This window comes from Lygodium microphyllum, chromosome 3, assembly GCF_053477565.2.
Source record: "Lygodium microphyllum isolate KBCC chromosome 3, Lygodium_microphyllum_v1.1.10, whole genome shotgun sequence".
Lineage (NCBI taxonomy): Eukaryota > Viridiplantae > Streptophyta > Polypodiopsida > Schizaeales > Lygodiaceae > Lygodium > Lygodium microphyllum.
The window spans coordinates 121,649,964-121,722,052 of NC_141137.1; the positions used below are offsets into that span (position 1 = coordinate 121,649,964).

General features: G+C 41.0%; 1 protein-coding gene across 1 annotated transcript; it reads left to right on the forward strand.

The window, feature by feature from the left end:
• Window positions 1-4,703: 4,703 nt before the first annotated feature.
• ATG3 (autophagy 3 (APG3)) lies at window positions 4,704-56,417 on the forward strand. The gene is made up of 10 exons (XM_087674725.1): window positions 4,704-5,303; window positions 5,693-5,763; window positions 5,861-5,974; window positions 6,331-6,488; window positions 14,373-14,458; window positions 14,547-14,598; window positions 55,516-55,581; window positions 55,691-55,818; window positions 55,920-56,017; window positions 56,096-56,417. Exons 1-9 carry the CDS (start codon window positions 5,143-5,145, stop codon window positions 56,008-56,010), a joined length of 927 nt encoding a protein of 308 aa, XP_087530851.1. The 5' UTR covers window positions 4,704-5,142; the 3' UTR covers window positions 56,011-56,017; window positions 56,096-56,417.
• The last annotated feature ends 15,672 nt before the right edge of the window (window positions 56,418-72,089 follow it).

Sequence of the window (72,089 nt, forward strand, 5' to 3'; positions counted from 1 at the left end):
AAGATTGGGACAAAGATTATTGGGATAAGCTTGACGAGCTATGCAATTCTACATCATATTATCTTTGTTTAAGCAAGTGTACTTCAATGATATTGTAATTAAAGGTGGTGCTTATTATCTATGGAAGAAGATATGTGATCTTTATAACAAGCAAAGTCTTGTTTCATAGTTGTATTGGTTGAAAAAGCTTGTGGACCTTTGCACAAAGGAGGAAACTCCTATGTCCACTCATTTGAATGAGTTCCATTGCATTTTTAGACAGCTTATGTCAAGGGAATTTAGTTTGAGGATAACATAAATACTTTATTCTTACTTGTCACACTACTTGAGTCTTGGGACACATTCTGTACTACTATGTGTGCTAATCATCCTAAAGATGGCTTTAAATGCTCTGATGTAGAGAGTGCATTGCTTACAAAAAATAGTGAATAGGAAGAACATTGATGCATCCTGTACTTCACATGCACTTGCAATTAGAGGCATACATAATGGTGTATGGAATGACCTTCGTGGTAGAGACTCATAGCCTAATAGGGGCAATGTCACATAAGGCCATAGTGCTATAAAATGCACAATTGTTAGAAGTATAGCATGGGAACCCTGTGTAAGTAAGGGTGATAAGGGAAGGTGAAGTGTGAATGGACTAGAGGACCAGGGACACCCTAACCCTAGCTTCCAATGGCTATACAAATAGCTTAAATGTCACTCTCAATTTTTCTTGTACTTGAGCTCTCTTCTCCCTCTCGTGCACACATTTTCATATTGCCACTGATATTTCAACAACAATGATAGGCTTGACAAAGACAAAGGAAAATCACATGATAATACCAAGTCTTTTGATGATCATAGTATTGTTATGTCAACGATTAAGATTGAGGTGATAAATGCATTGGAGTATAGTTCAAATGATCGTATACTTGCTTGATGTTCAATCTGTTTACTAATAGTGTTAGGTTCTTGATTTGGGGGCTTTTTTTCATATTACTCTGCATCCTCATTGGTTCTATACCTATTGCATTGTTACAAGTTCGGTTGGATTGGGTGATGATAATGTATGTGCTATTGTTGGCATAGGTGATGTGAGATTGTCGTTTGATATTAGTGCTCCATTTGTGGTGCATGATGTATGTCATATCCTAGCTTTGACTAAAAGCCTCATCTCAGCTAGACAGATGATGATAAGTTTCATGTATCTTTTGGCGATTTTGCATGGAAGATTACATGTGGCAATCTCATTTTCACTAGAGGTGCCAAGGTTGGCAAATTGTATCTCTTTCTTATATATAGATCTATTGATCATATTTTGGCTATGATAGATCTTCCACATGTATCTCTTTGGCATTGTTATGCTGGGCATATGTCTCTTAAAGGAATGAAAGCCCTCACTTGTTTGTAGCATTTATCACCTCTTAACTACTCATGTTTTGACTCATGTGAAAATTGTTTACATGCAAGAAGATTTGTAACTCACATAAAAAGTATGGTTCTAAGTGTTAGTTGACTTCCCTTACACATCACCCTAGAATGGTGTTGCAAAATGCATGAATAGGACTATTCATGAAAGAATCTGCAATATGCTTAATCAAGCAAGCTTACCACAACATTTCTTGGTTGAGGTAGTTACTATTATCATTCATTTGATTAATATATTCCCATGCACTTCTCCTGGTGGCACGGTTACGGAGGAGGTATGGTCTAGTAAACCTCCCTTGTATGCATACTTGCAAGTCTTTAGAAGTCTATCAAATACATCTTTCAAATTGGATATGGTGATGCAAGTGAGATGGGCTATCGACCTTGGGATCCGTAGGCTTTGGAAGGTTATCTATATCCATGACATTGTGTTCCACGAGGAAAAGATGCATATGAGAGTAGAGCAGATAGTTGAGGTATGTATGAGTGATCTTTTAGGAGGAACCTTGTGTTATAGTATAACTAGCTCTAATTAGATAGCCTGCGCCAGCCTACTAATGATATAGTGGCCCAACATTTGCCTCTTATGTAGAATCATGATGTTGGACAGAGAGGACATGCAATACAAACCCCACAACTAGTTTTGAGACACTCTACTAAAGCCTCATGTCCAATGATTTTGAGCCCTCTATGCATTATGTCATAGTCACATGTTCTAGTGAGTCCCTCACTTATGAGGAGGCTATGTGCATAGGTGATAGCTACTCTTGGGAAAGGGCCATGCAATTTGAGTTTGATTCATTGTAGAAAAATCATACATAGGATTTGGTTTTCTTGCTAGATGGTAAACATGCATTGCCATGTAAGTGGGTATATAAGTTTAAGAGCACCCTTAGTCACTTTAAGCCACTATACAAGTTGTTTGCTAAGGGTTTTAAATATAAAAAGGGAGTTGACTTTGATGAGATATTCTCCCTTATGGTTAAGATGACTACCCTTCACTTAGTACTGGCCTTGGTTGCAAAGATGGATTTGGACTTTGTATCAAATGGATATTAAGATGCCTTTCTTACATAGGTACCTGGTATGAGGATATCTATATGCAAAGCCTAAGGGCTTTGAGGAAAAGGGTAGGGAAAATCTAATGTGAGTTTAGGAAGAGGCTCAATGGACTTGAGCAAGCACCTGGGGAATGGTATCATAAGTTTGATGCCTTTATGCATTGACTGTCTACACCATTGATGTTGAGTATATTACAACCATAGAGGCTTGCAATGAGGCCCTATGGTCAGGTTGTTTGCTTGCAGACCTTAGTATGACTATGACTCTTACATTGCATTTAGACTCTATGAGTACCATTCAATTTGCACGCAATTTAATCTTTCATGTGAAGACCAAGCATATTGAGGTCCATTATCTCTTTATCAGAGAGATATTTGAGGATAAGTAGATAGAGTTTGTCAAGATCTCGATGATAAAAATCTTGTTGATATGCTTACTAAAAGTCTCCCAATAGAATGTTATGGCTTCCTTTTCTGTTTTGTTATTTTCTCCACAGTTAGGCACATTTGCCTTTAAGTGGGAGGTTGTTGGGGGTGAAAGGACCCTTGTGTCTAGTTGTCCACATTCGCTATGTACTTAGTGCTCACACACTTGTACCTTGCAGGTGGCAACCACTCATCGTGGTCACTTTATTGTTTATTCTATGACAATACATAGGTCTTGCATCCTCTTGTGCTCTCACCTTTCATCACATTCCATGCTATAGGTAAGTTTGAGTATGCACCTCATACTACCAATAGACCTCATCAACATCTTCAAATGTCTCCTCATCAACATCTTCAAATGTCCCCTCATTCCCATCCAATGCCATGGAATAGTTGTGATTGACAAGGGGTTTTCAAGCTAAGACTTCAAGGGGGATTTCCACTTTCCTTTGCCATTCTTGCTTATTATCTACTTTGCCCTTTAACACTTGGTTTTCTTTATTTGCAATACCTTTAGGCACTGTCTTCTTCCTTAGCCATTTGAGCTTTAGGTTTCCCATTTTGTGTGTTCTTTTGGGTTGCTACATCTTTTCTTTGCTTCTATCTGCCACAGTGCAACCTCCTTCCCTCTTTGGCTCACAATAGAGGCATCAATCTTTGGCTCCTTTGTTCCTCGCGTGGCTTCTTGAGTCCTATCCCCACCCTTATCTTGTTTTTGGATAGTCTTTTGCAAAGTGCCTACTCTCTTTGTAGATGAAGTAGGCATTTGGATATTCTCTCTATTTGATTCTAGATAAAGAGAAGGCTTACTTTCGACCATGGCTACTCTCTTCTTGTCATTGTATCTTCTTTAATTGAGTTGTATCTCTTTCTCAAGATTCATCTTCTCTTCCAGAGAGAGGAGAGCCCCACTGTAATCCAATACCATTTCTTCTCCATAGCTTCCCTTCATGTCTAGCTTTTGTTTCACTCTTATGCAAGGGAGGCCTCTTGTGGGGTTGGTCTCCCTTTGCATGCATGCGGGTGGGAAATGGTTGCCATTTATGGGAATGATGTGTAGTTAATATGGATGTCTTAATATTGGGGCCACGACTTGCCACACCCCATGCTCCACAAAATCTAACTCTCAGTTGGATTGTTGCAATTATAAGAGATTTATACTTCTCATGCTCTCATGATTTCTTTGACTTATTTAGTTTTGATATTATTTTATTTAAAAAGAATTGTTTGAGGAAAAAATCAATGAGTGGTGAAATCAGGTGGTGGGGTAGGTGTGCAAGTAGCACAAAGGTCACGAGTTCAATCCCCATTTGATGAGATCCAAGACACATTATTCTCCTCCAAGATAATTGTAAATATAAATAAATTGGTTGACTAGTCCTTAATTAATCAAGATTCGAAAACTGCCATTTATTAGTAGCTCTCGGCAATCGCACCACTTGTTAGGACCAAAAATGGACCCGAGACTAGCTCCAGGGCTCTAACCGTGCCTCTTAAACTCACTCAAACAACCCTAGGGCCTCGCAACTAGGAGTATATAGACACTATGAATTGATTTATCCAAAGAATATGTTTATATATACTATCTTTAGATTATAATCTAATAATGTGATACCCTTTTTGACTCCAAGCAAAAGGAATACCCAAACATAGCAATGGCTAGCACCTCATAGCACAAAAAGGAGCACACCCTAAGCTTATCGCTGTGGCCCCACTATGCCTCTCGTATACCTTAGGGATTAGCATTACTCTTCTATTATATTATTATTATTAAATTTACAAACACTATGGCCTAGCCTTTGGAAAGGGAGAAGCAGCATCGAGTTTGGAAAGGGCGAAACATTGATGGCCGACTGAATAATTGCTGCAATAAATTGAAGGCTTGATTTGTCGTTACTGAGGAACTCGTCCCTGCAGATTATAGCTTGCTCTCCAGGCATCTGCTTATTACATCAACCTTGTGTTCCGGCGATTGATGGCTGCCTTGATTATGAATGAAGCAGCACCACACACAAGGATAATTTGTCGACGCGAGACGGAGAGAGCTTCTGTATTGATGCTGCAGTAGTTCATATCAGGCCATCGATCACGTGGCAGTCGATACACCCTCTCTCTTCTGCATATCAGGCCATCGTGATCTGAGGAAACGCAGAAGTCACATAAGGCTCCATCGCCATCTCGCTGCGAATTCTTTGCGTCACTGCTCTCTTTGTAGGATCTCCGCCCTGGTAATTCACAATATATGGCGTTCAAACAACGCCTCCACGAAGCGTTCAAAGGCGCGGTGGAAAGAATCACGCCCCCGCGGACGGTCTCTGCTTTCAAGGAGAAAGGAGTCTTAACTCCAGATGAGTTTGTTTTGGCTGGTGACAACCTGGTTGCGAAGTGCCCGACATGGTCTTGGTATGTTTGCTCGGATTGAAATAAGGCATTGCGAGTTGTCAAAGAAAAAGCCAGACAGTTTTCTTGTTTGTGTTGAAATAAGGCATTGCGAGTTGTAAATCAAGTGCCGTCCAATGGTTGTTGCTTTCCCTTTTGTGGTGAATTGAGGCATGGGATTCTTAAATGAAGTGCCAGTCAGTGGTGTTTTCCTTTCTCTTTGTGTTGATATAAGGCATTGTATGGTGCTTTCCTTTTTGTGGTGAGAGGCATTGGGAGTTGTCAAATGAAGTGCCAGTCAGTTGTATTTTCCTTTCTCTTTGTGTTGATATAGGACATTGTATGGTGCTATCTTTCTTGTTTCTGAAATAATGGCATTGGAAGTTGTCAAATAAAGTTCTCATGTACTGCAGGGAAGCTGGTGATCCAAACAAGCGCAAGCCTTATTTACCCCCGGACAAACAATACCTGATAACTAGGAATGGTAAAGGCAGTATCTTGCATATTTCTGGTTAGAATTTCAAGTTTTGAGTTTCTCACTCTGCGCTAATGAAGCTTTTCGTGGGCTGTATACATGCTAGTTCCCTGTCTAAGAAGGGCCTCATCGATAGAGGAGGATTATGAGGCTGCTGGAGGGGAGATTCTACTTGATGGTGAAGATGGTGATGGATGGCTGGCAACTTACGGTGAACCTAGTATGTCTCTTGAGCTGTTTCCTGTGTCTTGAGGTTAGCAAATAAGTCTATTTTTATCTGCCATGTTGGACAATTGAGTTGTTTTTATCTGGCAAGGCTCTTTATATACATAGATGCTACGTGCTAGTGAGTTTCCACTTGCCTTCGCTGAATTTCGTTCATTTGGTTTCATAAATTTGCAGTTTGTTAGCATGGTTGTTGCTTTGAATGCTTTTGTTAGATGTGTCGGTTATCTGTTATTTTTAATATGAGCAAGTAGGTGTTTGTTTGCAACTATGTCCTGCTAGCAGAATGATGATTCTTAGTGCAAACGAGAGAGGTTGATATGAACTGAAAGCTATGCTTGCTGTTTGTAGAGAACCAGAAAGATGATGAAAATGTGCCATCAATGGGCGTTGAAGGTAATTCACTGCAGGGTATCCAAGTTATTCAGACTCTTGCAGGTAGTGATGATGACGAAGCTATACCAGACATGGCGGATTTCAAAGATACAGAAAACATAGAGAATGATCCTGTAAGATACATTTCTTTGCTGCTAGCGACTAGTGCATATCACCTAATTATTTTGTGACAGAGTACTAGATGTTCTTGTTTGTAAGTTTGTCTATATGCTACTAGTGCAGTACATACTCTCATATGTTTGACTTCACTGTGTCTGCCAACATCATAGGAGCTTTCTACAAGCTGGCAATAAATTAACATGTAAAACCTAAATCAATTGATTGGTCGTCACCAATCCTAAATCAATACCTGATCACCCGTTGTGAACCGATAGAATCACTTTTGAATAAGTGTGTGTGGTTGACTTTATGTCTGGTTGCAACCATGAGTGCCAATTTAGGTATGATTTCTAAGAATACATAGGCATCATACGGACTGTTATTGGGTGTGTGGGGTCAATCTTAGTGGTCTGAGATGCAGAGAGTGCAAGTTTCTATCCAACTAGAAAATTTCGGAAGTGGAAATCAATCTGGTTGTGTTTATACAAGTTTGACAACCCTTTTTCAAAGGCTTGGTATTTCACGAAACGGTAGTTGCAACCATAAGTGCCATTTTAGATGATATTATTAAGAATACAGGCATCACATGGACTGTTATTAGGTGTGTAACCGCATGTTCCATCGAAGTTTGGATTGTTAATACGAGTTGGTGACCAAAAGCAAAATCAAATGCCAACTTAGCAATGTTGTAAGGTAATCACGTAGGATCTTCACAACGGATGATCTAGTTGTAGTGCCATTCTTGTGGTTTGTGATGTAAAGGCAAAGTGAAAGGTCATCCATCTCAATGTTTGAAACCTGTCAACGGTTGCTTGATGGATGTCTAAGTGTTTTAACAATACTTAGTCAACAAGACATATACACATTGCACATTAGCTTTCTAACTCAACAGTAGACACGCCATTCAAAACACACACTCTCTGCCCTAATTAACTGGATATCTTGTCCAAATTACTACCCCTTGCAGTATTAAAAAAACAAAATTCCAAAAGCTGCCCAAATATAACAAAGAGAGGCCAAAGGTCTGAAAGATGGAATATACTTGCATGGGCACCTATGAAGAGACCCCAAAAGTTCCCAATTGATGTAATGACACCGATTCCATCATTCAAAAAAAAGAAGCAATTGAACAAGATTCCAACAATTGTTCAATTGCTTTTAACAACCCTGTTTTTGAATTTGCCCAGTTATTCCACATCCTGAGGACCCCAAATTGATACTTTTTCAATTGCATGCAATTCAGCACTAATGTAGACCACTAGATATATTCCAATATGCTGTGCACTGACTGAATTTACAAAATCTACCTTCATCATTGCTGAAATATGCATGCATGCATCCCAAGGCAGTCATGCACACCCTAATTCTTGCTGTTTACAGACCTGGGACTCGTAAAATCTCAATATCCACACTTCAGGTCCAAAATTGAGGCTCCAAACATCAATTATGATCACCAGATTGAACATGCATTAGGCTAGGAGGTGAGAGAAGAAGTGGGTTTTGATCCTCTTGCCCAAAAAGTGCCTTCACAACGGTCCCCTGCATCAAATGAGCATCCAACAGCAGTTGTCTGCTCAATTCGGTACATCAAGAGCTATCTCCTGCAATTTAGGGTTTTGCTGCTTTTTCCAGCCTAGATGAGTGCACAGATCAGGTCGCCTACTGTTGGTTGACTTTCAGTTGCTGCCTCTGCCCCTAGAACTCCACTCTCCAGCCCCTTTCCGGCCTTGCATGACTCTGAACATGGCTGATTGCCATGTGACCTGTCCATGCAAACTTGCCTCTAAAACTGGCATTCTTAAATTCAGCTCATTGAAAATGCTTGGCCCTATTCAACCTCAGTTTTAAATTCCTAAGCTCTATGAATCTCAAAGTGTTGAGACTTTCCACGACTCATTAAATGAGTTAATTCTCTAAACCCCATGACACCAAAAGTCATTCTCAAGTGGCTATTCAATATCTCTGACCACGACCTATATTGGGCACCTAGTGGCACTTGCCTACTACAACTTTTGCCAATGCCCCCCATTGTCCAAGTTAGGGTGGTTTGTCAATGAAGATCATTAAGTAAAAAATTTACAACCTTGAGAGAAGAAAACTCTCTCTTTTCCCCCCAACCCAGAAAAGAAAAGAAAAATCACCCCTCCTTTGAATCTTGCAATTGCGCTTGACTACATTGTAGTGAGGCAAAGATCAAGCTACAATCGAGACATGAGTCATAACTACTCTGTAAAGTAATGCAAGAATTGAGCATAAACAATGTCTCAATCCAAGATTTATTTGGTGCGTGACGTGTCTCATGGAATACATCTTAGGTGTCCCATGCGAATGCACATCACAAGCACATCTATGGATCTCATGTTGCCAATGCAAATGCATAGTTTTAGAGCCAAGTTACAAACTTTTTAGACCCATTGTACAAATTATACACATTTGCATTCCAAGCCATAGTGACTAGTGCACAGAATAGTGATCCTCTAGGTAGCAATATTGTTAGCACACAATACCCTAAATAAAATCAAAGTACATCCAATTGTATGTGGAAAAGAAGGGCATAAGACAAGAGATTGTCCTAATAGAAGCAATTAAACATCTCTCAAGATATGGCTGATTCTAAGAGCAAAAGTCCTAGAACCTAGTGCGGATTTTTAGGGAGGCTAGAGGTAAAGTTTCTAGGTGCTACTTGGTGAAACTTTAGGATTGTGCACCTGTGGATGCTAGTGGATGGAGTGTGACCTAGTAGATCATTCTTAGGTATTGCAGCCTTTCCTCAATGCATTTCAATTGGAGTACTTTGGATTGGATTCATTCAAGCTCAACAAAGCAAAGAATCCAGAGCATCCTTTGATACTCAAGGGGGAGGTGGCACCTCTTACTCCCCTAGACTAGACCAGCTCGGGTATCTAGTGGTCTCTGAAAATTAATTTAATAAGACTGACAATTGTTGGAAAATGGATTAGGAAGGCTGCCACTTGGTAGACTTGGCTATACAAATGGGGAGAAGGCTGCTGGATGCTGGAGGAATAGTCATTCTAGCTTGATGGGAGGTTGAGAGAGAGCCATAGTTGCCATAGGCATTCCATGCCAATTCGAGCCAAAAAAAGACCCTATAGGAGCTAGTGTCGCACCTTGAAGAGTCTACAACAATAGACAACAGCTTGAGGAGGCTAGTTGGCAACTACTAATAGTAGTTTGGGCAGGCAACAACCTATTTTGATCTCCCAGGCAGTATATGACAGCAGCAATAGCAACAAATGCACTTTGGAATAGGGTAGCAGTAGGGCAGCAGTAGCTGATGGCGATGAAACTCTGAAATTTCTCTCTATAGCATTCTCTTTCATTCTTCGGCCATTTCTCATCTTCCCTTAGCAAGTTTCAGCAATTCCAGCCATTAGTGGGGGAGGATTTGAAAATTCTTTGTTGTAAACCTTAATTTACATAAAAAATAAGGTTTTTGATAGCCATCTCAAAAAACGTGCTTAGATTCTAAGGCTAGAACTTGAATTCTAGTGGCTGAAATTGAAGGCTTAGGGAGATTCAAGAGATTAGTCTGCCAACATTAAATTTGGGGCTGAATTTGTCTCGCAAGGAGGAGGATGAAGGCCAATCTCCAAGCAAACCAAGGGGCTAACTGGTTTATAGGTATGCTAGTTATTTGTGATAGTAAGAGGCATTCAGAGAGCAAAGGAGATTCAAGGAATCTCATTGTATTCCATCCAAATTGCAATAGAGATAAAGAAATATCGAAAGGGGCACCAGTTTTGGGGCCAATAGGTTGTCCATTGTCCAAGATTAAGCGATAATGTTTAGCTCATGTGAGCTTTATTATTGCTGTAATTAGTGTAAATTAGGTCATTACCACCCTTTCCCAGAAAGAAAGGCTAGTTTCACAAGGATTTGAGGATTACTACTCTAGCAACCTTCTTCTTTGGAATTGGAAAAGAGAAGCTCTGACCATGGTTTTAGATGATTAGGGTTACTAGATTGGTTTGTAAGCCTTCCCTTGAGTTTAAGGACCTCACCTACATGGGACTTTCATGTAATTTTTTCCAAACAGTGTTATGTATGTTTTATTCTTTTGTGAACTATCAAGCCTTGTGAGGGGAGGGGGGAGTTATATTAGAATTTCCAAAAGGCCAAATTGACTTATGAGACCGAAAGGTGAATACAATTGCTGCATGTCAAAGATGGTGACTAGCAAAAGGTGAATGTAGTTGATCCGTGGTATATAAAGATAAGAAAATCCAAAAAATTAACTAGCAAAGGTGGTATTCATCCATGGTATCTAAATGTAAGAAAATCCAAGAAGATAACAAGCAAAAGGTTCTTTCAATTTGTACTTACACAGAGTTTGCAGCTCTCACACTATTTTATCTACATGCGTGCGCGCACAGTGGATGGATTAATCTTTGTCCACTTAGCACTAGAGCTATACTAAGAGATCCCTTAATTCTGTAATTAGATTAATAGGGCTAGTATGATATACATCTGTTGTAATAATTGTCCCTAATCACTTTTTCCCTCCAATGCCTAGTGAGATACTTTTGGATGTTATGAAGTTGTTCCCCCTAGTATAATGTAATACCTTAAACAATATAATGTAACTTCCACCTTTTTATTGGTTTACTTGGGAAACTATGATAGCCTTTGATGGGTCATGACAGTTGTTGTCATGATATATGACCTCCTTGAATATGGTTGGAGTTTCCTAATGTGTGTGGTTCTAGTGTTACCTTAAACATTTCTTCATTATTCTTATAACAAGTCTAATGGTGCTTAGGATATCCATAGATCAATTAGTCACAACTATTGGGTATATCTTGATGGTTTCAACCTATTGTAGTTTTATTTGATACATATGTATCTTTTAACTCCTATTGTACTTTACACTTCAAAATTTATAAATTGTAAGTGTTTTATCGGATGGCATTATAAGTACTACAACCTTGCCTAAAGCATAGGTGAGCTTACCATCTAGTCGTGATTGACTAGTATCCCTAAAGCATTCTAATGATAAAACTTAGGTAAATATGTGCCTTAATCAACCTCTCTTCTTGCGTTAGGGATAGTAATGTGAATAGATGATGTTTCATGGGGTAATAAGCTCTATATACTGTAGCCTGTTGCTTTAAGGGTTAAAAGACACTTAAAGTTCGGCTCCTTTTAAGTCCTAAATAATCTTTGTTGTCTTATAACTTCTTGGTTAAGTCCTTAATGAGTCATAAAAACTATCTAAAGGTTAGAATTAAAGCAATGAATATTGTTGAGGGGTTATTCAATAAGCCTTTGTACACAACAAAGTTCTTGCTCACTTCTTTGTAAACGCCCCGAACAACGTAGTATGCTTAACAATTATGATATTCACTTGTTTTCGAGATGAACACTTAAAGCTGAAAATGAAAATTACTCACAAAATTACAGCCATGAAAATGTAAAAGTAATGGAGACAAGATTGAGGGTTGAAGATGGGCAAAATCCCCCCCTCCCCCCCTCCCCTCCCCCCTCCCCGAAGGAATGTATTTCTGCTCAACCCAAGTCCCTTAGGGAAGAGCTTAGTTACAATCAACCTGAGAGTGAGGAGAAGTAATTCTCACTGTCACAAGATTATGCAAAGATGTACAAACACACATGCATTATCTATTATGCAATGATAAGAATTGATTTCTTTACAGTATGAGAGAAGAAAGAGGGGAAATCAGCCTTTCTCCATCGTTGATTAGCAGTACATGGATAGGGCTTACTTCTTGTTGCTAAAATGGAAGAAAGAGCTCGAGAAGGAGGTGCTGTAATGAATTTACAGGCTTGCTGTCCTGTAAAACAGCAGTGATAGAAGAGGAAATATGGAGGAATTTGATAATGGAGAAGTGGGGGATGATGATGAGGATGGATGGGGCCAGTTTTTGGCTATTTGTGGGTGCTGTACATGAGTTTACAGCAAAGAAAAATGATGTTGAATGAAGAAAAACGAGCTCTTATTTATAGGAGAGGAAAGAGCTAGTACAAAAGGGGAAAGTGGAGTAGCACAAGACAAGTGTCCAGCCACATGTCATGAGATGTGACAAGTGGCCTAGACTCTTGGAAACTTGTGTGACAAGTGTCTTGACACTTGTCTCTTCTCTATGGCCTTCCTTTTTGGGCTGAATACTGTCAAGAATAGAAACAACCAAATTTAGTAAGCACAGTCAGAGTATAGAATTTACTATTTTTAGAATGACATCCCTATTTTTTTTAGGACTAGCATTTTTAGGCTAATTCGAGGCTCCTAAAATTTAGGGACCCCCCAATATGGGTGTCATATGAAAGCTTTTTCCGTGTACATCGCAAAAACGGTATCAGAATCTTCATGTGACTTTCCTATGCAAAGAAATGTGCATTTCAAGCTTTCAGCCCACACATGCACATTGTACAAGCATTTCATGATCATGCCATCTTGTTGATTGCAACTGTCTATTCTGGCGGATCTAGCCCACACTTCAAGGCATCAATCCTTTCTGTGTGCGAGTCTAACCCTGATATGCGTGAGTTCTGGTCACAGGCGCCCAATCGGGCCATATAGGTGGAAGTGTGAACTATCTTTTCTCTAACCCACTGCGTGGGTCCACCATAACCTGTGACCACTCATCAGTGGCCAGCTCCAATGCACTTTTCTTTATATCTAATTAGTGCAAAGGAAACAAATTTAATAAATCATTATATAGACAAATTAATGAAAAAGGATACAAATTCTGTTTCTATAGAGTTATGACATTCTCAAACCCCTCTTTCCCTTTATATATGTATCCCTAGATACCATGGTGGTCTCAACTCCTCTCTCCTTATGCATTATCTCAAACAACCCGTGTAAGCCCATAGCGGCTGCATCAAAGGGTGTTCTACTCCCTGCATTGCTCAGTCTGTGGGATTAATCTTTGAGTAGTGACATGGACATGAACAAGGTAAATCTGTTTTAATGGGGTGATTGGGATAGCAACTGGTCACTACCTATGATGCGTACAGTGCAGGTCAGTTTATCTAGTTCTCACTAATGCCCGGGATACATTGGACCTTGTACACAATGCATTGGTTGCTGCATATCATAAGGAGTTGTGCCATACATTCCCATATGCGGTCCTTGACCCACCATAGCATGGAAAATAGTGCCTCCACCAAAATATCCTGGCTTCCCTATACTTGGATGGATACTCGGCAGTCCAAAACCCATTGGATTGGCACTACCAAGATGGCCTTGCTTTTGCATATTAAATCCCATGGGTACCATTTGCTTTTTCTCATCACCAATTTTTGGTGCCTCTTTAGGCTGCGGTGGCTATCCTATGGGAGCTTCTTGCTGCCTCAATGCCTTTGAAGATAACATCTTCTTCTTTCCCTTGCTGTCCTTTTTGGGAGAATTTGAAAGTCTCTCAAACTGTGGATCTTTTGGCAAATTGAACAACAATGTCAGCTGCTGCTTTTAACCGAAGCTTGAACTGGTTTGCTTGTTTGGTTTTGTAGGTATCAGTCAGTGCCCTTCCCTTGCAAAAATGTTTTCTTTATTTATGTTGTTGCTATGCTTGTATAATTTATTGGAAAATTTGGCCTGAAGGCTCTTTGTAAATCTGTTGATAATTGCCACTTTGAATGCATACAATGGCATTACTTCCAACCATATTTTTTTATGATTTGGTATTTGTTATTTTCTTTGTTGAAACACACACACACACACACACACACACACGCTGCGTGCGCGCGTATGTATTCACGCATGTATAGATATACATACATATGTGAATACATGATGTGGTGTATGTATGTATAGATGTACTCATGATAGGATTTTCATGGCTGGCCAGAAAGCCTGATGTACATACTTTCATTCAGTTTAAGCTTCTTCATGAAAAAAGAAGAGATCTTTTTTGCAGGCTACCTTAGAGGCTCCATATATTGTTGCCAATGAACCTGATGAGGATAATATTCTGCGAACACGTACTTATGATGTCAGCATAACGTAATACTTTTTTTTGGGTTTGTTCTAGTTTGGTGTATTTACTCTTTCCAATAATTCCACCTCCTAACATGCAAGTTTGTACTGCCAGCTATGACAAATATTATCAAACTCCACGTGTTTGGTTGACTGGATATGATGAGGTTAGCTATCTGTCAACTTTTTGAGGTTCTAATGAATTTCTCTATGCTTTGTGTTTTTTAAATATAATTTGTTGTTAGAATCCTGTGTTTATTTGGAACTTAGCGATTGACATTTACATGGTTGCTTAAATTGTATTTAACATGCATTATCATTAATTTGACATCAAAGTTTTTAATTTTGTTTTTGACTGGTAAAATATCTGTCAAATCATTCAATTGTGCAGTAGAGCTCAAAGCTATTGTTCAACTCTAGGTTTTCGTCTCATTCTGCATTCATTTTCCTTTCATTTGTGAGCATGCACTTTCCAGTTGCTTTTAAAGCTAAAAGAACTACAAACTGATGAAGGGCCAGACTTGTAGGTTGTTTCCTTCTCCATGGTAGCAAACCCTTATGGTTATGGATGCACAATTGCTTCAGGGTTTCTTGCTCTAGGTGTTGTACTCTCTAATTCTCTAATTGTAGCATCAACCTAGTACTTTGGATCCTAGCACATTGAAGCTTTCCTGGACCCATGTGTATTTCTGTTGGAAGTGGTGGCTTCTACTTACTATCTCTTGTCCAATGTTGCCTTTCCTCTGTTACATATGAATAATTGACTTTGAGGTTTCATTTATATCCCTGTATGTTGGACAAAGAGCTTGGTGGTATTGTCTCTCTCCAATTCAGAATAGGGTGTGAGAGATGGATCTCTTTCTTCATACCTTGCCAGTGTGGCCATTTTCTGTTGCCTCATTTAACCTTGATGATGTAGCACATGGGACAAAAATTTATATTTAAACATGGTCACAATTGAGAGTTCTCTTATCTTTTAGCTCCCTAGTTCATGGGTAGTGTCGGAGAGAAAATAGAACAGATACCAATACTCTAGCATTCTTCCTTGTTCATACATACCTTTTCCTCTTTAAAAGTATTGAATGAGCCTGAAAGCTATCATTTGATCAAATTAATAATACCTGGGAATGGGCCATGGATGGCTGCCTTAATGCCATAGAAGAATCACTTGGCGATGTACAATTAGCTTTGATGGCTCCTAATAGCACAAATCTCTACATAATTTTGAAAGTCACTCAATGTAATATTATCCATCCTCCAACCATTAAATGATCTTGTGCAACTAGAATTTTATTACCCATATGCTCCTCCTTGTTGAGGTACGTGAGTTAATTAAATGATCCCTACAATGGTGCATTTTGCAGTGTTTCAGCCATGGGGTATAATCACTGCATCTCTTTGCAAGACTTTTGCATGACACCTTGCAAACATTGTAATCAATTTTGGTACTATTAGGGTACTTCTTTTGTGTTAGGGTATGGAACTTATCATTGCCTCGCAAGAGGATGAAACTATAGCATGTCTTAGAAGCGTGGTTGGGTGCATCTGGCCCTCTCTTGCTGTTGCTGTGCTAAATCTGACAGCCTATGTTTTGCACTGTCATAGCTCTGTCATCAGCTGGCGACAACCCCCCAACCCTTGCGACTGCATTTTGATGTTGCTTGTGACCTGGATGGCCCTTTTTCTTGGTGTTTTTTGTGTTTTTACAGCCTGTTGCAGGTCCAATCAGCCTGCAACATCCTGTTCACTGCCTAGTGGTCAATCATCGTCCTTGAGAGCATTGCATTTTGTTAGTGGACAATGTGAAGATAAGCTAGGGTTTGCATTGAAAAAACATAGAATGTACGAACACGACTAAAACAAAATAACTTAGACAATAATGCAAAAACCCTATACGCAAAACACATAACACAACACACACAACTCAAAAATGCTAAAACACAAAATACAAATAGAGGAGGATAGAGAACTCTGAAGCAATGCTGTAAAGAAGGAAAGAGTGTAGTAGTGTATAGAATGCGCAAAAGTAGAGTAGTGAATGTAGTCGGAGTGTGATGTCCACCGGAGATGGATCCCGAGTGATGGTGTAACTACTAGTCAGAGTTGAGAGAGTGCTGAATGTGAAAGGGCAGCAGGCTGATCACCAAAATGCAGCAGTTTGGAGGCTAGAAATTGGTAAACACAGCAATGTACTCCCTGAACGAGGTTGGAAACTGATCGTTGTGTTGAGAAACCACTTCTTCAGTTTACACATGCAGTAGTTTGGAGGCTAGAAATTGGTAAGACAACAATGTACTCCTTGAATGAGGCTGGAAATTGATCATTGTGTTTGAGAAACCACTTCTTCAGTTTACACACTTCATTTAGGGTTTTGCACTGATAGCCCCAAAAAGGGTTGGTGTCCACATTTTGGCCACTTTCAGTGGGCGCCCACATAGTGGTGTGCCACCTAGACAGCTTATGCCTATAAATAGACAGTCACTTCATTCATTCTTCCCTTCTACCACCCTGCTACCCTTGAGTAATTCTTCACCCCTCTTCCTTCGTCATCAGATACCCTTCACTTCTCTCACCAGCCCCTTCCACTACCCTCACACCCCTTCAGGAGGACATTGCAGTTTGTGGCTCGTGGTTGCCTTCACCCTTCCTCTTCTACTTCAGGCATCCTATTCTAGCATCAGGCCTTGTGTTTGGAGCATCTTCCACTTGGCGTCACCATCATCAGCTTGGTGTCAACACCCTTTTCCTTCACGCAATGCTTTCACCTGCGTTTTTTAGTTTGGAGGTTTTCTTCTTGCTTGGTGTTATCATCTCCAGGTTGCTGTTAGCATCCTAGCCTGTGGTGACAGTCTACATCATTGAGCATTAGTGATTTCATCACTTGTCTATCACAGGGGCTGTGCGGACCTGCATTTTTGCAGCCTAGCTTCTTCTCCATCACCTGGCATCACTCATTTGTCATAGAGGCTGTTAGGACTTGCGTTTTTGCAGCCCGAATCATCCTCCATCATTTGGTGTCATCATTATGTACTTGGCATCAGTATTTGGGTTGCTCTCCCCATGTTCGATAGATCCGACACTCTGGGATTTGTGTTTTGTTGTCCAGGTGACTTCTCGGCATTAGAGGAACGCATTTCGCTCCCTCGATAGTTGGTGATCATCTTCTACATCTCCGATGGCATCAGAGGATTGCGGTCCGCTTCCTTGACAACTGTCTTTCACCTTCCAAAGATTACTTCGATACCCCACTACGTGGAGGATTGTGTTTCGCTCCCTTCACTATGCAGATTTCCAACAAGTGCTATTGCCTAATTCAGACAGGACAGTGCAGTTATCTTTTGAGATTCAGTGCATCATCATTGTGTTCTTCTTGTGTAGAAGGGGTCCATGACTACTTCCAAAAGTAAAAAAGGCTGGCTGTCCTACCATGGCAACATGAAAATGCAAGTACGTCCTACTACTACCTTGGATATGCAATGCTTTTGAACATGAGAAAGTCCTCAAATATTGAATGTTGTCTCAATGTTGCACAAAGACAAGATACTTGGAAGTTGGAAGTTGGAAGGGACCTATCCACCAAATGCAAGAGACTAGACAAGAGGGGTTGTCCATCTTAATGTAGAAGGTCATCTCCTGCAAATCTGAAGAAAATGAAGCAACCAGCACTCCCGAAAGAGGAAGACATGTGTTCAACAATCACGAAGGCCGAAAATGCAACTTCCCAACACTTGTCTATTGACCTAAAAATAGATTACAAACTTACTAGCTCTTTAAAACAGCCTGAAGACATGTAAATTAACGAAATTCTCATTAAACGGTGCACGATCCTAGAGAGTTTCTATGTCCCATAAGCAAAACCCTAATTTGGGAGGATCCTTTTGCATCTATAAATAGACAAGCTGCCCACCATTCGGCCCATCCTCTTTTTTGCAAGTTGCATCAATGCACACACCCTTTGCTACTATTGGCGCTCAATTTTCAGCCTTTAACCCTGACCTGTCTACTGTCTAACCATCATCAACTGCAGCCACACATCTACATCACCTAGCGTCCATTCTACAGTTGCTGTCCTCCTGCCAAAAGGAACTAGACATCTGCATTTTGTTGCAAGCATCTCCATATTGCCACGTCAATGTTCAAGCATTAGTCAACAACCTGTATTTTACTGTTTTGCAGACCACCCTACATCAGCACGTATCACTCCAAATGTCACCTTGCTATTTACAACTCCAATGTGTCAAAAATAACAAGTATACTCTGATACCATGTCAAAATAACAAGCACGCTCTAATACCATGTCAAAATAAGCAACGATGCACAGAGAGTAGGATTTGCGCAGAGTAACACAGTGTGTACGGCAAACACTGAGAGAGAGGAGACCATACACCTATGAGCCACTCCTACCCACTCTTCATCACCCAATGAGAGAATCAGACCTGTCTCACCTGGAGTTTGTTCCCGACAGCTTGTGCTTCAAGACATGTGAGGCTGGTTACAGTACAATCTGTGTTTCCAGCTAGAGCTACCACATCACTTGATATTGGCTAGTCTTTCATTGATTGGAGCGATTCATGGGTCCGCCCTTCTATCTTGTAGCACATGCATAGGCTCACCACCACTTGTGTGCTCAGATGGTTGGCATGGAGGTTGGATCCTTGCTTTCATTGTTAGCAACATTGGAAACGAGTTTCATCTTGGGAGACCTTGTTTGTTCGTGTCCATGGTTGGATGGTTGTAGAAGCTCATTTTGGCTTGAGTTCTAGGAATCTTACGTTTTTTTGGGAGGGGGAAAAAGCAAATTATCTTCGACTCAGACATGTTGTACTGTTATAAAGGCTTTGATAGGGAGATATGGTTGCTACTTCACATGAGTCTTGTATGGTCTAATTTATTGGATTGTAGATGCTAGGACTTTAGAGGGGGATCTATAGTGGAATCTTATGAGCTAGTTTGATGGATGTCCACTTTATAGGGCTATTTTTAGTTATGAGCAATTCTTTGTGGCTATTCCACATTCTTTGCTTCTCTCTCTTTTGATCGATCCATTAGATTTGATATGTTTGTCTTCACACATGGTTGGAGTTCAGTTCCTTTCTTGGATGATCCATTGACGAGTGAAGGTTTAAGTCGGTGGTGGCACTTTCCATGATTTGTTTGCACACTAATGCTTCAAGTTGCATATTGGGATAGACTATTGCAACCTTGTATCATTTAGCCTTTGATCAATTTATTCCTTCTTTCTCTTGTTTATCTTAGTTTTCTTTCCTAGTCTTACAAGCTCAAATATCGATGACACTTAAGCGTTTTGATCATACAACCTCTATCATCTATGTTACTTAGCATGAGGCTTCTTTACTTTTGTAGGAGATACTTCTTGATTATCTCATTAGCCATGGTTTGAGGGAGTTTCAAGCATGGGCCACATTCTCCACCCAACTTGAACAAGTGGATGAGTAGGCCAGTCACATTACTAGTTTGGATTTTGCCACAATACTTGCAAGTCCATTGATAGGTATTGGCTTTATTTGTGGTTTTTTCAATGTTCAAGGCAAAGGCTTCATGAAGAGGTTTAGGCATTGTGATAGAGGCTAAGAGTAGATAGAGGTATAGGTAGAGGTAGAGAGGGGTACAAGTAGGGGAAGGGAAAGAAGAGGAGATATAAGTAGAGGTAGGGAAAGACTCAAGGGAAGGGAGAGGTAAAACCTAGAAGAGATGGTGATGGTAAGAGAGAAGTAGGGGAAGAGAAGGTAGTAAGATAGGTAGAGGTAGAGGTAGAAGTTGAGATGAAGAGGATGTGGTAAGAGAAAAGTAAAGGAAGAGGGCGAGGAAGAGCTTACTTGAGATGTGGAGAATGGAGCTTGAGAACTTAGAGGAGTAGAGGATGGAGCTTGCTTGAGGTGAGAGTTTGAGGAGTAGAGGATGGAGGTTGGGAGCTGAGGATGGAAGGAAAAGTGTGTTGAGAAGCTGAGCTAGGGATGTGCAGCAAGGAGTGTGTGAGTGTGACGGTTGGTCAGAGTAAGTCAGAGAGGGAGAGTGAAGTACGATTAGATTTGAGTGTACCAACAATGTGTTGGTACACATAGAATAAAATGTATTTATATTTAGGGCACGTAAGGGTGCATTCACATGCACAATGTGCGTGTACTATACAAGGAGGTTAAACTAGGCCTTTATCCCAACAAACTCCCACTTAAAGGTCCGAAGTGAACCTCTAACCAACTCCCATTAGTCGGATGTAATGCTCATGCTGAGCTTTGGTTAGGCTTTTAGTGAGAACATCTGTAGGGTTGTCCTATGTTTTGATCTTGGTCAATGTGATTTGGCCATCTTCCAGAATCTGTCTAATGAAGTGATATCACACATCTAGATGCTTTGTGCGTGAATGATACATGGCATTCTTAGCCAGATACACAGCACTCTGGCTATCATATCCCAAAACTGCAGTACTCATAGACATGCCGAAATCCAACTTCAGTCACAGTGACGTATTCAACTTCAGTGGTACTTAGTGCAACAATGTTCTGCAACCTGGAACACCAAGAAACAGCCCCACTAGCAACTATAGAGACATACCTGTTGGTGGACCTACAAGTGTCCAAGTCACCTGTCATGTTTGCATCACAATAACCCTACAAACTAAGTGCACCATGCCCATAGCAAATACACTTTCTTTGCATACCCTTGAGGTATCGAAGAATACACTTGACAGCCTCCCAATATGTTTTGCCAAGATTTGACATAAACCTGCTAACAACTCCCACTGCATGAGCAATGTCTGGATGAGTAGCAACCATAGCATACATAAGAGAGCCACAAGCTGATGCATAAGGGACTCCCTTCATAGCATTTGCTTTCACATCATCTTTTGGGCTGTTGGCTTTGCTAAGCTTAAGGTAAGGAGGTAAGGGTACCCCAAAAGGCTTAGCTTCAGCCATGTTAAATCTGTCCAGTACCTTTTCAATGTGCTTTTCTTGAGATAAAAACAACAATTTCTGCATTCTATCTCTACAAATTCTCATGCCCAAAATATGCTTTGCATTCCCCAAATCTTTCATGGAGAAAGCTGATTTCAGCTAATTTTTGAGAGCATCCAAGCTAGTCTTTCTTTTCCCAGCTAGCAACATATCATCCACATATAAAACAAGTATGATGGGGCTGCCATCTGTATCCTTTTTCATGTACAAGCAATGATTTGCATGGCTGCGTGTAAAACCATGAGATAGCATAAAAGTGTCAAAACTTTTTGTACCACTGTCATGGTGCTTGCTTCAGCCCATACAAGCTGCATTTTAGTTTACACACCATTTGCTCTTTTCCAGGAACTACAAAGCCCTCCGACTGTTTCATGTAAATTTCCTCATCAATGTCACCATGCAAGAAAGCTATTATTACATCCATTTGATATAGATCTAAGTCCAATACAACAGTGAGAGCAAAAAGCATACGTAGAGTGGTCTGTGAGCGGTAGAGTCATCCCTTGGACAGGCTGTGTTAGGGTTTCTGCACAGTTAGGGTTTGGTACAGCAGTACGGCAGAGGGCAGAAGCCACATCAGCAGGCAAAGTACACACTGCCACGTCAGCAGCCATGTCAGCAGACTGCGCAGGTGCCACGTGGCAGCTTGCAGTGTAGTCGGACAGTTATTTGGCATTATTTTATTGCAATCGGCTGCATTTAATGCAGCCGACCTGGTTATTTTTATGCCTTTTATTTCTGCTTTATATAGCAGTCCTCCAGCACATTGTTGACACATTATTCAGTGATTTCAGATTCTTATCTTGCAGTTGGTTGAGACAGACTGTGCTTGGGCTAACGGAGATCGAGGTCATCAAGTTGGATACATACGTAGATATTTCCTCTGGCCCCTTGTATATTTCTGCACTCTTATAAAGCATACTACACTGCAGATTTTCTGCGTTTAGAGTTTCCTTTTCTCTCTCTCTTCTCTCTGTGTTCACTCTCTCTCAGTCTTTGTTCTACTATTCCGCATCGTTGCACTCTGACATGGTATTAGAGTGGTGAAGATGGACTGACGAGGGCTGAACCTATCTAAAGAGGAGATTTCAGCGCGACACAAGGTTGCGTTTCCAGGATTAGAGGGCGAGCGGGAGGGCTACGCATCGGATCAAGGTTGAAGTGAGTGTGGGCGTGCGGGAAAGGAGACTAATCGGTGAATTTGCTACAGGTTATTACTATTCGAAGGGAAGGAAGGCTGCATTTGAGGCCTTTCATTGCAGATTTTACCTTTTCATCGCGGGTGAAGAAGGTTTGGGCATCGGAGGAACCAGCCCTAGAGGGCTGCGTTTTCATAGTCAGAGGGGCTTGATTTTGCATTTGTGCAGGTATTGTAGGTTAATATGTCTACAGAGAGTGATTTGGAGTTCCATGCGATCATGGACAGGAAGATGCCTGTCCTACCGGCTCTTCCATTGGATCAAAAGCTTGATGGTGACAATTACCGCATCTAGCGGGTGATGATGTTGGCCATTTTGGAGTCTTATGATTTGGCGGAACTGGTGATGGAGAAGATTAATAGGCCCTCGGTGAGGGATGAGTCCGAATTCTCTTCCAATGCTCGTGCGGAGTTGACTAAGGCCCAATCTCATTGGGACAAACTGAATGCTAGGATTTGATCTTTTCTGTTTCTGTCTTGCACCATAGCCGTGATAGCTCACATCGAGCACTTGACGGTGGCTTGAGAGATATAGCTGGAGCTCGATTAGATGTACAACCGGATGACCCTGATGAAGAGGGTTTCTTTGGAGGTGCAGATGCGGACTTTGTCCGTGAATAAGTCTTTTTCGCTTCGGGAACACATCAACAAGCTTCGGCAGCTTCAGATGCAGGTTCAAAATGCGGGGAAGCCTATTTCCTCGGAAGACATGGCGATCACTTTACTATCCCAGTTGCTGCCACGATTCGGTACTTTTTATTCCGCTCTTATTGCATCAGGGTGGGAGTCGACTCTTCGGTGGGAAGAGTTGGTTCTTATGGTCTTGGACCAGGAGGAACAATTGAAGGGGCAGAATGCTTCCAAATTAGAGGCATTGGTTGGTCAAGCCCCTCAGAAGAAGGGGAAGGACCAAAAGAAGGAGGACAACAAATCCAAGAAGGACAAGGAGAAGGAATCGACTTGCCATATTTATAGAAAGACCGGTCACTGGAAGAAGGATTGCCCCAACAAAGACAAGAAGGATACCAAGAAGAAGGACACGAAGGATTCTGGAGGGGTGGCTGTACCCTCATCAGCTGCTTTTCTACACTTAGCAGTCATTGAGGACTCTACATCGAAGACTTCTGATGCTGCGATGACAACTCCCCAGGCTCGAGAGTGGATTGTGGATAGTGGTGCCTCACAACACACGACTCCTTCCGTTGGTGTTGCCCATTTGCGACCTTCACGTGGGCAGATTCTCATTGGAGACAGCTCTTCTGTATCTATTGCTGCGCGGGGTGAGATGCAGCTTATTCCAGATGGACGTGGTGGTACCCACACCTCTGAGGTGTTGCATGTGCCAGGTTTGGGGTATCATTTACTTTCGGTCCATAAGATTTGTGCTCTTGGCCTCTTGGTGGAGTTTGACAGTGATATTTGTTCGAGTCCTTGATCGTGGATCGAGGAAGGTTATTTTTGCAGGGTATGAGGAGAATGGCGTCTACAAATTGAAGTCTTCTTCAGCTCTTACTTCTCTTCTTCTTACTTCTCGGACACAGTCTGAGTTTTGGTATGCTCGGTTTGGCTACCTGAACTACGAGTATCTTTGGAAGGTGTCGCGAGGGTCGTTTGTCCAAGGATTGCTAGACATAGTGTGAGCCATCAGCCATGTGTCTCCTGCATTCGTGGGAAATGCATCGGGATGCGATTCCCAACAAAGCTTCTAGGCGGTCTACTTCACCCATGGAGCTTGTATCTACGGATCTTTGTGGCCTGATGAGGACCGAGTCCCTGAAGGGGAGCTTGTACTTCATGTTGATTGTAGATGACTACAACAGGATGACTTGGGCCTATTTCTTGACTTTGAAGTCAGAGGCTTTCTCTCACTTCAAGGATTGGCTTCTCGAACCGTTCTGGCCGGCGACTGAAGACCTTGTGTTCAGACAAGGGAGGTGAATTTATGTCTAATGAGTTTACTCGTTTCTATGCAGATAGGGGCATTCACTAGGAGTTTGCTAACACCAATACTCCCCAAGAGAACGGCATTTTGGAGCGAAAGAACTGAAGTGTGATCGAGATGGCATGCCCCATGATGGAGCACCGACAGACACCTCAGTTTCTGTGGGCCGAGACAATGGCTACCCTAGTTCACATCCTCAATCGATCTCCCACTTCGGCCGTTGACAGGATGACACCTTTTGAGGCTTACTTCGGGACTAAGCCTGATGTCTCTTATTTCAGGATCTTTGGGTGTGACGCTTATGTGCACATTTCGAAGACGCAACGTGATAAGTTCGAGGTGGCTTCCTGACGACAGTTTTTTGTTGGCTATAGCTTCCAGTCCCAAGGTTATTGTTTGTTTGATCCCATCAAGCAGGATGTCTACACGAGCCGAGATGTGCGGTTCGTGGAAGTACCGGCCACAAAGGGGGGTGAGGAACACCTTGTCCTTGGAGATCCAGGGGAGAGTTGGGCTCTCGAGATAGTTCCTTTGGAGCTAGAGCGTCTTGATGGAGATTCTTCTTTTGATTCAGAGTCTTCTCTTCCACCGGCCACCCCCGAGGATTTTCCGCCAGTGGATGTTCTTGAGTCTTTAGGAGATGGAGAGCGACGTCCTGCTCCTTGTTGGGCCCGTGACACACTCCGAGATTCAGGGATCGAGGGGGTCCTTGAGGAGTGGGAACCGCAAGATGGATCGCAGAGGTCACAGAGGACCCAGACACATCCTTCGGAGCTTGTTTGCTCCAACTATTGTTTGCTAACCCATGTTATGCACGATTGTGAGCCCACTTCAGTGAAGGAGGCTTTGCAGTTTGATTATTGGCGGAAGGCCATGGAAGCCGAGTTGGAGGCTATTGAGAGGAATGACACTCGGTCTCTTGTGCCTCGTCTCTCTCACAAGAAGGTGATTGGTGTCAAGTGGGTCTTCAAGACCAAGTACCTTAGCGATGGTTCTTTGGACAGGCACAAGGCTCGCCTTGTTAATAAAGGTTTTGCTCAGTGCCCAGGCATTGATTTCCATGATACTTTTGCCCCCACTGCTCGTATGGCGAGTATTCCAGATGTTCTTGCTTTGGTTGGCCATAGGAGATGGCCTGTTTATCAGTTGGATGTGAAGTTGGCCTTTCTTAATGGTGACTTGCAAGAGGAGATCTATGTTGAGCAGCCTCCTGGCTTTGGATCCTCGGATGGGAAAGTTTACAGGTTGAAGAAGGCCTTGTATGGCCTTAAGTAGGCTCCGCGTGCATGGAACGAGAAGATTGACTTGTTTTCAGTCGAAGTTGGGATATCGGCACTCTACGGCTGATCCGCAGCACACTTCCAGGGTTGGTCGTGTGTTGTTTGTGTTATATGTTGATGATTTGATTTTGACAGGGGATCATGCACAAAAGGTCCGAGAGACCAAGACAACTTTACATCAGGCATTCGAGATGACGGATTTGGGGCTTCTTCATTTCTTCTTGGGTCACGAGATTTATCAGTCTCGGAGGGGGATTTTCATCTCTCAGCAGAGGTACATTCAGGAGCTCTTGGTGACTTTTGAGATGGAGACTTGTCGGCTCATTAATACTCCTATGGATCCGAATTGGAAGGCCACTTCACACTCAGATTCCTTCGCGCTACCGTCAGTTGATTGGATCCTTGATTTGGCTTCTCAACACTCGTGTTGATCTTTGTTTTGCTGTGGGTCTTTTGGCAGGGTTTATGACTAAACCCAAACAGGTGCATTGGCAGGCTGCCCTAAGGATTCTTCGGTATTTGAGGAGGACCTCTGACTTAGGGATTTCTTATCCCGTAGGTTCAGATGCTTCAGATTTGGTTCTTGTAGGTTGGAGTGACTTGGATTAAGCTGGCGATGTGGACCATCGACGGTGTACTGCAGGCTACTGTTTTACCTTGGGTATAGGTGTTATCTCTTGGAGTAGCAAGAAGCAGCCCACGGTAGCCCTTTCTTCTATTGAGGCGGAGTATCGGGTTGCGTCTTCCACCACATGTGAGGTTGTGTGGCTTCGGAGATTGTTGGAGGAGCTTGGCTGCCCCGAGACTTGTCCTACTCTTCTGCGGTGCGACAATGAGAGTTGCATTGCCTTGGTACGGAATCCTGTATTCCATGCCCGGATGAAGCACATTGAGATCCAGCATCACTTCATTCAGGAGAAGCTTCTGGATGGGACCATTGATGTGTAGTACTGCAAGACAGAGGATAATCTTGCAGATTTGTTCACGAAGGCGCTTCCCCAGGCTCTTCTTCGGCAGCATTCCAGATCCCTCAGTCTAATGTCTCGTCCAGGATCTGAGAGGGGTTGTTAGCGGTAGAGCCATCCCTTGGACAGGCTGTGTTAGGGTTTTTGCACAGTTAGGGTTTGGTATAGCAGTATGGCAGAGGGTAGAAGTCACGTCAGTGGCAGGCAGAGTACAGTGCCACGTCAGGAGCCACATTAGCAGACTGCGCAGGTGCCATGTGGCAGCCTGCAGTGCAGTTGGACAGTCATTTGGCATTATTTTATTGTAGTCTAGCCGACCTGGTTATTTTTATGCCTTTTATTTCTGTTTTATATAGCAGTCCTCCAGCACATTGTTGACACATTATTCAGTGATTTCAGATTCTGATCTTGAGATCTGTTGGCTGAGACAGACTGTGCTTGGGCTGACGGAGATCGAGGTCATCAAGTCGGATATATACGCTGGATACATACACAGATATTTCCTCTGCCCCCTTGTGTATTTCTGCACTCTTATACAACATATTACACTGCAGATTTTCTGCGTTTACACTGTCTCCTTTTCTCTCTCTCTCTTCTCTTTGTGTTCACTCTCTCTCAGTCTTTGTTCTATGCTTCCACATCGCTGCACTCTGACATGGTCATCTTCACAACACATGAGAAGATGAAACCGACCTTCCTCCTCGGATAGGGTGGTAAATCCCTGATTACAACTTAATTATAGCAGCAAACAATAAATGCAAATCTGAAAATACAAATTCACCTACTGATCTTGGACAATGCACACCCGATTGGCCCCAAAATTGGCACCCCTTTCGGTATTTTTTAAGCTTTATTGAAGAAAAAGTTAATTTACAATGGGATTCTCCCAATCCCTTTCGGTATTTCAACTCCCCTTGCTGTCCAAAGTGACCAGCAAGTCTTCAATCTATTTTGCCCTTGATTCGGGCACTCAATTAGCCTTCATCCAATTCATAGATGGTGGAAATGCCCCAAATTCAATGGTTGGCTAGTCCTCCACCTGAATTCAGCTGAAATTTACCTTTAGCCTTGTTGAATCCAAGTCTTGGAGCTTTCAATTTCTGGCACGCTTCCCAAGGCTGTTGCTAAATCCTAATTTCTGCTGTAAATTAGGGTTTACAGTAGAGAAAATTACAATTTCTCAGCCTCCAGGGGTCCAAATGCTGAGATCTTCGGAGCAAGGCTGTGAAATGGTTGGGAGATGAGAGGGAAAGCTATAGAGAGAGAAAATTCAGATTTTGTCGCGAAGAATGACTGAAAATCAATGAAGTGCAGCTGCTGTCCTGCCACAACAGCATGTAGATGCAAATAATTGAAGAAAATTAGTCATTTACTGCTGCTACCCTGCTTAAACAGCCTGTAGATGCCGTCTCCTGTTGTTGATTAATCTTCTCTTGCCCTTGGCTGTCTCCAGAAGGTCCTCCAATGGCTGCTAATTAGAATAGCAGCCTCCCTCTCTCTCTCTTGCAGGCTAAATTTATAAAAATGCATCTCCCTAGCCTCTAAAGACGTTTTTCAGTCTTGCATGGGCATTTTTGACAAGTGGCAACTTTCCCAAACGATTTTTCCAGCATTTTTTATAATTAAATATTAATTTTTAGTCTTTAAATACTGAAAATTAATTTAATAATTATTTCGGTGCCTTGAAAAATAATCTGACTGACCAATAATTAAATTGGCTAGGCAACTTCCATTCCCTAGTGTCTCTGCACCATCTTTGACCATTAGATTGGCATTAGGTATCATTAAATGCCACTTCTCTAGTGTCACCAATTGACACTTGTGGCCAAATGGATGACCTAGGCCAACAACTTGCACCAGATACCACCAAGTACCTGTGCAGCATAACTTATAGCAACTTTTGTCTTTGACATCTCGTGATTTCTTCGGGTCTCGGGCTCGTAAATTTACTTTAACCCTTGTTGCACCTCACATGTGCATCATTTACTTAATCATGTGATTAAAAATTAATACACATGTTAAGTGAGGTTTTAAAAATACACGACCTCATGACAGCCCTCCCCCTTGAATTCCTTGCAATTGTCCTCGATTGCACTGCCAAATGCATCAAAAGCAAAGTATTACATTGGAATTTTCATAGGGCATCATAGTTAACACAACATTGTGCATTGCTGTTCAACCATTCCATATGCCCAATATATGCTGAAAATTACCAGCCAACATAACATAACATAAGACTCACAAAGAATCTCAAAAACATTGTTTGATTATCATGTGACATGTCCATTTCTCATGAGCTCAACTTATCTGGCAAAACCAAACCATAGTATAGCGAAAACCAGGCATAAACCATGACTAAAACATCAATGGTATCATAACATATGCTGTTGTCCATGGAACTAGATGTAAACCATTGAAAACTGAGCATAATCTGATCATAAACTAATCACTTGCTGATTTGAGAACTGATCACAAACTGTTGCAAATGTGACCCCAAACTGATCACAAACTCATTGCAAAAACTGATGCACAATTGATCCAAAAAGTGACCATAAATGGTTTTCAAGTTGATCAAAAACTGAGCTGAAACTGATCAGAATTTTTGTCTCAAAATTGAGGCAAAATTCATGCTAGATTGATCATAAGCTGATGCAAAAGTATAGTTCCAGTGCTCGAGTGAAACTCATACTCATTTGCATATATCTCACAGTGACTAGTACACTAAGTAGTGATCTCATGGCAAACATACTATCAGCACAATGCCTTGGATGCATGTTGAATACATCCTAGATTCACTACGTATGAGAGCTGTTCATAACTGAAAGAGGGAAAGTGCTACTTTCCCCTTGAGTATCAGGCAATATTGCAGACCCTTGCTCTGCTGAACCTGACGATGCTCGAATACAAGTCGGCTCTAACTGAAAGGCATCTAGGAAAAGCTGCAACAACCGAGGATGGTTTGCCAAGTCATCCTCTTCCATCCATTTGGCATCCATTGGCGAATTATTCTGAAATTTCACCAAGTATCTCTTGGAAACTTTACCTTTGACCTTTCTTTCCTTGTGTGCCAAAATTTGCTCATGTACCAAAATCTCATCTAGCTCCTCAACCTCAAGCTGAATTTCAGCAAACATATCCTCTGGCACATCACCATGAAAATGCCTCAACAAACTGACATGAAAGGTATTGTGTATCCGCCAATGTGGAGGTAATTTCAGCTGATATGCCATATCGTTGATCTTCTCCAATACTTGAAAGGGCCCATAGTATCTCATACTCAACTTCGGATACAATCTTTCTCTTCCTTTCATCTTTTTCAGCCTTGCCTTTTCAAAACGTAGCAATATATAATCACCCTCTGCAAACTGCAAAGCACGTCTGTGGCGATCGGCTGTCCTCTCTCTGAAGTGCATATTTTATCTTTGCTTAGGCTACATCCAAGTTTTCCACATAACGATTAGTCTCAAAGATCTTATCCTTAGTTTGCAGAATAGGTGGTACCTTCTTGCCACCCTCAACCACTTCAAATGGAGCTTTTCCCGTAGAACTATGGATTGTGTTATTGTAAGCAAACTCAACCAAGGTCAAATACTGCTCCCACTGTGTCTTGTGGTTTGAAATATAGCACCTCGAAAGATCTAACACTGTGGAATTTGCTTCCTCAGATTGACCATCTGTCTACGAATGGAAGGATTATGAGAATTTCAGCGTGGTACCCATATTCTCAAACAAGCCCTTCCAAAATAATGTCGGGACCGATTGAGCACGACGATCGAGACAGAATGTCCTACGCGCAGTGAGAGACAGAGAGAGTGCGAGAGCGAGCAGAGTAGAGAGTGAGCACGCTTTTAGGTACAATGACGAGTGTGTACCTTTAGGTTTTTAGATAGATATATATGTGTAAGTACAAGTGCTAAGGGTGCGTTCACACCCGAGCACATTTAAAGGCACGAGGCCTTTATTTTCAACAACCTCCCACCTAAAGGCAATGTGCCTTAAGAGGAGAAAAAAGAATCAGCCAAGTCTAGGTATGTACAAAGCTGAAATACATATATCTATCCAACTTCCATCATCTGTCGGCAATGAGCAAACTGCTCTGTTGGAAGACCCTTCGTGAGAAGGTCTGCAGGGTTATCATCTGTATGCACTTTGACAAGCTCAATGCTTTTGCTGTCAAGTACATCTCTAATGAAGTGGCACTTCACCTGTATGTGCTTTGTCTTTGCATGAAAGACAGGATTCCGTGCTAGCACGATAGCACTCTGACTATCACAATGGAGAATAGGTAACTCTGTGATGCCAAGCTCTCCGATCAGACGTGAAATCCATAAAGCCTCCTTGCATGCCTTAGTGGCAGCCATACTCTGCCTCTGTAGTAGATAATGCAATACACTTTTGTAGCCTGGAGATCCAAGAGACTGCTCCTCCTGTGAAAGTAACCACATACCTAGAAGTGGACTTCCTGCAGTCCGCATGACTAGCATAGTCTGCATCTGTAAAGCCAACAATAAATGCCTTCTGCTTTCCAAAGCAGATGCACAACTCCTTTGTGCCTTTGAGGTATCTCATAATACATTTCATTGCATCCCAATGCTTCTTGCTAGGGGTTACCAAGTATTTGCTAACTACTCCCACTGCAAAGGCAATGTCAGGACGTATAGCAACCATAGCATATATCAAACTGCCAATAGCTGAAGCATATGGTATCTTGGCCATTTCAGCCTTCTCATCATGAGATGTAGGGCTGTCCTCTGCACTAAGTTTCACATATGGAGGCAATGGAACCCCAATTGTTTTTTCCCCCTCCATATTGAAACGCTGCAAAACTTTGGGGATATACTCCTACTGAGATAGATATAGTAAGCCTTTTGATCTATCTTTGAGTATTCTCATGCTAAGAATGTGATTTGCATCACCAAGATCCTTCATGTCAAAGCTGCTATGAAGACTTTGCTTCACTGAATCCAAGGCATGAGTATCCCTGCCAGCAATCAGCATGTCATCAACATACAAAACCAAGATAATTAAGCTGCCATCTGCTGCCTTCTTGGTGTACAAGCAGTGATCCACTTGACTTCTATGAAAGCCTTGGGACTGCATGAATGCATCAAACTTATGATACCATTCTCTTGGTGCTTGTTTCAGCCCATACAAACTCCTTTTGAGTTTACGTACCGTTTTTTCTTTCCCTTGTTCAACAAACCCTTCAGGCTGTTGCATATATATGTCTTCATGAAGATCACCATGTAAAAACGTAGTCTTTACATCCATCTGTATGAGCTCCATATCCTCAACTGCAACCAAGCCCAAAATGGTTCTCAATGTAGTCATCTTGACTATAGGAGAGAAAATCTCATCAAAGTCAATTCCATGCTCTTGCTTGTACTCTTTTGCAACCAATCTTGCTTCGTACTTTGGTGAGGAACCAGAAGTGACCTTCATCTTGTAAACCCATTTGCGTGGAAGGATTTTCTGCCCTTTAGGCAACTGCACCAAGTCCCAAGTGCCACTTTTTTCAAGAGATTCCATCTCCGACAGCATGGCTTTATACCATTTCTTGCTGTCCTTTCTGTCTATTGCTTCCTTGAAGCAAGACGGGTCACCACAGTTTGTTAACATAACATAATCAGCCACATTAATTGCACCAGGAACAAACTTGTCAGATTGTCTAGTAGCCCTAGACGATCTCCTAACCCAATGGTCATTGTTTGCTGGCTGTTCCTGTAAATTTTCATTTTCAGCATGCTGCCCTGGCATTTCAGCCTGCAAATCAATATTAACAGCTTGCTGTCCTGGCTATTCCTGCACATATAATGGCTCATTTTCATGGGCAATAGCTGGCTGATCATTTCCAGCATCATTTCCTGCATTACCTATCCAAAAGGTGTTTCTTCCCGGAATACAATCCTACGGACTTTCTCAGTCTTTTCTGGTTGTTTGTGCATGCGATCTTCCCGGAAGATAAGGTCATTGCTGCGTACTACTTTCCTTTTCTCGGGATCCCACAATTTATACCCCATTTCACCCTCGTCACCATATCCTAGGAAAATGCATTTATAGGACTTTGGCTCAAGTTTGCTGTGTTTTTCTTTACGAATGTGCACAAAAGCCTCGCAGCCAAACACTTTTAGATGAGCATGTGAAGGTGGCTTGCCCGACCACTCTTCTTGGGAAACTCCCCTCCCCAAAGACTGGTTTGGTGACCGATTAATCAAGTGAACGGCTGTCATAACAGCCTCTGTCCAAAAACCATGGGGCAATGCAGCATGAGATAGCATCGTACGGACCTTATCTTGTATGGTCCGATTCATATGCTCTGCAACTCCATTTTGGGGTGGATTATGAGGGGCAGTGAGCTCCCTTTTTATCCCTTTGCTGTCACAAAGTGCCTGAAAGGCCTTGGATACATATTCCCCACCATTGTCAGAGCGAACACACTAAGTGTCTTATCTGTCTGATTTTCAGCCAATGCCAAGAATTTTTTGAACTTATCAAGCACTTTATCCTTGCTACGAATAGGGTAAACCCACACTTTCCGTGTAGCATCATCGACAAAGGTGACAAAATATTTCTTTCCCCCTAAAGATAATCCTGGCATTTGACATATATCCAAATGTACTAACTCTAGGGGAGAAGATTTCAAAGAAAGAGACTTTGTATGTGACGTTTGTGTATGCTTGCCATAAATGCAATGATCACAATGCTCAAAATCAGCATAACGAAGACAAGGCAAGTAATCCAAACGAGAAAGCACTTTCATTCCTGTTTGACTCATGTGTCCCAACCGGCCATGCCACAAGGAAACGCTTGGCTGCTTGGTCACGGCAACAACATGGCCACGTACACTAGATACATGAAGTGGATACAAAGTATCACTCTTGCAACCTCTGGCAATAACCCTAGATCCCTTACAGATCTTCCATTTTCCATCACCAAAGGTGGTATGAAAACCATCATCATCTAGCTGCCCTGTGCTAATTAAGCTCTTCTTGAGCTGAGGTACATGCTGTACATGCTGAAGTGTAAAGATAGAGCCATGCTGAAACTGTAACTGCACACTGCTAATACCTGCAATCTCATATGCATAGTTGTCCCCAAGATGGACAACACCATGTCGACCACCTATATAGGCGGAAAACCACTCACGATGAGGGGTGACATGAAAGGAAGCACTTGAATCAAGAATCCAGGTATGCATGTCATCATCTGTATCTGTAAGTAAAGCATGTGCACCAAAGTGTGAAGAGACAAAGAGTACGTCACTCCCACTGTCACTGTCATGAGTGACTACATTCACCTCTTCAAATTTTACACTGCTCTTCTTAGGCTGATTGTCTTTCTTCTCTTCCTTGCTATCATCTTTCTTGCCTTTTTCTTTCTCTTTCTTTCATTTGTAGTAGTCACGTTTAAAGTGACCCTTCTTGCCACAATGATGGCATTCAACATCTTTGCCACGTGATTTACTGCGTCCCTTGCTATCATATTTGCCCTTTTGCTGTGATCTGCCTCTAGTATGCAAAGCACTGGAAGACTTACTGGATGCATTGTTTTTCCGATTCATCTCTTCCATAAGTAGAGCACTCTCTACATCAGCATACAAAAGGATCACATTAGAATTGCTCATAGCATACCTGAATGTATCCCAACTCTCTGGTAGAGTTCAAAGCAAGAAAGTAGCCTAAATTCCTCATCAATCATGAACTTCAAGGCAACCAGCTGGCTGAAAATGGAGTTAAACTCACTGAAGTGAGTAGACATTTCTGTATCTTCTTTCATATGCAAATCCATAAGCTTTTGCAGCCAATACACTTTGCTTGCAGCAGTCTTCTGTGCATACAGTTCTTCCAGTTTAGTCCATATAGCATATGCAGAATCCAAACCTTCAATGTTGAAGAGCAAGGCATCAAAAATCGATAGCTCTATGGTTGAGCGTGCAAGCTCATTCAACTCATCCCAATCATCCTGATCCATGTCCGCAGGCTTTGCCCCTTTTTTTTTGATCGGCTTTGTCTGCTTCTTTTGTAATAGGATATTGTAGCATTGTTTTTGCCACACTGCAAAATTATGTGCACCTTCAAGCTTCTTTATGTGCAACAGATTACTGCTGTCATTGCTGCCAGCCATGATTTTCAGCCTAAATGTGATAAAAAAAACCAGCAAATACAGGCCCAAATTGCCACCCAAGTGACCAAGGTACAAACAAGTACCAATCAGCAATAAATGACCATGCAAAAGTACAGATTTCAGATCCGTAATTAAATTTTCAGAAGCACCAAACCATGTGCTACAGCATTATCCAACTGATTACAGCTATTCCAAGGGCATGTGCATCACATTACATGAGAAATCCCAAAATTTCAGTTGCAATTTCTGTTGTACATGTATCCACGGGCATAAAATTTGACACGAACGGTCAAAAGCCCCAAAATTTTGTGCTCAAAAGTGTCAAACACACATATGCATCTGCTCTGTCATGCATAGGATACTCCAATTTTGCCAAAATAAAGCAATTTCAGCAAAGCCCCCAAATTTTACCAAGTGTTGATGTCCAAATTGTGCGGAATTCAACCTGCATGTACATAAAATGACCAAATGCTGCACAAATTTTGCCCAAACTGCAAAAGCCCCAAATTGCACAGGGTCCAATGTGCCTCAATGTCGAGAAATTGGGTTAATTTCAGCCCAATTTGTGCATGTACATTCAAAGCCCCAAATGTCGGGGACAAAATGTCACAAATTCTTGCAATTTCTGAGATAGATATTATTGTTGCATCTTGTTCGTACCAAATCTGGACAAATACCCAAATTTTCCAAGTCTTGCGTGCATTAATTTCAGTGAAATCGAAAGAATTTCACTAAAATGTGAAAAGCTCCGAAATCCTCGGGCAAATGTGCACGGACTTTGCAATTTCTGAGTCAGATTGTCCAATTCTGTGTTGAGATCCCCAAATTAGGGAAAAGCCCGAAATTTTTGGGCCAATTTTGCACAGATATGAGACTTTGTGCTTGTGCGCGCGAAACCCTGTCAAGAAAGGGGTAGAATCTGAATTTTTATTTGCACAGATTTGAGACTTTGTGCTGGCGCGTGCGAAACCCCGTCAAGAAAGGGGTAGAATCTGAATTTTTCTTTAAAACAAAGAAGAAAAAATTAGGAACGTGACGGGGGGTCCGTTGACCTTCTGCCCCGTTCGTGTGACGGGATGACTTGTCGCCCATCGTGTTACGCCTACTGTCGCCGTGCAGCCCCGTCGTGTTATGCCTGCTGTCACCGTGGTCCACGTTGGACCCCCGACCAGCTGCAGCCCGCCACGGCTGCTACTGCTCGTTCTGTCCGACTGGCGATTGTCGCCCGCCACTTGTCACGTAGCTCGACTGTCTGTTCGTCTACTCGCCACGTGTTGCCTACTTCTCAACAGTCCACAAGACTGTTACACGAGACTTTGTGTGTCGCCTGCACCTCTCAACAGTCCACAAGACTGTTACACCTGTTGATCTACCGCTCAACAACTTGAGTGAACTTGGCTCTGATACCAGTTTGTCGGGACCGATTGAGCATGACGATCAAGACAGAATGTCCTACGCGCAGTGAGAGACAAAGAGAGTGCGAGAGCGAGCAAAGTAGAGAGTGAGCATGTTTTTAGGTACAATGACGAGTGTGTACCTTTAGGTTTTTAGATAGATATCTATGTGTAAGTACAAGTGCTAAGGGTGCGTTTATACCCGAGCACATTTAAAGGCACGAGGTCTTTATTCCCAACAAATAAGCTGGTCATCCGGGGGTCTCGATCACTAATGATCAACTTTGGCATACCATGATACTTAAAGATGTGCTGCAAAAACCATATGATCAACCTTTATTTTCTTCCTGATCGGAATGGAATGGGCTTGTTTACTAAACTTGCAAATGATAGTCCATATCCCATCATTCCCTGTAGGTGTCTTAGGAAGCTAAAAAATAAAGTCCATTGCAATGCTCTGCCAAGGCCTATCTAGAACAGGCAAGGGCTGCAATAAACCCGACATCTTTTGCCTATCATGCTTTACCTTCTGGCATACGATGCATGTCTTAACAAATTGTTCTATATCATGTCTCAAAGCTGGCCAATAAAAGAAATGCTCCACTGCCTTGATTGTGGCATCAATATCTCTGTGTCCTGCATACAGAGGAACATGACTTTCAGTGATGATAACTCTAGGCCTTAACTGCTTTGTGACACATAGTTGTCCATGCATCATTAGAAATCCATCTCTTAGCACAAATCATGCCTTTGGCCATTGCAAAGTTGATCATAAACATTAGCAAAGTCTGAATCAGCAACATATTGCTCTTTCATGGCATCCAACTCAGTGTGATTAACCATGCTAAACGGCTGAAATTTGTGGCTTATGTGACAGTGTATCAGCCACAACATTCTTTTTACCATCAATATGTACAATCTGAAAATGAAATTTAGAGAGAGAATTTGCCCAACTCATATGCTTCTCTGACAACTTTGTCTACGTTAGAAAGTAACTCAAAAGTTTGATGGTCTGTCTGTACTGTAAAATCAGCCCCCAAGAAATAATGTTTCCACGTAGACAATGCATGGATTACATCCAAGAGCTCTTTCTCACAGACTTACAAATTCTTTTTTGCACTGTGGAGAATTCGGCTCTCATAAGACACAACTCAGCCATTCTACATAAAAACAGCCACAGTGCTGTTACAACATGCATCACATTGAACTATAAATGTCTTCCTTAGATCGGGCAACACAAGCACAAAAATGAAGTCATCTTTTCCTTCAACTTTTTAAATGCTGAAATTTCCACTGTTGTCCATCTAAATGGCACATCCTTCTTCTGCAAGGCATGCAATGGAGATGCAATTTCAGCAAACCCGCGTACATACTTCCCGTAGTAAGAACATAAACCCAAGAAGTTGCGGATCTCATGCACATTCCTCAAAGGTGGCCATGATCGCATTGCTTCAACCTTTGTAGGGTCTATGTGAATACCATCAGCCGATACAATATGCCCCAAAAAGTGGATTTCATGCAAGAAGAATTCATTTTTCTTGTCATTGATAACGAGTCTATGGTCACGCAGTTCATTGAACACAATATCCAAGTGTCTTCTATGCTCTGCCTCATTCTTTGAATAGAAGACAATCATGTCATCAAAGAAAGTGCCCACAAATCCTCTATGTGGCTTGAAGATACGATCCATCATCCAATTAAAGCAGGAGCATTTGTAAGTTCAAAAGGCATAACAAGAAACTCATACAATCCAAAAGATGTCCTGAAAGTTGTCTTAGGCACATCTTCTGGTCTAATGCGTATTTGATGATACCCACTTTTCAATTCTATACGGCTAAATATGGCTGCCCCTTGCAATCTATCCATAATATCATCGATCCAAGGAATCGAAAAGCGATTCTTTATTGTGATCTTGTTCAGAGTACGATAATCAATGCACATATGCCATGAACTATCCTTTTTTTGCACCAAAAGCACTCGAGAATAAAAAGGAGATGAGCTAGACTAAATCAACCCTTTTTCTAACAGCTTATTTACCTGACTCATAATCTCCTGTTGGGCTGCATTGACTCTGTAGTGTGGCTTATTAGGTGGGCTGCTTCCAGGAATAAGATCTATGCCATGATCTTCTGGGTCTTTCAGGCAGTAGCTGCCCTGGAAGTGACTGAGAGAAGCAATCAACATACATTTTCAGAAATGACATGCGATCCTTCTCTGACATGTTCCCAACATTCTCACTATCATCTTTATCCTTAGTAAAAACCAAGTATGCTGAAAGATGATTTTTCATTACTTTAGAAATGGTAGTTGCAGATACAACAGGGACAGATTCACCTTTCAACTTTATATCAAGTGTGAGTACCTTTCTCTTATGCTGAATAGTGATCTTTTTTGCATGATAATCAATCACTGCATGTATACGGTGACACCATGGTATACCAAGCAATACATCACAACCCTTAAGTGGAGCAATGAAGAACTCTTCTCTGTCCATATATTCTTGTATGTGCAACCGAAGCTTTCCAATGAGTGGTATGACAGGCTCTGCATGGCCTTTACATGCCATTCCAACTTCCCTCCATGGGTCCCATTTCATTCTCTCTGATGCCTAGACGGGCGGCCATGTCAACAGAGATGAAGTTCGATTGTGCACCATTATCAAAGAAAATCAATGCATGCTGATTCCTAATTTTGCCCCATGCTTTGCACAACTCAGTAGCATCATCATTGCGCTGATCACTAACAACATCAGGCACCAATCCCACTGATGTTTTGGGCTTCTTTCCTTTAGAATCTCCCAGATTTTTTGATTTTCCGGCTTACTGCCTATTGGGACAGTCCCTTGCAATGTGAGTGAAACCGGCCTATGACTCACATAAAGCGGTAGTTCCTTCAATTAATACCTGGTTTTTTCACACACACATAAACAGAGACCTCACTCCCTCGCTCAACACCAGATTGGCCCCGAAGACCGCCGCCCCTCTCGATATTTCTTTATCAATTAAAAGATGAAAAGTTACAAAAATGAAATGTTCCAAAATACATAACCTGTGTATCAATTAAAAGATGAAAAGTTACAAAAATGAAATGTTCCAAAATACATAACCTGTGAATAGTTGGTTTTCATCTTATTTGAGCAAATCCTAGCTGCATAAGGACAGTTCAGCATGACCATATCAACATCCCTTTTAGGAAAGCATTTTTTGTAACCATAACTCAATGATTCATGTGTAGAATTGCAGTTTGCAGAATTCTGAATTCATTGTTCTTACTGTCTAGCATGTCAAGAACAACATCCCTTTTAGGAAAGCATTTCCTGTGACCAAAACTCAATGATTCGTGTGCAGAATTGGAGTCAGCAGGTCTCTGAATTCACTGTTCTTACTGTCCAGCATGTCCAGAACAACTTCCCTTTTAGGAAAGCATTTCCTTTGACCAAAACTCAATGATTCGTGTGCAGAATTGCAGTCAGCAAGGTCTTTGAATTCACTGTTCTTATTGTTCAGCATGCCCAGAACAACATCCTTTTTAGGAAAGCATTTCCTGTGGCCAAAACTCAATGATTTGTGTGCAAAATTGCAGTTTGCAGGTCTTTGAATTCATTGTTCTTACTGTCCAGATCTCTGAATTCACTGTTCTTATTGTCCAGCATGTCCAAAACAACATTCCTTTTAGGAAAGCGCCATTTTAGCATTAAAACATTCCCACAAACAACACTAAATCAGAGCTGAAAAACTCTTCAATGGAATCAGCCCATCATGCAAAACATTTTCTCTGAGAATAGAGAGAAAGTTGACCAGAGGGAGCAAGCTCTACCTCCGTACATGAGTCAGAGTCAAAGAACCACTCTCCATAGCTGATGTTCTTGCAGTAATTTTCCCTCAGCTCCTCAAAACTTCATTCTCAGATCTGCCCTTATGTCTATTACGTTTTTTTAAAATGTTCTCTCTCTCTCTCTCTCTTTTGGGAATTTGTGCCATATGGCATACATGTAACAATTTTTCCGTTTAAGCCTTTTGGTCTGAAATTCTCCATGTTCGGTGCAAAATTTGACCTCGGCATACACCAAAGAATTAATCCTTGTGCAAAAACGAAGATAATGATGCGAACAGATTTTGGGGTCCAAAAATAGCGACTCCCTAAATTTTAGGGATGGTGACCTCTACATTCCTGAAGTTGTTTTGAGCAACTTTTATCATTGCAACCACATCAAAAAGTGTAATGTGGCTCAATTACAGTGACTTTTATTCTGTGAGCATTCTTACATGTGCATCTTCTGTCTTGGCCAGGCTTATTGTCCTGCACCATTTCCAGTGGCTAAGCACACAGTCCCAAACCACTGGCATTTTATTCTTTAGTGCCTATTCAATATGGAACCGGTCCTAAGGCTCAGACAAACCATCAGTCTAATTTGTCCTAATGGTTGCCTCTTATGGCCATGCAAAGATCCCGGCTTAATCCAAGAGAACTCTGGGGGTAAAAAGCAACAACAACTAAAGAAAAGAAAAATAAAATATTTATATAAGTAAATAAGGAAAGCAACTGCAAAAATTATCACCACCTGGTGATAGTGACCCTCCTGTTCACAATTATTTGCAGCCATCAATTCTCTACATTGTGACAATGTTTTCGAGCCCTTTCTTTGTTGTTTTGGCCTCTTTTCAGGCTGATTTTTAGATCTGCCTCTTTTCTCAGCCTTAAATACCTTTTTATTCGGCTTTTCCCCACTCTCTAGGAAGCCCGAATCCTTTCCACGCAACAAAGCATTGGCTGTAGCAGGAGTCTCTATAAGCTGAGGCATGCTAGACACGGTGGATTCAATGCAAAAATCCCTGATTCCTTTGGGCAATCCACAAACATATTTTTCCACTTGCTCATGAAGGGATACGAGGTGATAAGAAGTAATAGACAACAATGCATCCCAAAACTTCTTATTATATTGCTCCAAATTCTTACATTCCTTAGCATCCAGCTTATTCCAAGCTGTCAGGATGTCCACCTCAAAGGTACTTGTCAACCAATTCGATGCAAACATTTGTTTTGAATTGTACCTACGTTGACGGTGCTCTACCTTGCATCAAAAGAGTGGACCACCACTGTAATGCATTCCCTTTCAAGAAAGTGGTTGCCTTTCAAATCTTTGAGGACTCTGTGAAGTTCCCCTGTGAATTGGTTGCATCAAACTGCTGAATGAAAGTCAAAGATTTCAGCCTATCTTGTACACCGCTAAAGGACTCAAACTTCACTCCTTTTCCACCACCCTCATCATAGTCTTTTGCTGCCCCTTTTGGTGTCAAGTTGTCATACACTAGTTGCTGCAAAAAGGGTGCATTTGCTGAATTTACATCAAAACCAACGCCAAACGGAGCATTTGCATGACCAACATTCATTCCTTGAGCCCCATAAGCATTTGGGGGTGTAGATGCAATACCAAACATGCTACTTTGTGCCCTAGGCATCAAGCCAATGCTCCCATACATAGGGTTTTGCATATTTCCAGCCATACCCGAATACATTGGGTCTTGCATTCCATGCATTGGTTGCTGCATACCATAGGGATTTGTGCCATACATTTCCGTATGCAGTCCTTGTTCAACCATAGCATGAAAAATCGTGCTTTCATCAAAATATCCTGGCTGCCCCATCATAGCATGCACGCCTGGCTGTCCAAAATCCATTGGATTGGCACTTCCGCAATGGCCTTGCATTTGCATTCCTTGCCTCGTAGGTACCAATTGTTTTATTTTATTAGCATCTTTTGGGAGCTTTAAATAAAGGGTTTGGCATTATCTTCGGTGCATCTTGCTGTCCCGAAGGTGTAGAAGACGTCTTCTTCTTCTTGCCTTTGCTGTCCTTCTTTGGAGCATTAAAAAATCGGGTAAATTGAGGATCCTTTGCCAATTCAGCAAAGAGATTTGTTGTTGTCCTCGTCTGATTCTTAAACTAGTCATCAAATTCCTCTTCACTTTGCTGGTCATCAGTCTCCTTATGCCTTGAAGGCCGTGCATCTTGCCTAACAACAACATTTTCAGCTTGCTGTCCATGGTCTGAGCCTTGTCCAAGGTCAGACAGTGCATTTCCTTCATTTCCTTCATTTCCAAGGTCAGAGCCTTGTCCAAGGTCAGACATTGCATTTCCTTCATTTCCATGTGAACATTCATATTGAGAGGCATCATCATTGCTTGAGTCCATCTCACTGTATGAAGACATATTGCTGTATTTTCTCAGTTGGGAGTAAAAATCAGCACTCACACAAAGCTTTGGCTTGCAATCAGGTGCCTCGGGCCCACCAAATCAAGGGATTGAGTGGTGATCCTGGCAATGGAACCATATAACCAGCCTTTCTCCTCGGATAGGGTGGTAAATCCCTGATTACAACTTACAGCAGCAAACAATAAATGCAAATCTGAAAATACAAATTTACCTAGTGATCTTGGACAATACATACCCGATTGGCCCCGAATTTGGTGCCTCTTTCGGTATTTCTTTAGCTTTATTGAAGATAAAGTTGATTTACAATATGATTCTCCTAATCCCTTTCGGTACTTCAACTCCCCTTGTTGTCCAAAGTGACCAACAAGTCTTTAATCTATTTTGCCCCTTGATTTGGGCACTCAATTGGCCTTCACTCAATTCATAGACGGTGGAAATGCCCCAAATTCAATGGTGGCTGGCTAGTCCTCCACGTGAATTCAGCTGAAATTCACCTTCAACCTTGTTGAATCTAAGTCTTGGAGCTTCCAATTTTTGGCACGCTTCCCAAGGCTGTTGCTAAACCCTAATTTCTGCTGTAAATAAGGGTTTACAGGCGAGAAATTTGCAATTTCTCGGCCTCTAAGGATCCAAATGCTGAGATCTTTGGAGCAAGGTTGTGAAATGGCTAGGAGATGAGAGGGAAAGCTGTAGAGAGAGAAAATTCAGAGTCTTGTCGCAAAAAATAATTGAAAATCAGTCAATTGCAGTTGCTACCCTGCCACAACAACATGTAGATGCAAAGAACTGAAGAAAATCAGTCATTTACTGCCATTGCCCTACCTCAACAGCCTGTAGATGCTATCTTCTGCTGTTGATTGGTCTTCTTTTGCCCCTAGTTGCCTTAGAAGGTCCTCCAATGGCTGCAAATCAGACCAGCAGCCTCCCCTTCCTTTCTCTTGCAGGCTGAATTTATAAAAATGCATCTCCCCAGCCTCTAAAGACGTTTTTAAGTCTTGCATGGGCATTTTGACAAGTAGTAGCCTTCCCAAATGGTTTTTTCAGCATTTTTCATAATTAAATATTAATTTTCAACCTTTAAATACTGAAAATTAATCTAATAATTATTTCGGTACCTTGAAAAATAATCTGATTGGCCAATAATTAAATTGGCTAGGCGACTTCCATTCTTGAGTGTCTCTGCATCATCTTTGACCATCGAATTGGCGTTAGGTACCATTAAACGTCACTTCTCTAGTGTCACCAATTGACACTTATGGTCAAATGGATGACCTAGGTTAACAACTGGCACCAGATACCACTAAATACCTGTGCGGCATAACTTATAGCAACTTTTGCCTTTGACATCTCGTGATTTCTTTGGGTCGCGGGCTTGTAAATTTACTTTAACTTTTGTTGCACCTCACATGTGCATCATTTACTTAATCATGCGATTATAAATTAATCCACATGTTAAGTGAGGTTTCAAAAATACATGTCCTCATGACATAAGACCTCTTGGAAGTCAATCCTTTCCTTTTGTGCATACCCTTTGACAACAAGTCTTGCTTTGTACTTGGGTTTCCCATCAATTGTCTTTACTTTGTACACCCATTTGTTTGGAAGTGGCTTCCTTCCCTTGGGCAATGACACAAGATCCCTAGTATCATTTGCATATAGAGATTTAATCTCTTCATGCATAGCTAGCTCCCACTTACTGTTGAACTCACATGACTTGGCCTCTTTGTATGTAAGAGACTCACCCTCATTTGTAAGCATCACATAATGCAAGGAGGGGTCAAACCTATGTGGTTGCCTTCTTATGCATATAGACCTGCGTACCCAATGATTAACATTTTCAGGAATTGGGTCTACATTTGGAGATATATTATTTTTAGCATTTGTATGGCTGCTGTAACCATTTTTAGCATGCTATTCATGTTTTAGAGCAGCTTCATTTTCATTTCCAGCACTTACATTTTCATAATCAGCAAGCCTATCTTGCTGTCCATGACCTCCTTATGCTCCTATTTGCTGTCCATCATCATTTGGCCCAAAAATAACCGGCTGATCATCAATTTCAGCCTGTGGTACAACACCATGAGGGCTATTTTCTGAAGTAATAGGTGGCTGCAAACTCTGAAATTTGACATTTTTCATATCTTCATTAGAGACTAAAGTACCTTTTAGCAATTTTGCCTCATTAAACACAACATTACGGCTGCGAATAATTTTCTTAGACTGAAGTAACCACACTCTGTAGCCAAATTTACCCTCATCACCATAGCCCATGAAAATGCCTTTGATGGATTTTGGATCAAGTTTGTTCCTCAGCTCATCTCTAACATGCAGGAAAACATCACAACCAAATATGCTTAAATGGTCATATGAGGCTGATTTGCCAAACCAAACCTCCTCAGGGATATCATTATTTAAGGACTTGTTTGGAGAGCAATTGCAAATGTGAACGACGGTTTTGAGTGTCTCTCCCCAAAATTCATGAGGGAGATTAGTAGTGGACAGCCTGCACCGCACTCTTTGACATAAAGTTCTATCATATCTTTCAGCCACCCCATTTGAAGAAGGGCTGTAAGGGGCTGTAAGCTCCCTCTTAATACCATACAAGTCACAAAAGGACTTGAATTAAGCTGATGTGAACTCACTCCCATTATTAGTTCTCAAGCATTTCAGCTTTCTACCTATCTGAGTGGTAATGAATGCATGAAAAGTTTAAAAAACAGCAAACACTTCACTTTTCTTTTTCAATAGGTATACCCAAATCTTTTTGGAACAGTCATCAATAAAGGAGACAAAATATGCAGCACCACCCAATGATTTCACGGGCATATTACATATATCAGAATACACTAAGTCCAAGACATTGGACTTACAAGAGACACTAGAGTAAAATGAATTTTTTATTTACTTTTCAAACAGACACTTATTACAAAAGTCAAGTTTAGAGCCTTTTCCATCAACCCTCTTCAGTGAGGTAAGGACATCAAGTCCTTTTTGGCTCATATGGCCTAATCTCTTATGCCATAACTCCAAGTGGCTGCAAATTTTAGCAATTGCAAGAAACTTTCCATTCAAAGCTTTACAGTACAAACAATACAAAGTGTCCTTCTTGGTTCCTTTTGCAATCAGCATGGAACCCTTTTTCACTTTCCACAAACCACTACCAAATAGTGTAGTGTAACCATGCAAGTCAAGCTGACCAACAGATAGTAAACTCTTTTTAATGCTAGATACATATTTGACATTTTTCAACACAAGCTCTTAACCATTGTCTAAAGACAAGTGTACAATGCCAATCCCATCAATGCTGCAAGCATGGTTATTTCCAAGATACACCTTTCCATAACTGCCTGCATTGAACATAGCAAAACACTCCAAGCAAGGAGCTACATGGAAAGAGGCACCACAGTCTACAATCCAAGTCTGAGTGACACCATCATCAACTGACAAAAGTGCATCAATCACATTAGCCTCGGTAATCTGCATATCTTGCATGTGACATACAAGGGCATCATAATCAACTGCACATAATACATCAGCCTCTGTATCTGAAAGCTCATCTATGACGACACTAGAGGCCACATTGGCCTTTTCCTTGCCTTTGGTTGCCTCAAATGCATATGTCTTATCCTCCTTCTTTTTATCTCCTGCATTCTTCTTTCTCTCTTGTTTCTTCTTGTAATACTTGCAATCAGGTTTCTTGTGGCCCTTCCGACCACAATGATAGCAAGTAATGTCACTCTTTTCCTTTCCTTTGCTCTTGCTCCTGTTTCTTTGTTCTGCATTTGCATTTTTCTTTTCAGCACTGCCTCTTACATTATAAGTTGAGTTGCTACCTTCTCCACTAGACATACATCTAATTTCTTCATTCAAGATAGAACCCCTCACCCATCATATGAGAGATTGGGGTTATTGCTGAGTGAAACCACCAAGGTCTCCTAAGAGTCAGGCAGTGTCATGATAAAAAAGATCGCCCTCAACTTATTATCAAAGTCCAAATTTGCATCTTTGAGCTGATTTAGAATCCCTCTAAATGCACTCAAGTGCTCAGCTGCAAGCTTTGACTCATCCAGTCGCATATTCACTAGCTTGCGCATTAAATGTACCTGATTAATAGGTGTGGTGATCTCATAGGTAGTTTTCAACTTCTCCCATATTGCATACCTATATCTTAACCCTTAATGCCTGTCAAGATGTCATTAGTGACACCCATCTGTTAAGAAGACTGCTAGGGTTTGCATTGAGGACACACAAAGTGTACGACCACGATAGAAACACAAAGACACAGACATAGACACAGAGGGCAAAACTCAAACCCTAAACGCAAAACTCAAAACTCAAACACAAACAGAAGAAAAGAGAGAGAGAACACAACTCTGAAGTGAACGAATGCTGTAAATAAATGTAAGAGTGTACAATGTGCTTAAGGGTAGAGCAATGTCGGAGTGTGACGTCCATCGAAGACGGATCCCAAGTTTGTGACCACCAATTGAAGTGTAGGAGTGCTGAATAGTGAATGGCAGCAGGCTGGTCACCAAAATGCAGCAGTCTAGAGGTTGGAAACTGGTAAATGCAGCAGTATACCACCGATCGGGGGCTGGAAACTGTGCAGAGTCTGCTATAAACAGCAGGCTGAAACAGTGTCTGAGAGTGTCAAGGCGTGCAATGCTGAAAACGCAGGCTGGTTGATCTTGGAGATGATGGACAGCAGGCTGAACAATAGGCTGGGATAGTTTGGAGCAGTCGCCAGCAGCTGAGAGCTGTCGCCTACAGCAATGGACAGGCTGAAGATGATGTGGCTGCAGTCGATGATGGTTGGACAGCAGATGGAGACGGGCTGCAAGTTGGAAACTGGGCGCCAACAGCAGCAGAGGGTGTGTGGGCTGGTGTAACCTGCAAAACAAGGATGATGACTGAATGGGGGCAGCATGTCTATTTATAGATGTGGAAGGGCGCCCCAAAAATTAGGGTTTCCACTAAACTTTCTCGAACCGCTCCCCGTTTTAGGGTTTCCACTGAACTCTCTCGAACCACTCCCCGTTTTAGGGTTTTACTCTAAAAGAGCATTTTTAGTGTGTTTTGGGACTGTTTAAGAGGCTAATCAGCAAGTAATGCATATTTTAGCTCAACACCCCCTCTCAGGCCCAAAATTGAGGCGAAAGGTTAGGCCAGCCATGGTGATGTTTATGTACCCCAAGGCATCCCACCCCAAAGCAGCCAAGGCATTGAACAAAGGGCGCATGTCGGCTGCCCAGTGGCCTACCAAGATTGCAAAGGCGATGGTTATCTTACCAAAGGAATCCAAGTAGTTACCCCAGAGAGGACAGGGCATTGGACAAAGGGTGCACGTCGGCTGCCCAGTGGCCTACCAAGCCCTACAAGGACGGATGGAACTACATGGAACTTTTGTGTGTTGTTTTTTTTTTTTTTTTTTTGAATAAGTGTGGTAAATTTTATGGGACGCGATCGATTGAGGAATAGTGACCTAGAAGACGGGAGTAGGGAGGATACACCCAACACATCACAAAACAGTATAAGCTAACCCATCTACTCAGGGTGTCGATGACGATGAAAAGTAGGTGATGAGGTATCCATGTGATGAAGAAGGATGGTGGTGTGGTAACAACGGCCGCCGGTAGAAACAACTTAGGATCCGCTCAAGTGGTGCTTTGCACAATGAGATGCAAAGTATGCTACATGCTGAAGAATGCCCATGCAGCAGGTGCCACTTGGACAATGTCCCTCATGGGAAAATTGTTCACCGGTCTTCGTGTGGTGCCGAGAATCATAAGGAATGAAGAGGAGGAGGAAGCATCCCGGCTGGAAGAGCTAGGTAGAAGTCACCGCCATGATAGCATCAAGAGAAATGCTGCACGATCCATCTCGGGAGGGGAAGCCTCCATATTGGTAGAATAGCAAAACTCCAAGGATGATGAAACCATGAAGGAACGGCGCACATCCCAAGTCTCCAGCCCAGGTAGGACTGGGCAAACTTGCATGTTAGCCCTACACTGAAAACAAAATATGCAAAGGAGATCAAAGTTTGCAATCACAGAGGTCAGTAGTGAGATGCTCCAAAAACAAACCAAAACCAAAATGAAAAGCTAATTGAAGGAACAAGTGCAAATATATAAATGTGTATGTGTATGTGAGTAAATGTAGCGGAAGACTTAAAATGTAGAGACAAAAATCCTATGGGCCTGACTCTAAGAGTGCGAAAAATGAATGCTAGATTGACCTAGGGTATCTGAAAGGACCTAGAGATATGCTAGTCTAAGAAGGCGGCCACCATCGCATACGTCGAGTAGCAGGGCTCTACCAAGGGAACGCCTAACGAGGTGGGGAGGAAGGTGAGATAGATGCATGAAGTGCAACGGGATCGGAACCTGCAGACCAATCAACCAATCCTTCAAGAGTAGAGAAGGATGGCCGCTGAGGTTGTCCGGGTGCCACATGTCCAACAGTCGCTGTGGGGGCTAGAGGAGCAGATGGGGCAACAGTGGAAGGCGTAGCCCCACTGGATTGTGAAGTTGCAGTGGTTTGCTAAGGCTTTTTAGGTGGAAGACCTTGGGCCTTGGAGTGACACTCCTCGTCCACATGGCCTGCTCTCTGGCAGTGTGTGCAAAACCGGTTTTTCTTAGGGAGTTGCTGCTAGATAGGTCTTGATTCTTTGGTTCCATTGGAGGAAGAGGAGTCACCCTTTGATTGGCTTGTCTTCGCATCTAGCGAGTTCTTGCCACTAGTGGTTTTCCCTCCCGAAGAAGAAGCAACCAATCCCCTCTGCTCTGAATAAGGCTGTGATGCGGATTTCTTGTGGACTTCATCATGCAGCCTTGCGTAACGTAAGAACTGGCACTCAAACTCGTAGAAGGTTGGCAATCGAGGTTGGGAGATGATGTGTTGAATGAAATTAAAGTATTTTGCAGGCAACTTATTCAAGAAGAATGTAACTTGATCGTCATCTGATTTTGGAGGGCCAGTAGTGGCGAACTCGGCAAGTAACTGCCTATAGTCAGCCAGCTTGACTTTTAGATCATCTCCTTCCTTAAGAGAGAACTCTTGAAGCTCAAAGTCGAGATTGATGCGTCGAGTATGATCACGAGCCGCATAGCGGTCGAGAAGGTGACTCCAACGCTTTGACGCGAGCGGGAAGTGCTGCGACTGAGAGTGAAACTCAGGAAGCAATCCCTGTAAATGAAGAAGATCAATAGAGGATCAAGAGAGGATAAGAGATGTAGCCGTAATTGAGTTAGACCTTGGTACGATGAATGATTGGGTCTATGCTTAGTTTGGAAGAAAGGAAGGACTATGTATCCTTGATTCAGGAATTTCGTGACATCTTTTCTTGGAATTATGATGAGTTGAGAGGTATTCCTCCCAGTTAGGCTATTCATATCATTATCCTAAAGGAAGGTAGCTGCCATGTGCAACAAAAAGTAAGGCGTATACCTTTCAAATCAAGGGATGTGCTATTCGAGGAATTGACAAAATTATTAAAAGCTAGCCTGATATTTTTTTTATAACACATAGAGTGGTGTTCACCAATCATTATCAAGAAAGAAAAAGAATAATCAGATTCGGCTTTGCATAGATTTCGGAGAGCTTAATAAGCGGGGAGAGTGTGAAGACGCACCGTAAGTTGAGGATGAAAACCCCTGCATATGAGTGGTCATGGGAGATGTGAAGCTGGGGATAGTGAGGGGGATGCCCATCACAGTCGACCCAGGAGTGATGGGTGTGCTCATTTGTTGAAAGGCGAGAGGCACTGTGTTAAAGGGTGGCATTCCCCCTAATGAAGTACCATGGTGCAAAGAGGTAGAGAATGGGGTGGAAAAGGAAAAGGTGCTAGGAGCGGAGATGGTAGATCCAACCCCTAGGGTGTGTGATGCAGATGTGGAATATAATCCAAGATTTTGGAAAGATGATGAGAGATGATCAAGGTGTGATATAGAAGAGGGTGGGATGGGAGGGAAGTGAGAAGTGTGTGTAATATGCTCAAATGAAACAAAAGTTGTAGATGTACCTGAATTTCGTTTGCTTCGTGAGCCCCCTCTATTGAAGTTCACATAAGCAAAGCCATCCGGATCCTGTACCTCAAAATAAGAAACAGGCGAGGGTTTTGATTCATGCAACACAAAAGAATTGTACAAACCTGACATTGGACCTGGCGGAGATGATGAAGATGGATTGCCAGACGTTCCGAATGCCGTATGTCCTCCATGATCGGAGAGGTAGCCAGCCTCACCAACCGGTCCGAATGTGGTAGCAAAACTGGTAGGAGGTGTGTAAACATCACCGTACTTGTTGCGATAGTACTCCTCAAAGTCCTCCTCTGTCATGTTAGTGAAATTTGGTGAAGGTGGAGTGTCGTCCTCCTCACTGAGTCCATAATGCCGTCTCAGGGTCTCCAATGATGGAGAAGCCTGATAAGACATCATAGGAACTGGAGAAGAAGGTGTCTGGGACATTGTGATTCGGTTACGACTCGTATTGTGTGCCTTGCACAAAGACTAGCTCTCAACAATATCCGTAGGATGCTCTTTACAAGATCACCGGCTCTGATACCATGTTAAGAAGACTGCCAGGGTTTGCACCGAGGACACACAGAGTGTACGACCACGACAGAAACACAAAGACACAGACACAGACATAGAGGGCAAAACTCAAACCCTAAACGCAAAACTCAGAACTCAAACACAAACAAAAGAAGGGAGAGAGAGAACACAACTCTAAAGTGAATGAATGCTGTAAATGAATGTAAGAGTGTACAGTGTGCTCAAGGGCAGAGCAATGTCGGAGTGTGACGTCCACCGAAGACGGATCCCAAGTGTGTGACCACCAGTCGGAGTGTAGGAGTGCTGAATAGTGAATGGCAGTAGGCTGGTCACCAAAATGTAGCAGTCTGGAGGCTGGAAACTGGTAAATGCAGCAGTGTACCACCGATCGGGGGCTGGAAACTGTGCAGAGTCTGCTATAAACAGCAGGCTGAAACAGTGTCTGAGAGTGTCAGGGCCTGCAATGCTGAAAACGCAGGTTGGCTGACCTTGGAGATGATGGACAGCAGGCTAGGACAGTTTGGAGCAGTCGCCACAGCAGCTGAGAGCTGTCGCCTATAGCAATGGACAGGCTGAAGATGATGTGGTTGCAGTCGATGATGGCCGGACAGCAGATGGAGGGGGGCTGCAGGCTGGAAACTGGGCGCCAACAGCAACAGAGGGTGTGTGGGCTGGTGTAACCTGCAAAACAAGGATGATGGCCGAATGGGGGCAGCCTGTCTATTTATAGATGTGGAAGGGTGCCCCAAAAATTAGGGTTTCCACTAAACTTTCTCGAACCACTCCTCGTTTTAGGGTTTCCACTGAACTCTCGAATTGCTCCCCGTTTTTAGGGTTTTACTCTAAAAGAGCGTTTTTAGTGTGTTTTGGGACTATTTAAGAGGCTAATCAACAAGTAATGCATATTTTAGCTCAACACCATCTTTATGTAAGCCACAGCTTTTTTATTTACTGTGGCCCAATCTGCATTAGACATTAGTGCAGGTTTATCTTCCTGCAAAGCATCCTCACAATCCTTTAGGAACAAAATGCCTTGCATACGGTCTTTCCAAAGGTCAAAGCTATGACCATCAAACCGTTTGATTTCCATCAAAGTCTTGATGTTTGAACTGGAAGAAGTTGCAGCCATTTTATTGCAAACACAAGAATAAATGCCCCTGAACTGTAAAAGCACAATCTGAACTAGCAAACACACTGCTGTTCTTCCTCAACCAGGGATAAATCTCTGCTGTTTGTACATGAACCAGCCACCACACAGGCAAAAAATGCAGAAATTTACCAAATTTCGCACAAACCCCCAAAAACTTCAAGTCCAAAATTGCATAAATGTCAGCCAATCATACCCAGTTGAGCAAAATTTTGCCAACACATGAAAAGCCCTAAATTTTTGGGATCAAATGTCAAGAAATTTTACTCAAAAGAGCAAAATTCTGACTAATTTGGCAAAATCCCCAAATTAATTGAGGTCACCATATGCAATGTTTGCAATTTCTGACTTGAAAATCACTGACAGGCATAAATGATGTCACATCTAGGAAAAGCCATAAATTTTCGGGCCAAATTTGCACAGATTTGGAAACTGTGCTTCCACGTGTGAACCCCCCTGTCAGGGGAAACGTTAGGGGAAGAGAATGAGAGAATTTTGAAATTTTTTCTTTAAAGAAAAGAATTTTGTAAGAAAACGAGGGGGAAACAGATCCGTTGACCCACTGTCCGGGTCTGTTGCTTGTCTCGTCAAGTGTGATGCTCGCCACTCTTGCTGTCGTCCGTCGCCAGTTGCTCACTGTCCGCAAGTTACGCCTTGAAGATTGTAGCTCCCGCGCTGGGCATTGGTTGCAGACCCGTCACGCTGTCACGCCTCGTGCCCACGTGCCCTGCAACTGTACTGCCCCGTCGCCTATTGGACTGGTCCCGTTGCGTGTTGCTGCACGCCTGTTGCCACACGCTCAGTAGTTGCCAAAAAGTTGCCTGTTCCCGTTGACCTGCTGTTGCCCAGTTGCCACGTCTTCTGCTTGCCGTCAGCTCCACCAGCTGATCTCGTCAAGTCAGACCAGACTTGTTAGGTAGTCCATGCCGTCAGCTGGTCTGATCTCAGAAAGCGTGCACAACTTGTGCTTTGATACCAGTTGTTGTGGAGCTCAGTTGGGGATGTGTAGCAACAATTCGAGGAGAGTGTGAGAGTGACGGCTAGTCAGAGTAAGTCAGAGAGGGAGAGTGAAGTACGATTAGATTTGAGTGTACCAACAATGTGTTGGTACACAAAGAGTAAAATGTATTTATATTTAGGGCACGTAAGGGTGTATTCACATGTACAATTTGCGTGTACTATACACGGAGGTTAAACTAGGCCTTTATCCCAACAAAGTGTGAGGGGATCCCTTTTAAATAGGACAGCCTAGCCCTACATTACGAACAGCCAAAAATGGGTAGGAAAAGACCTTCCAATAGCTAGAAATGGTCACTTTTTTAAACAAGGTGCCTTGCACACACCCCCCCCCCCCCCCCCCCCCCCCCCCCCCCCCCCCCCACCTTCCTTCCCCTTGCCTCACTACATTCTCGTGGGAGTGCGCAATGGAAGAAGGAACTTGAACATAGAGGAAGAGAGAGACAATTTGCAAGAGAAGAAGAAAAGAAACGTACATTGAACAACTAACAAATGCTAAATACAAGGATTGATCAATCCTTGCACACAGCCCATAGCGTCAGTGAAGGCACCAAATCAGGCTGATGATGACGGCAGCAATGGAGACAGAGGGAGACGATGGAGTCAGAGTGTGCACCTGCCAAGGAAGGAAGGAACATGATGATGTGTATGACTGCCAAGTGGGGAATGGCTATAAATAGCCACAAAATCCCTAAACTGGTTGATTGAAATTTGGAAATGCCATAAATTCTGGCCGATCACATTTAATGCTGGTTGTGGCACAATAAATGCCTAAAAAATGCTAGATGGTCACCAAAAAATTCGACTGGTAAGGACAATGTTCGGCAGGTGTGGACAGCCTGAGAAATGTAGAAACTACCCATGGAAAACTTTGTGAAACTCGACAAACAAAGAAATGCACCTAGATAGCCACTCTAGAATGAGTAGCCTTCCCCATCAAAACACATGACAGACCTGTGAGAGCTTCAAAAGTCCTCGTCAGACTGAGGCTCATAGGTAGGGATGACAAGGTTTGACAAAAATGGGAGCTGAGGATGGAAGGAAAAGTGTGAGGGGATGGCTTTTAAATAGGACAGCCCAGCCCTACATTACAAACAACCAAAAAATGGCCAGGAAAAGACCTTCCAATAGCTAGAAATGGTCACTTTTTTAAACAAGTCCTCCCCCTTCCCCTTGCCTCACTACATCCTTGTGGGAGTGCACAATGGAAGAAGGAACTTGAACCCAGAGAAAGAGAGACACAATCTGCAAGAGAAGAAGAAAAGAAACTTACATTGAACAACTAACAAATGCTAAATACATAAGGATTGATCAATCCTTGCACGCAGCCCATAGCGTCAGTGAAGGCACCAGATCAGGCTGATGAAGGAAGATGATGATGTGTATGATTGCCAAGTGGGGAATGGCTATAAATAGCCACAAAACCCCTAAACTGGCCGATTGAAATTTGGAAATGCCATAAATACTAGCCGACCACATTTAATGCTGGTTGTGGCACAATAAATGCCTAAACAATGCTAGATGGTCACCAAAAAATCCAACTGGTAAGGACAATGTCCAGCAGGTGTGGACAGCCTGAGAAATGTAGAAACTTCCCATGGAAAATACAGTGGAACCCGACAAACAAAGAAATGCACCTAGATAGCCACTCTAGAATGAGTAACCTTCCCCATTAAAACACATGGCAGACCTGTCAGAGCTTCGGAAGTCCTCGTCAGATTGAGGCTCATAGGTAGGGATGACGAGGCTTGACAACAAAACATCATCCCCCCCCCCGGAGCTCTGAAAGTCCTCGTCGAACTGAGGCTCACAGTTAGAGATGACAAGGCTTGACAAACATGACTGCCCCACACACACACACACACACACACACACACACACACCCTGCCCCCCAACAAACCACCCAAAACAAAAAGAACAGAGGAAACCACAAATACAGGCAATAGACCACTTTTGGGGCCTGTCTGGACTGCATGACTATACTGGATAGATCGGACGGGATTGTGTTGTTTGTGGACAGAATGCAACCATGGGACAGGCCTTTCAAAGCAGGGTCCAGCAAATACATTGAGCAATGGATAACATGTTCAGGGCTCCCTTGTAAATAAGGTTATGAATAACAATGCATCATAGTTGAGCTCATTTTAAATGTCTTGCAAACATTTGCTGTCTAATTGGAGTATGGTCTCATTGCTTTACAATATAATGTAGCTAAGAAGTATGCAGAAGAGTGGTTTTCAGCCATTAAAAAGGGTTTATCGTTTTTTTCTTTTCCCAGTGTCGAATGCCATTGCATTCAGAGCTTGTTCTTGAAGACATAAGTCAAGATCATGCCCATAAGACGGTAAATCAAATTGCAGTATCACTGTATTAAACATAACGTCTGCAAGTACTTGGTTTGTGCGGATTTTGTGTGAAATCCTGTTGAAGCTTTCTGGCATGCAATGTTACAGGTTACTATTGAAGATCACCCACATATGTCAGGAAAACATGCATCTGTCCATCCTTGTAGACACGGTGCAGTAATGAAAAAAATTATTGATGTGTTAATTAGCCGTGGAGTTGAGCCAGAAGTGGACAAGTAAGGATTAGAGGAGCAATGAGTTAAATCAGTTGGTTTAACAGAGCTCATGTTGAATTGTGGGGATTTAGTCTTATGTAGTGATTTTGTGCTTGTGACAGGTACTTGTTCTTGTTTTTGAAATTTGTGGCATCTGTTATCCCTACAATTGAGTATGATTATACAATGGATTTTGATCTTGGCAGCTCTTGATGAGAAGGTAATACATTCTCTTGGGTTTTTTGATACTGGACAATTATGAAAGTTTACATTGATTGCATGTTCTTTCATTTTGCAGTACTTCATTATCACTTGTCATTATCACTTGTCATTTGAAGTGCACTTCAACACAATACATCAATCATTGGGGAAAGCAGTTCTATGCATGATATGCATGATGGCCGTTTATCAATTTGAAGACTTTGGTCGAAGCCTACTTGAAAGTCAACACGAAGGGTACTGTTACACTGGTGTATATAATTCTTTTTACAATGTTCAGCCCAAATATTTTTTACAAGATCTGTAACCTTGTGTTGCACTGTTATGTAACCCCACTTTTGAGTGTATTCTGTTTCTTTCATTTTGTAAGATACCTTGGTGTCCTCCCCACCTCCACACAATCAATATCCCTGTAACAGTGAGGTAGTTTCAAAAGAATTCAACAGCTGCTTAATGTCTGTACATGCAATGCAATATTTTCAAGTAATGTTTTTTGAACACGCAGTTCTTTGATTTGTTATCTGAAATTGTTGGCCTGTGATCTGGTAGTTCATATGCAGAGGAAAACTGGGTAGGTATTATGAAGATTTGTATGTTTGATGAACTAAAAAGTGGGGAGAAAGCCAATTTCTGGTTGTGACATAAATTAATGTACAGGTCCAAAATGCAGCTTATGCCTAAAATCCCTATCTAGCATGCTATTAGAGTATAACCATCCTCAGCAATCTTTCACTAACTCCATCCAATGGGTACAATGGATATACCATATCATACATGGTGCAAGGGGTGAAGGGGCCTGCGATGCCTGTTATGCTTGGTCGTAGGTATGGTGCTCCCTTTTACAACTTGATGTGTTGCCTAGAGTGTCTTTTATATTGAAGTGGTAGTGTGTTGAGATAGTCTTGGCCTCGTAGCAGTTCTGATGTTTGGACCCGTCTGTACTATTAGCTTGGAGTGTCGCTCTTTGTGGGTCTGAAGAAGGTGGCGATTTGTGATAATGCAGGAGTTCCTCTCAATGCCTTCATAGCTCTGTGTGATAAAGACGGGCACATTTGATCAGGATGGTCTATAGCTTTACTAAGCATATTCCAAAACCCTTTTTAACAAAGTGATATTTTCTCCATTGATCTGTGGAATGCTGAACGTCTACGTTTGTCATGCTCCCTCTACCTCATTCATTGCCAAGTCTGTCCCCTGTCGCTTTGGACACCTCAACTTTAAAGAGTAGGATGATATCATAATCTGACCAGTATCAACCTTAATAGCTTGAGACATATGTAAATCCATGTAACCTTCTGTTTGATGTTGTCTATTTAAAGAAATGATACTTTTAGGGAACCTAATCAAGTATCGTGTGTGCGTTTGTATCAAATCTCATCTCCATCATGTGTCTCTACTCTTGATAGAGTGCAAACTATGGAAGAGTCATCATACTAGAAGGTGGTAATTGCTCTATGTCCAGCCCAAGTTCCAAGAAAAACTGAATTACTGCAGTATGGTTAAGGGATGGCACATGTGGCAACACTATGTGATGGCTTTAAGGTTCGATGTTTGTAGTCTGTTTTGGCTTATGGCTATTTACAAAACGTAGGTGATGATTTAGAATAGAGCACCAACTACAGTGGGGGTACTATAAGCTCTGCTTTGATGATCTTAAATAGGATCAATGGTTTATTGTGAATTGTCTTAGACATCTCCATTTGATATTAGCCATAAGTGGAGGGGCTAGGTGCCCACATAGGTGTGACATACATCATAGCTAGACTCATACCAAAAAGTAATGCTTTTATGTAAGGTTTTTGGAAGCAGGCTTCCGCTTCATTCATGCAAGTGCAAGATATCTAGTATAGTCTTATCTTACATTAATTGTCTTGTGAATAGACACCGCCTTGTGCCTCATGAGACAATCTCATGCTTGAGGGGGTCACACAGAGAGAGAGAGAGTATTAGCATCCTTTAAGAAACCTCATAGGCTTATAGGACAGAGAGACATCAAGATTTAGTTACAACCCACTTCGAGGTGCCATTGGCACAGAAGAAGCCCACCTCAAGGTACCATTCATACTTTTTGGCTCTTTGCACTCCTCTATGATGGCTTTGCCACCTCAATAAATTGCCCATTTCCTTTTGGTTGCCTTTACATTGGCGATTTTACATGGTTGTGCTTTGTGTTGTATTGGTGTAAGTTCATTTGTGATCCATACTTCAATTCCCTCGAAATATTTTGATTGCTTTAATACTTCGAATTTATCTTGTATGCTTTCAAATTCCAATGTTAATTGATTATTTCCTTAATGATTTTCCATAGTATCATCCACTTGAATCTTTTTCTTCCAAAATTGGACTTAGCTTGGTTTCTAACCTACATGTTTCTAGACATCCTTGATAGTCTTCATCATCTAGTTCCTTGCGTGTTTCTTCATGCCATTTGTCAAGGGGGCTTCATGCACGTGCATGTGATAAAATCTTCTTTTGCAATCTAGCTTTATTAACTATTGAAAAGGTAATGTATGTCATACCTTGTTTATGTGCCTTGTTTTGAATTCCCCTATACTTCCTCTTGTACTTTGGTCATTATGAACTTCATATTAGTTATTGCCGCTTTTGTTACTAACTTTTTCTCTAGCTCTAGCAATTGCGTAAGCACTTTGACAAGTGAATATTTCAAAACCACATTCTTGGCTTCCAAGTTGAAAAGTTGTTGAAGTAAGTATTGCTCCTATGGACTTGGCTTTTGATTTGGTTCAAGTAGTGATGCTAAGACAGTTGATAAAGTTTTTAGGTACATCTTATTGTTAGGGCAAGAGCTTTAACCCTCACCCCCAGGTGGTACCCTTGCACCATAGGGTAAGGTGATTAGTGGGCGTGGATGGAGAGAGAGAGAGAGAGAGAGAGAGAGAGAGAGAGAGAGAGAGAGAGAGAGAGAGAGAGAGAGAGAGAGAGAGAGAGAGAGAGAGAGAGAGATTTTAAAATGCTAAATGCTTATGGGACTTTTCTAGGTTACATGTGCCACCATAAGGGATGGGTAGTAGAGGTAAACAAAAAAAAAACATTTGAAATGCAATTAAAAAGGTGTAAGCACTTATACTAAAAAGTTGCTTGTAAATATATTTTTAGCTTCTAAAAACATGGCTTTCTTGTTGCTTACTTAAGGATCCAATCAACCATTCTATCAAAATTGTCACCTTGGTTAGACTACATGCCAAAAAGTAGACTTGAACTTAATCCACTTTCTCATTTTCCACATAGCTTGGTAGACGATTTGTCTTATAGCATGCTAGTAAAATAGTAATGTTTGATTCATTTGTCCATCCCAATAAGTACTTGCTTGTCGTTGGGCTTATGCACAATGGTTGGACTTTTTTTTTTTGAAAAAGGCTTGAAATTTGAAGATGAAAGATGCCTCAGAGGCGTACCCAAGGATTGAACTCACACACCCATGTACACACCCACACACTCATCACTTGATCTACTATCCCATTGGCACAATGGTTGGGACTTTAAAAGATCCTTATTCTTTTAAAATTTTCCTTCCTACTTAATGGATTTGGCCATCTCTCACATGGCTCATACTTTCACTCCAAACCAACAATATCTCTCATTAGTGGGAGCTTGAGATTATTTTTCGGCCTTTTAGCATGTAGAGAGAGAGTGTGTGCGCTCCACCAATGAGGATTGACTTTTGTTATTAATTTTTTTTGGTGTTTTTGAAAAATGATTTTGATATTTTTAAACTTGTTTGTTTTATTGAAATGGCTTGAGTAATTGTTACTTTTCAACATTAAAGAGAATTAATTGTTAGTTTCTTGAGATAGGTTGAAGTGATTGTAATTTTCCAATGGTACTTTTTGTTGCCATATTTTAGTTCTTTTTCTTATCGAGAGAAAAAAGGGTGGTGGAACCCTCTTGCTTGAAAAAAGGGTTCCCTTGACCATAACAAAGGAAAGTTGGATAATCATGTATTAAAAAAAGCAGAAGAGATCCTTGATTGCCAACACTTTCTTAAAATGCTAGAAGGGTAGGGTCATATATTTTAGGCTCGGTAGCTCCAAGAAGACAACCAAAGAAGTGCTTATGTAGCATGTTTTTATGGCATAAGGAGCTTTGCCTTGATCCTAATGTCTCTAAAGTCTCTCTCCATAGACCCAATTGTTAGTGTATTCTAGTTGCATCTACTTTCTGATATGAATGAAGGTCTATGTTTCTTATTCATCTTGTAATTAATGATAAGACCATTTGATGTTAACAAACTTATATCCATTAAGCCTTGAGGAGTTTGTGTGGGATTGGATTTTGTTCTCACTTTATCTACAAAAATACACAAGTGAAGGATACGATAAAAATACATCCACTAAGCTTTTTAGGTAGAGTTTTGTATGGGGTATGATGGAATCAACTTGAGATTTGCTACTTTGTCTTTGGAAATGAGTATCAAGATCTCATAAATAGGTGTTGATGTAAATGTGTTCTTGTTCCTTCTCTGTGACAAACACCATTCTGAAGATTTGTTGCTTTTCCAATGACACTCCAATGTCAGCTTGATTGAGACATGAGCAAGCATAGTTATTGTTTCATCAAGTTTCTTGAAGTGTTAGGTAAATTTTACTTTTACACCCTTTCCTTTTTCATTTCTAAAAGGGATCTTTTGATTATATTGGTAGGTTGTAAACTTATTGGAGGTTTAGATCGAGATGAGAAATATGACATACTTTTGGAATTGTTATATCGATTGTGCTCAATTGACTTTGGCTTTTTATCCATTTTTATTGAATCATTGAAAGCTAGATTCTTGATTGAGTTATATATATATATATATATATAGTCCTAGTTGGGAGCTACAACTTTTTTGATTCCACCATTGTACTATTTTTAATAATGTTAGTAGTCGAGGATGTCTACTTACTCGAATCCATGGATGGATTAGAAGTAGTAGCATATTGAAAATTATTGGATCTAGGAGTAAAACTCTTCATATTGAGCAAATTTTTTTGAGCTAACATAAATATTTAAGAAATATTTGGATAAATACATTGATATAATAAAAATAATGCTTAAATATATAATGTAAGATGTATGCATCTTATGTATTCCACACACACACACACACACACACACACACACACACACACACACACACACACACACACAGAGTCTCTCTCTCTCTCTCTCTCTCTCTCTCTCTCTCTCTCTCTCTATACTTTGTCTTTCTTGTTCTTTAGACATTTACACACACAACTGACAAACGCGTGCACACACACGCACAAAAAACACAATCACACATTGCACACACAACACACTCAGTCACATAGACATACACACACACACAGTTGCTCTCTTAGTTAGTGTGCTACAATTGCTACTATGTATTGCTACTTTCTTGTTTTTACACACACATGTACACACTTAAACTAGCCTTACATCTACTAGCGCATGCGCGCGCGCGCACACACACACACACACACACACACACTCTCTCTCTCTCTCTCTCTCTCTCTCTCTCTCTCTCTCTCTCTCTTATTTTGATGAGTCTCTTATTCTTCTCCTTGATTTTTGTTATATCACCATTGATAGAATACTAAGGATAGATCTTGAGTAACTCGGCAAGAATAGTAATGTTCACACTTGATATATTATCATTACTTAAATGTTGATCACATCACATCACACACGCACACATGCACGCATGCACACATGGGTGCACACGCACACGCACGCACGCACGCACGCGCACGCGCACGCACACACACACACACACACACACACACACACACACACACACACACACACACACACACACACACACACACACACACACACGTGGACACATGCACGCGCACACAAAACTACATTTCTAAAGAAATACTAGAGTTGTCTAAAAAATGCACATATGCTCACTTAGTGTCAGTTGGCCTGGTCGGCAACACTATTGCACATTGGCATTTTGCATTTTAGCAAAACTCATGAGGCTATCTCATGGCCGCTTCCCTTTGTTTTCAAAAGAATTAAAAATAACACACTTCACACACAATGGACAAAGCACTCCATGTCTAATCTATAAAATCCCATGACTATGAAAATGCTGTTAGTTGAGATTATTCATACAAGCATGTAATTCATCATATATACTTGCAATCTACAATAGTCAACATACATTTGTCTACATGCAATAATATGCTCATTTGTGAGATGTTGATTGTGTGAATCTCTCTCTCTCTCTCTCTCTCTCTCTCGCTCTCTCTCTCTCTCTTCGTGTGTGTGTGCACATGCTTTACTGCAATATTATTACACCTCCATCTATCTTTATTAATACATCTATCTTTGTTAATGCATTTTCTATCATGAAATGCACATCCTTCAGGTTTGGGGCAAAGCAAAGACTCCTAGGGAGATTTGACCCCATTGCAAATAGATTGCCTTGCTGTGCAAGTAGAATGCTTTACACCCTTGGTGCATATAGGGCATGCACACATGCAACTTATGTCATGAATTCTTTGGCGCATGAAATTAAAGGCATAATTTAGAAACATCATTTGGACATTAGCAATGCAACAACATGTATACATGTCTTTCAATTGTTGTACAAAGTATAGCTTCAAGCCCTCGAAACATCTCAAAGAGATCTAAACATAGGAACAATTTTCCTTAAATCTCTTGAAGAGCTTTGCTTGCATGTCACAATGTAAAAAAAAGTTATGTTACATATGCTTTCTTGGAAATAAGCATAAGTTATCACTTGATTTCTCTAAGAGAAAGCTATCAATATGATTAAACTTACTACAAAATTTGGACTAAAAGTAAATCCCCAATGGAAGAAATAAATTTTGTGACAACTGCTCTTAGAAATAGAAAAGTGCTTTCCAAAATGAAAATGTGCTTTTGGAAATAGAAAAATGCTATAGGATCTAAAAAAGTACCTTTGGATATAGAAAAATATTTTTGGATATAGAAATGCTTTGAAACTAGAAAAGAGATTGAGAAAACTGAAAAATACTTTCTGAGATGGAGAATTGCCCACAAAAATAGAAACGTGCTATTGAAAATACTTTCAAAAATAAAAAAGTGATTTTGAAAATAGAAAAATACTTTCATTAATACAAAAGTAGTTTCCAAAATACAAAAGTAGTTTCCAAAATACAAAAGTGCTTTCAAGACACAAAAGGGCTTAAGCTTTCAAAGTACAAAAGTGTTTTTCAAAGTACAAAAGTGCTTTCGAAACACAAACATGTTTTTGAAAATATGGAAAAGCTATTTGATATACACAATTAGTTTTTTGATTTGGATAAGTGCTTTTTGAAATACATAAGTACTTTTTGAAATAAAAACACATTATCCGTAATAGAAAAAATGTTTTGGGGAGGAATAGAAACATTCTTCCATAAGAAACAAAAGGTGATTTATGCACACTAAGTGCTTTCTTTCCTATATAAGATATTTGTACTATATACCACAATGCTTTTCTATGTGTGATTGATATGAACAGACATAAAAAAACTATTCTCAAAAGAAGAAAACGTGCTTTCGAAAAAAGAGGAAGTGTTTGGACATGAGAAAGTGCTGCTTGAATGACAGAAAGTACTATCTATCCAAGACAGTGCGTTTATACATTACAAAAATGCTTTGAATCATAATCGGGACTAGACAAGAGAAAATGAAGTAATAGTAATGCAAATGAATAGACATCAAAAAATGATTTTTGAAAATGAGAAACTGCAATATGAAGACGGGGAAAATTGCTTTGGATATGGAAAGGGTTTTTTGAATCAAGAAGGAGAATATCACGAGATACAATCTAATAGTTGAAGTTAAATTATGTGCTATCTGATATAGAGGAAAAATTTTCATTCTGAAGAAGAGAATGTGAAGTGCAGAGAGGGCCCCAACCAACATGAAGCCATATAAAGAGAATAAGAAGATGTAAAAATGATCACTATAGGTTTTTGTATATTACATGCAACACAAAAGAAAAACAAATAAGCCAATGCTTACACATCCTTTTCTGCAAGTCTTCCCTAAGCGGAGTCATCAATTAAAATGACAATTTTTTTTTCACATTAAGCTAAATAACCCATTTAAGGCTAGCATAAGCTAATAGTTGAAGTTCAATTATGTGCTTTTTGATGTTTGGATTTTGAAGAAGAGAATGTGAAGTGCAGATATAAGGCCCCAACCAACATGAACCCATAGAAAGAGAATAAGAAGATGCAAAAATGATCACTACCTGAGGGTCATCGAGTAAGTGGAATGGATGTTTGACAATCGCATGCCTCCCAACTTGCTTATAGGACAAATGTCTTTTTTGTTTAAGCAAAACAATATCTTTGATATCATTTGTGATAATGTGATTAGGGGCAACTGTTTTTGGCTAGTCTCCAAAGTGTTCCATGGTGCAAGTGGAGTGTCTCTCTTGTTTGTTTCATGAGAGAGAGAGAGAGAGAGAGAGAGAGAGAGAGAGAGAGAGAGAGAGAGAGAGAGAGAGAGAGAGAGAGAGAGAGAGAGAGAGAGAGAGAGAGAGAGAGAGAGAGAGAGAGAATTGCAAGAGAAAGATGAGGAAAGCAAAGAGAGATTAGAGAATTGCAAGAAAAGGCTGAGAAAACCAAATGAGAGCCTCTTTCAAGAGAAAGATGAGGAAAGCAAAGAGAGATTAGAGAATTGCAAGAAAAGGATGAGGAAAGCAAATGAGAGCCTCTCTCTCTCTCTCTCTCTCTCTCTCTCTCTCTCTCTCTCTCTCTCTCTCTCTCTCTCTCTCTCTCTCTCTCTGTGCAATCATTGGGTAGGTCAATGCCAGCAAGGTGTGCCATCAACGGCATGAAGTGGATTGCATATTACAAAATAGTGATGATGATAGGTGTATAGGTAATTGGGATCCATCATATAGACATGAACAAATAAGAGAGTGTGTACATGTGAATTTATCACATCTACCTTTATAACATGTGTACACCCCCCATGCACCCACATACACCTATATGTGCCCAATTATGGTGAGTATGCATTAGCCCACAATTTGTGTTGGAGAGAGAGAGATAGAAAATAAAATAAAATAAAACATGGAGAGAGAGAGAGGAAAAAAATTTAGACATAGGGAATTGGGAGAGAGAGAGAGAGTAAAGAAATTAGAGATAGAGAGGAAAAAGAGAAGAGAGAAAGAAATTGATTATTGATACTGCTTGACAACTTCACTTGTTGCTTTGTGCAATAGCACGAAGTTGCTGCGAAGCAACCTAACATTCTAGAATGCTAGTTGTACACTATCTTTTGTGCCCTCTATTATTGTGGCCCCATCTCTACCCCCTAGCACACACTAGTGTCACTTGGCAAAAACAACCTTAGACTTGCCTTTGCATGATTGCTTCTACAAAAAGCTACATGAGTACATATAGGGTCATGCTCCTCATGATTGATAAATAAGCCGAATCCAAAGAGGGACACAAACATAGCCCTATGTATAGTTTTTGAATGGTTTTACTAGATAATAGATCATTATAGTACACATTCTTGAAATGACAAATGTTCAAAATAGAAGCTCAATGTTATTGGATAGTGTAGATTGAGGCATGCTTACTCTTTTAGCTCCCTAGATCTTAAGAAAGATCTTTAAGGCATTTGATTGAAAGTAATGTTCTCATCTTCATTGAAATTAATCTCGTTCTAACCATGCATGTTTTGAATATAGCTATCGTGCAAATAAAAATCAAACTCCCTCAATCTCTCTATTAAGATGTTGAGCTCTATATGAGCTAGCATTCACTACGCATCTTGATAATGTGGTAGGACATTATTCACTGGTATGTTAGGTGACTAGCATGAGGATACACAAGTGATTCTATAGCTGGGTTACACCCACCTAGTCCATACTTGGTAATTGCACATTCATTGTGCCACCTCTTCTTTCCTTAATAGGTTTGCACTTAGTAACCATGTGTACATATGCTATGGTGCTTTCATATTAGTCTTTGATCATGTTATAGAATTAGTTCTTTTATATGGAAGAAGAAGAAATAATAAGTAGAAGATTTTAGCCCTACCTCTCTATGTTCTCATGTCTCCATTGCTTTTGTATGTGCTCTTGGGTTCTTCATCTCTCTCCCATCTTGTCTATTTTCATGGTATTAGAGCCATAACACTACTGTGTGAAGCTTAATTAAAGGCTGAAGTGAAGACATTCAAGCACGAAAGTAAGCAAGCAAGCAACATGTGTAAGAAACTCTTTCACCTTGCTCAAATTTCCTTAGGTTATAGCTATAGGAGGCTCTTGAAGATGGTAGGGCTATAGTCTCCAATTGTAGTGAAACTTAGTGATTAGAATGAACAATATATATACTACAATTTTGGCCTTTGTTCTAGACTTGCAAGTGGTTCTAACAATAGTTTCTAGGTATACTGCAATTTTGACTATGTTGACCATTTATGGGTGCACAGGTTACAAACTTTGAATCTGTAAGGTTTCATAAGTTTGCTATTCTTGTGTAGTCAATGAAAAGTGTTGCATATTTAGTTGTGGTACACCTTGTATTAGCTTGCTTGTAGATTGCAATTTTTATAAGTTATTTGTTTTGTCAAAATTTCTAATACCTTCAACTAGTTTGTTAGCGAGACACTTGGTAAGAGTAATTTTCTTATATGGAAGCTCAGAATGATAACTTTCTTGAAGAGCAAAGTTGTTTGAAATTACATTGAAGGAGACATGGCAGTAATACTTGAAGTTCATGCAAAATAAACTACTACAAAATAGGTAAAGACTAAGAAAGATTAGGAGCAGACATAGAGTAACGTCATGCATTGGTTGTTTGTCAGTGTCATAGATAGCATGATGGGATATTTGCAGGAATTTGAAACGCCTGCTATTACATAGAAGAATCTAGCAAGGATGTTTAATATAGACATAAAATGCTAGAAAGTTGTAGCTCAAGTCAAACTTGAACCAAGTAAAAAAAGAAAACCTATCCATTAATGATTATGCCTTGAAGACCAAGAGTATTGTGGAAGCTCTTGGATCTATCAATGTGGTAGTTGATGATGATAATATTATGCATTCATGCTTAGATAGACTATGAGATGAATGCAAGAGCTTCAGGTCATCTATGAATACAAGTGATAATATTCCTAATTTTGCAGACTTGATTTTGTTGAACGATGTGGATCTAGGACATGACACAAGCTATGGTGGATCAAAGATGTAAACCAAGTTCATAATGACACGGAAAAGTAGAGATAAACTATTACACAAGTGAATTAGGTTCCAAGATAGATTAGCTTGGACTCATAAACACAATCTTGTGTAGAATCGACAATGACAGATACTTAACTGAAAGTACAAAGCATCATGATATTGCGTTCATTTCATAGTCAAGTACAATGCTTTATAGGCTTTGAGTTGTTTCACTCTCCTCACTATGCATATGGGATTCAGGACATCTCCTCTTGGAGAATACATCATTTGTCTATTTCTCAACACCCCCCCTCAAATGATGAGTCCCTACACTTGTTGGCTTTTGCCCCCCCTACATGATAACATGGCCCAGAAGACTAGCTCATAGGCAACCTAGTCAAGTTAAAGCTTGAGACTTTACATCTTGGCAAGGGTTTTACAAATCAAATCCACTAAGGAAAAGAAAGATCCACTATGGGAAAAACATATGAAAGATACAATGAAAGTTCTTCAAAACAATCTGTCAGAGTTGTTGATGGTAGTGGAAGCATATTCTTCTTCTTCTTCTTCTTCCATGAATTGGTTCTGGTGATGATCACTTTGCAATTGTTGGGCTCTTTTCTTGTGGAAACATTCACTGGCTACATGGCCAGTCTTACCACAATAGTGACATGTAATCCGATCCTTGTTGTTGTTGTTGATGAATCCTCGACCTCTTCCTTTAGGTCCAGCAGCTCCTTTGGTGTACAAAAGATTGTCCCTAGATGATGAGACATTGTCTTTTGCATTCTTGGTTTTTACTTTGCCTTCTTCATCAAGTAGTGAGTGCTCAATATCTTTAAGTGTGAGGCTTGGAACATTACTCAAAGTGGACACAAGATTTTCATATGGATCCTTGTTTACACTTGCAAGCAGTACTGCTATTGCTTCATCTTCCTCAATATTCTTTTTAAGAGATGCAAGTTGAGTTTTTAAACTCTTTAACTTATTAATGTGTATGGTCATAGAAGCACTGTCTTTGATATCCAGTTTATAAAACTGCATGAGAAGTTTTACCTTTGAATTCTTTGCTTGAGTACCAAACATTCTATCAAGTTCCTCCCACGCGGTTCTAGCATTTCTAATGCCAGATATATGATGTAACACATCATCACTTAATCCCCAGGCAATGATGCCTAGTGCCTTATTATTCATCTTCTTCCATTCTTTGGATTTGAACTGGTCTTCTTCAACAAACCCGTCTTCATCATCTTCCTTCTTGTTATCTGCATCATCTTCAAACAGGTCCCATAAGTCCTTTCACATCAGGTGATACATGGTCTTTTCCTTCCAGGCATGAAATCCTTCACTGTTGAATTTAGCTATTTGCTCAATCTCTGCCATGTTGCTAAACTTTAGTTAACCAGCAAAAGATTGCATTTTAATGTGTCAAGAGACACAAGAGAATCAGTGTCAAATTGACACTAGTTGAGTGTTAATGGATACTAGTCGGTACTTGATCTGCTTTCTCTCAGGAACTTCGTGGATGGCTTCTGAGCTTCCTTGGACACTTCCAGACTAGTAATGACCTTCAGAGAGTATTCCTCAGTGATTAAAATCACTGTTAATGATGGTAATGAGAAAAGGAACAAGGTTGCCAAGCTTTCCAAATTTCTGGATATGGCTTCCTGGATTAGGGTTTCTGTAGCAGCTTGGTTTTTTGGTCTGTGTGTGGATCACACACTTGATCATTCTCAAAATTTTTTACATGGCCATGAAGCTTATCTCATGGACTACAAAAGCCCTATGGTTGCTACGTTGATTGCGTTGCGTATTGTGCGTGCAGCTGTACGAACTGTCACTCAGTTTCAGACTGCGCCGTTTCTGCAGATCACGCAATGCTGCCTGCTCTGGATGCTAATGTTGCTGTCCGATGTGATAGGCTGAAGCGCTTGGAATAAGGGAAGATATTTCCAGAAGGATTCACTTGAAGATATGGCCCATAGAGAGAGATCCAAGTGCTCCAAGGTGGGTAGGTGCAGTCTGGCTATGGCTACCACAAGGTCCAACTGAGATTTGAAGTTGAAACTGAAGATATGAGCTGAATGTGGGCTGGTTAGAGATCACAAGAGATGAAGGGAGACTAGAGATTCAGAGTGTGAGCTGTGCCATGCCCAACTGGGCTCTGATACCATGTTGAATGATATGGATCTAGGACATGACACAAGCTATGGTGGATCAAAGATGTAAACCAAGTTCATAATGACATGGACAAGTAGAGATAATCTATTACACAAGTGAATTAGGTTCCAAGATAGATTAGCTTGGACTCATAAACACAATCTTGTGTAGAATCGACAATGATAGACACTTAACTGAAAGTACAAAGCATCATGATATTGTGTTCATTTCATAGTCAAGTACAATGCTTTATAGGCTTTGAGTTGTTCCACTCTCCTCACTGTGCATATGGGATTCAGGACATCTCCTCTTGGAGTAAACATCATTTGTCTATTTCTCAACAGATTTCTATGTTGATACTTGAGGAGAAGAATCTTGGCTTGGTTTCTTCTTCTTCTCAAAGTAAGAACAAGTATGACCATGTATTTTACTCTATTAGTAGAGGTAGAGGTCATGGTAGAGGCTAAGGTAGTAGTTGTGGTCAAAAGTTATGATGCATATCAAAATAGAGGAGAACAGTCCCAAGGACGAGAGAGTCAAAGAGGGAAAGATGCATATTCTAATAGGAAATATAATTTTGGTGATAGTAGAGACTGCTAGCATTGTGGTAAAAAAGGTCACACTTTTAAAATTTACTTAAAAAATAAGGCTAAAATTAGAAATGAAAAAAAGAAACAAGGCAATTATACATCCAACAATATAAACAATGACAATAGAAGTGAACAATTATTTGTAATTCAAAACCTTATGAATACTATGACTACTGATAGTTCATCAAAAGAATAATGTATGCTATGTAAACTAAGGTGCCTCTAACCACATGAATTTTTATGGAGAGTGGTTTAGAGAGAAGTGTAGTCTAGAGTCTTGAGGCTATGTGGAGACTGGGGATGATAGAACTCACATTACTTATGTTGAAAATATTCCTTTGAGTATGTAGGATAGTAAAACTAGGTACTTGGTTAATGTGCTATATGTACCAAATATTGCAAAAACTTAGTTTCTGTTGATCAGAGATTGTAAGTTTGATTCACATCTAATGATTATTATGTAGGAGATAAAATAAATGCAAAAGGGAAATACACTGGAAAATTGTTTACTCTTGATGTAAGTGTACCTAAAATGGATGCGACCATGTTTTCACAAGGTTTAGATGTTGTGGCTAATATTTCCCGTTTGCAAGTTGACGGCAAAAGGGAAATACACTGGAAAATTGTTTACTCTTGATGTAATTCTACCTAAAATGGATGCGACCATGTTTTCACAAGGTTTAGATGTTGTGGCTAATATTGAAATTTGGCATAAGATAATTGACCATGTGAATGTGTGGCGGCTGAAAGACATGCAGTCTAAATAGATTGTGGATGGCTTGCCGAAGTTTAGGGTTGATGGGATGTGCATCAAGTATGTAAAGCATGTCGATTTCGAAAGCAAGGAAGGCATGCGTTTCCACAAGAAAAGCATGTATGCAAGAAGCCACTTGAATTGATAGATTCTGATGTGTGGGATCCTACAAAGACTACAACTTTGAGTGGTGTAGGTATTATGTTTTCTTCATTGATGATCATACTTGGAAAGTATGGGCTTACTTTATGTGTGACAAAAGTGAGGTGTTTACTCACTCTAAAAGCTTTAAGGCTTTGGTTGGAAAGGAGATAGGGTTGCATATTGAATGCCTAAGGTCAGATGGAGGGGGAGAATATATCTCTAATGATTTTTTAAAGTTTTTGAAGAAAAATTGTCTATAGAGGCAATATACATATAGATATACTCCATAGCAAAATGGAGTTACTGTGAGTGAAAAAAATAGGTATATTGTAGAGATGGCTCATACATTGAAATCAGAAAGAAACTTGGCTCATTACCATTGGACTGAAGCAATTGCTATTGCTATACATATTATGAATAGAACACCCATTTCTACTATACATGGTATGATGCTCGAAGAGAAGTGTATTGTGTAGAGAGTCAAATTTGTTCCATTTGAAAGTGTTTGGATGTACTGCTTATGTATATATTCATGATGAGTTGTCCAAGGTAAGGATAACATGGAAGAATGATGTTAGAACAATGGCCAAGTCCTTGTGGGATGTTAGTGGCAAGATGGTTAAAAGGGGTATTATTACTAATGTGGGTACGAGGAGCCATGAATTAGGGATTCCAAAGGTTGCAAAATACCTTTATATATTGTAATTCATTCGCCAAGCAATACATTGCAATTGACCATCTCATCTTCATGTTCATATCTTCTTCTCTCTTTGCATTCTATGTCTTCATTATTGGGGGGTCAACCCTCGCTCCCCACGTACACTATGGCGATCACATACGTCTCAAGCCCATCACCACCTATCTAGTTTTTGCAGTCATCTCATCAGAGAAGCTATCTAACTAAGTTGCAAGTCTGCAAGTCCAATCTATGGCTAAAAAATTGGTGTGTTTATTAGCTTCTTTGACACATCATATGAGGCTTGATATATATCTATGTCCATTTTGAGAAGACCAATAACTTTTAGAGCGACCACATTATTAAAGCACTATTCAACACAAAATGGTGGTAATAACTGATAAATCTATGAAAACACTAAATGCCTTGATTATTAGTAGGTGGTGGGAGATCCATCATCATCATTATTTTAGTAGTGTCCATTGCAATGCCATCCTTAGACACTACATGGCTCAAAATGATGTTGTGCTTAGTGTATAATTGACTCAAGGGATTTAAGGAGAGCTGATACTATTAGTACCTTTTAAAAGCCAATGAAAG

What these genes read in the sequence shown, in the direction of transcription:
- ATG3 (XM_087674725.1), top strand. Translation starts at nt 5,143, where the DNA reads ATGGCGTTCAAACAACGCCTCCACGAAGCGTTCAAAGGCGCGGTGGAA. An exon ending in ATACCTGATAACTAGGAATG is followed by an intron (nt 5,764 to 5,860) that starts GTAAAGGCAGTA and finishes TATACATGCTAG; the next exon opens with TTCCCTGTCTAAGAAGGGCC. An exon ending in AAGATCATGCCCATAAGACG is followed by an intron (nt 55,582 to 55,690) that starts GTAAATCAAATT and finishes GCAATGTTACAG; the next exon opens with GTTACTATTGAAGATCACCC.